General features: G+C 40.0%; 4 protein-coding genes across 5 annotated transcripts; all 4 read left to right on the top strand.

The window, feature by feature from the left end:
• Positions 1-16,392: 16,392 nt before the first annotated feature.
• Positions 16,393-18,496, top strand: serpinh1a (serpin peptidase inhibitor, clade H (heat shock protein 47), member 1a). The gene is made up of 4 exons (XM_076102319.1): positions 16,393-16,990; positions 17,079-17,177; positions 17,805-18,037; positions 18,117-18,496. Exons 1-4 carry the CDS (start codon positions 16,393-16,395, stop codon positions 18,417-18,419), a joined length of 1,233 nt encoding a protein of 410 aa, XP_075958434.1. The 3' UTR covers positions 18,420-18,496.
• Positions 18,497-22,782: 4,286 nt separating this feature from the next.
• acer3 (alkaline ceramidase 3) lies at positions 22,783-32,141 on the top strand. Of its 2 annotated transcripts, XM_076101270.1 has the most exons (12): positions 22,783-22,941; positions 25,139-25,249; positions 25,431-25,483; positions 25,707-25,759; positions 26,050-26,112; positions 27,192-27,273; positions 27,382-27,417; positions 28,880-28,938; positions 29,068-29,169; positions 29,557-29,661; positions 29,735-29,780; positions 29,878-32,141. In XM_076101270.1, the coding sequence occupies exons 1-12, from the start codon at positions 22,839-22,841 to the stop codon at positions 29,929-29,931; spliced, it is 867 nt and encodes a 288-aa protein (XP_075957385.1). In that variant the 5' UTR covers positions 22,783-22,838; the 3' UTR covers positions 29,932-32,141. The 2 variants fall into 2 exon arrangements, with proteins under 2 accessions (XP_075957385.1, XP_075957386.1); XM_076101271.1 differs by lacking the exon at positions 26,050-26,112.
• Positions 32,142-39,813: 7,672 nt separating this feature from the next.
• On the top strand, positions 39,814-68,078 carry LOC142959855 (uncharacterized). The gene is given in 27 exon segments (XM_076101345.1): positions 39,814-39,954; positions 42,916-43,172; positions 43,276-43,285; positions 43,774-43,912; positions 43,985-44,087; positions 44,089-44,105; positions 44,787-44,948; positions 46,302-46,461; positions 50,607-50,673; positions 50,899-51,146; positions 51,279-51,427; positions 51,636-51,764; positions 51,872-52,033; positions 52,147-52,276; positions 52,391-52,524; positions 52,629-52,788; positions 52,890-52,993; positions 53,085-53,189; positions 65,794-66,067; positions 66,196-66,344; positions 66,418-66,543; positions 66,723-66,860; positions 66,950-67,142; positions 67,316-67,446; positions 67,547-67,706; positions 67,797-67,900; positions 67,975-68,078. Coding segments are annotated over 27 exon segments (3,753 nt in total). The 5' UTR covers positions 39,814-39,816.
• Positions 58,718-62,853, top strand: LOC142960565 (collagenase 3-like). The gene is made up of 10 exons (XM_076102444.1): positions 58,718-58,816; positions 58,946-59,193; positions 59,282-59,430; positions 60,407-60,535; positions 61,227-61,388; positions 61,540-61,669; positions 61,770-61,891; positions 61,984-62,143; positions 62,226-62,329; positions 62,747-62,853. Exons 1-10 carry the CDS (start codon positions 58,718-58,720, stop codon positions 62,851-62,853), a joined length of 1,410 nt encoding a protein of 469 aa, XP_075958559.1.
• Positions 68,079-68,774: the final 696 nt, after the last annotated feature.

Genomic DNA, 68,774 nt, shown 5'->3' with positions numbered 1-68,774 from the left:
CTCAAACTCAATTCTGCCTCAGAGAGAAGCTTGTTGCCTTGGTGGCATGTAAAAATGTCTTGGCACAGGTCTTGTTGTTTTCATGGCTCTCTGGAAGACACGGTGCTGTGCCGTGTCTTCTTTTTTTCCGGCAGCCTTATTAGTCTTTTTTTACTTTTCTTTTTTAAGATCATTTCAGAAGCTTATGGAATTGCATAAAATTAGATCATGTAACCTACAGTACGGGTTATTTGTATCAAGTCTAAAAATAAAGCTGGACACTGGGAACAAGCTGCCAGTCTGAGCAAGCATGTGTGCAATCAGGGCCTTTCTGTTTATAAAGCCTCAGTGACCTGGGTGAGTGATACTTTGACTTTCAAAGTATCACTGTTTTTTTTGTTTGTTAGATTTTTTTGCAGCATTTTAAACCCTTCTGACTTTTCCTCTATAGTGCCTACATGACATTGACACATTTGGTTCTAATTTCAATACAGTATCTTGACAACTATAGGATGGAATGCCATGCAATTTCCTACACATACATTAGTACCAGCTTCAAGCTAACATTTCAATCTGTCCAATACTTAGTAAATACTGTAATGGGAAATTATGTTATAGTATAGATCGTAATACAGATATCTTGACCACGTATATAAGTTAGGTTATGTTATAGTATTATGTGTAATGTTTAAAGACTACTCGATGTGAGGAAGTCAGGAGATGATTTTAATTAGTTTAGTATCCAGGTGTCTTGTTATCTGTTATCTTGTACACTGTTTCTTTGTTGGTAAGACGGAGACACAGAGAGACCTTGACTAACAGACATCCTTTGTCTGAAATACTTTTACTCCCCTTATGACGCATTATCTGAAGTTGTAAAGGCGTGAACTTTTGTATGCATAAATGATGTTGAATATTGCACTTCGAGGAAGGTTTCACGCAGTCTACTGAATACGTGGTTGCTGTGCTTTCTTCCCTCTTGCGCAAGAGAATAAACAGAAAAAGACAACTTCGAATCTTCTGATGACTTCATTATTGATTTGAGAACATAAACTCTCTCCTCCCGATTAACCTAGAAATTTTCCACCACAATACCCATCAATGTTTTGTAAATGCTAGCATGCTAACAAGCTTCAGGAGCTTGTTAGCATGACTAAGACTGGTGACTGGAGGTGCAGCTGTTGGTGTACACACCAACAGCTGCAACTCCAGTCACCAGTCTGTCAAGCTCCTGAAGTTTGCGGATGACACCACCCTCATTGGACTCATCTCTGGTGGGGATGAGTCCGCCTACAGGTGGGAGACCTGGTGCGGTCTGAACAACCTAGAGCTCAACGCTCTAAAGACAGTGAAGATGGTTGTGGATTTCCGGAAGAACGCAGCCATACCTGCCCCCATCACCCTGTGTGACTCCCCCGTCGACGCTGTGGAGTCCTTCCGCTTCCTGGGCTCCATTATAACCCAGGACCTCAAGTGGGAGCTTAACATCAGCTCCATCACCAAGAAGTCTCAGCAGAGGATGTACTTCCTGAGGCAGCTGAAGAAATTCAACCTGCCAAAGACAATGATGGTGCACTTCAACAGTGCCATCATTGAGTCCATCCTCTGCTCCTCCATCACCGTCTGGTATGCTGCAGCCACTGCCAAGGACAAGGGCAGGCTGCAGCGCATCATTCGCTCTGCCGAGAGGGTGATTGGGTGCAATCTGCTGTCCCTCCAAGACTTGTTCACTTCAAGGACCCTGAAGTGAGCAAGAAAGATTGTAGCCGACCCCTCTCACCCTGGAAATAAACTGTTCGAGCCCCTTCCATCTGGCAGGAGGCTGCGGTCCATCAGGACCACGACCTCACTCCACATGAACAGTTTCTTCCCATCCGCAGTCGGGCTCATTAACAGAGCCCGGGTCCCCCACTGACTCTGTCACCCCCAGATTTCCTACCGGTCACTCCCCTGCACATCCCTTCTAGGTTTCTTATTTAAATACACTCAACACTTTTACATTACACTTACCTCTCACTTGTTTATAGTCCTGTTATCTGTTCGTTTGTGCACTTTATTTCATATTTTACTTTATTTTATATTTTACTGTAAATTTTAATGTGTTTCTACTTTTTGTACCGTGTTGATTATTTAATGGTATGCACCACCCGTCATGTTAAATTCCTTGTATGTGCAACATACCTTGGCAATAAACGGTTCTGATTCTGAGCTCAATTAAGATAGTTAACCTGGTAAATATAACCTAGATATCAGTGTGTAAGCATTGCCACAACAAGCATGTTAGCATGCTGTTAGTAGTTGCTATGCCCAAGTGGTGCCATACCATTGTTTCGAAGGCCCATTATACCAAAATCCCAATAGTCCAAAAAAAGGTCCCATTGGACTGAAAGTCCACAAACATGGCACATGGCTAATTATTAGCAGAATGACGTCATCGGACCTTACCCGGCTGCAATATTTTGTTCGTGGTCGTGTCATTGCAATGACACGACCCACCCTACTCTGTCTCTGAGTGGTCTTACCGTAAACCTGACTAATCTCACGTCTCATGCCTAAACCTAACAAATATAGGCAACAAGTAGGAAAATGCAGAGTGGTGAGTCATGCCTTCACCAGTAGGACAAAAAAAAACAAAAAAACGGTAAGGTCCGATGATGTCATTCTGCATAATAATTAGCCATGTGCTTCTGTTTGAGATTGTTATTTCTGCAATGGGCCTTTGGCACAATGGGCGTTTTTGGATAACGGGCTGCAGTTTGGTACAGTTTTGAAACATTGAATACATAAAATGACCAAATGACAATATAAATTGAGGCCACAAGGGATTAAATTCCTGACAAATCAAGCTACTTCCTAAAATTAATACAAAAATCCTGTAAATCCCATATTGCCACAACATTGCCCACAACGATATACATAAAGTTGATGAATAATTAGCCATGAGCTTCTCTTGTTGCATTTTCAGAGCAATGGGCCTTTGGAAAAAGGGGCGCTTGTTTTGGAGATAACGGGTTGTTGAACAATGGGACATTTTTAGAACTATTGGGGTATCGGAACGGCCGTCGGAACAATGGGTCTTCCTTTCCCAAGTGCAGCCTCACAGAGCTGCTGGCATGGCTGTAGACTTTTAGTCTTGTTAAGTCTTAATTTAGTGAATTATATTTATTGTTGGGTTACATGGCTGACTGACAATACTGCAGAGGAGGCTAAGCAAAGATACTTGATGGTCGTTAAGCCAAATTGCCACCACACCGTGCACATCAGAAAGCCTGCCTAGCCTCGTTACCGAGCGGTGCCATGACCGTCAGCGCCTGGACTCAGTCTGGACACTTTCCAAGCTTCCAAGGCCTCCTCATTCGTTTCAATGAGATCGCTGCTTTGATATATCACAGGTGACTGCAGAGGGCCCAGTGGGGAAATTGATCATCACACTACTTATGAAAACAGAGCCATTTGGTGCCGAGGGTCCCAATGCATGTCACACCATGAGCATGGATAACACGAGGACAAGGTTTTCTTGACAGAAAACAAATTTGAGGTGAAGACTCGATGTCTAACATTTTATTGTGTATCGTTTTTGATAAAAGGCGGCAATGACTAGCAATGTCCCAGTCAGATAGAGGCAGATAAGGGCGCGTTTCCTGGTCAACAGTCCTGAACAAAACAAACTGCTCCTTTGTCCTTATCGCTGAGCACAGAAATCACTACATGACAGGGGGACCGGGCTGAATCTGGGTCTGGCTGTGTCTGTGTACAGCTAACACTCTGTTGTCACTTTCCATTTTCAGAGATTCAAAAAGGCAAATAGTGAAACAAACCTGATGCACAAGCAGATTTTTCGGAAAATAACATCATTCGTAAATTGAAGATGTAGAAGTGCATGAAATATTAGATACAGGTTCCAATTAGCAAGCTGGGCTTTGTCCTTCATACAGTGTATTCTATTAACGTTCTCAAATGAAATATTTAGTAGCGTTACTGTTAGTATTAATGGATTGTTTAAGAACTGAAAATGACTATTCTGACCAATATTTGACCATTATTCTCTCTCCTGTTGGTCGGTGTTGAGGCTTGAGGGCTAGAGTTGGACACTGTGCCAGCAAATCTTACAGAAAAACATCCAATCGTCTTTAGAGAAAATACAATGTCTTTTTAGAATGTGTACTTGTACTACTCTCTAAACTGCCTCTTTTTACTGTCGGACAGAAACTGCTAAAATACAAATAGTGCTTTAAAACATTTCAAAGAATAAGATCTATTCCACCTGGCTCAGTACCTATGCACTCCATTAAAACTACAGTACAATTTGGTATTGTGTGTCTCATGCTGTATAGTATTTGAGCTGTAGTTCTTTTTCAGGTGTTCTCAGAGGATAAGTGTGACCTTTTATGTAGGATTCAGTGCCAACCTTCATCTATGCAACAATCTTCAAGGAGGGGAAACTGTCATCCTTCACTGTTGACTGGTTATTATATGAGAGCTCACGGCCTGAGGGAGCCTTCTCCCAGATTCAGAGGAGTTGGCAGATTCCCAGCATTCACTTCCGGACCCCATCCTCAAAACAAGGGCTAACTGGAGCTGAAATCACCGGGGCCGTATTCCAGCCAGGTCGGCCTATTGTGTCATTGTGTCTTTTTTAGCATGGTGCTATCGTGATCATCAGGTAAACTAGGCCCAGTCGGGGTTGAGACACTTCACTCCTCTATTGCTGGGTGATTTCAAGCTTCTGTACAGAGATAGATAGCTGAACATAACTCCACATAAATGATGTCTGGTACAGGATGCAATTATGAAAAGCTTGGCTTCCCATATTCACCTTTCTTTCCCAGTGGGTAAACACTGGACTAACGGGAATAAAGCTGATTTGGTCCCTAATGTGGATTACAGGGAAAGGAAGTACAGCTTGCTGTCTGGCATCAGGGTTAATGCCATGATAGGTTGATGGTTTTGATTAGGGCAGGGGAGTATATTGATATTGTGATATGAAACAGCACCAATGGTAAACCCTACAACGTTGTCACAGGTATTTGGTCAAAAATATTGTGATATCTTATTCTCTCCATATCGCCCCCGCCCTGGTTTCGATGGAGCGAAGCTGTGCAAAGAACAAAGGCAAAGCTCACTGCAGCGCAAAATATCATAAAGAGATCCAGGACTTCCATGAAAGATATGTGTGCAGCATGAACTAGCTTGCCTTTGAAGGGATGTCTTCAACACAAGTTCTACTTACAGTGTAAAGAGATATTCATTTTTACTTGTGTTTTCTGTTGTTTCTTTGAGCCTATGTTCTGTGTACAGTATGGCTCTCATTCAGCTGGCTCCAGACCAGTTCCCTCTCATGAACCTGCCTGAGAGGACTTTAGTACTCTCCTCACCTCCCTGTCAAGTGACCTGGTTACTGTCAGCACGCCTCCAAGGCCCCTCGCTGCGTCAAAGTTGTTGGTGGCAGTTCGATTCATGTGCTCATTGAATGATAATGCAATATAATCCGCTAAGTCTCAGCCGACCAATTGCCGCAGAGCCTCTGCCATATGCGTCTATTATTAACCTTTTTATCTCGGTCACTGTCGCCTCATCCCAGGCTTCCATCGTTCACTCACTTCATGAATTGTATATATGCATGCATTAATAGTATCCTTAATATTTCAGTGGATTTTGCCAAAAATAGACTTTCCATTAGTGCCACGCGTTCATTACTCGGGGGGGGGGGGGGGAGACAAGGCTGCTGTTGAGTGTATACCAGTACATGCTGGTGAACCTGCATCCATCAAGTCATCAGACGACACGGGCCTCAGCTTGTTAAAGCTTGGTTCGTCGGCCGGGCAACACCTGAAGTTCTGAAGCGACCTGATTTATCGAAGGTGATATCGGTCTGACACATGCAGCGAGTGGCGCCGCAGGAAGGCCGGGGGACAGATAGGGAGGGGAATTCAGATACGTCTTCTCCTAATCAGATTCAGGGAGGACAAAAAGGACAGACCAATGGGATTAAAGCTTGATTAATTTGCTTTGCGAAAGATGCTGACATCACCACTTGGTTGTCGACGACTTTAAGAAACCCACGACAGGTCGATAACTTAACATAAACACTCAGTCAACTACCTATATGGGGACAACGGATGAGTTTCAGTAAAGCACCTCTATCTACCTCATTAGTCCAGTGTTTACCATGCCAGAAAAATTATTCTCATGATCCAAAAGTTGTATGCATGATGGGGAATGGATGAAGATCAAAATAATCCAGTTCAGTATGTGTTCATGTAACCATTTCTTGTTACAAGGCAAGACAGTAACGCCATGTCATCCTGAAGACACCTTTAGTGACAGGAGGTTTGCCAGCTGTCTGTCTGTCTGTGGACAGTTTTTGACACCAAGACAGCGTCACAACCGTTTAAGATGTCCCAAAACTTTACAGGTGTGTAGTTGAGATCAAAATGAAGGCAGAGTGTGGATGGGTGTGGTCCGAGCAACAACGCCGGACACACACACACTTTAGCCCCTGGCCCAGGTTGGAGTCTGGCCTGGTCTCTAGTTTACTGTGTGCTTCCAAACATTGACTTTGCTCGTGCGTCTACCAAACGCTCAGCTCTGCAGCAGGTGTCACCGAAGCTGCTCAGCAACCAGCAACAGCTTCACAACTATGGACCAACCATTTACACATCTTTCATATCCATCACACTCACGTGCCATGTCATAAAAAATAGAAATAACGTATGAATGCATTTAGTCACGTATGTATTTGAGGACAGATCCCTCAGCTGATCACTACACACACGACAGAGACAAGTGGCAGTAACTCAGATCATAGAAGGAGAAAGTGCACAAACACCAACTTTACCTTTCTATCCCGGACAGTGTCGGAAACGTGACAAGCGCTTGGTTAATCGGTTATCTCCGGGGACGTTGACATAATGTCCTCTCTTCACAGAAGTCTGTGGAGTGACTTTGAGCGGCGGCACTCATCAGCCTCCGGTCCAGCCCGACGGAGAACGGTGGCTTTAACGGGTTAACTAGTTAATGTTTGAATGACTCATAGAAGATAGTTTCTTCTGGAGTTAAGATGTACCTTCGGTGGTCACAGAGGACTTCAGATGGCTGTAATCCCGGCAGACACGGTGTGGGTGGAGCTGTGGCGCACACTGTAAAAAATACTTCAGCCAAGCAAGTTTATCGAGCGGCCACGGGACCACATCCTGGCTTCTACCGGGGACTTCTTACAGCGTGCAGGACGACTCTGTCGCAGGTAAAAGGGCCGGGGCAGCTAATGACAGTCCCATTATATATATAAACACGTTTCAGTCTGTATTTTCTAATAATTAACAGTAAATTAAAAGTAAAATGAATAAAAGTTGTAACTAATAGCTCATTATTTTTATTAGATGCATCGGTGAAAACTAAAAGCCTGCGTGTGTGGTTTGCTAAACACCACCTCACTCAATTATATGTGACTTTTACCCAGAATGCACGGTGTCAATATTATTTATTTTATATTTAATAATTGTTATTTTATTGTTCTTATATGTTTTTTTTCTCTCTCTATTGTTTTTTGCTATTCTTCTGTTCTTAATCTTTATTGAAACTCTGGCACAATAATTTCCTTCGGGATTAATAAAGTTCTATCTTATGTTATCTTTACTGTTTGATACAGTTGAGAAGAATACAGTATGTTTATGATTAACACTGTTTATTTGGTGGTTGTGTGTGACGTTGTGTGGGGAAATTAGCATTAGTAGAAGAGTTGATGTAGTTTTGAATAAAGTGTTTGCTTTTGCAAGAGATTTGATCTGTTTTTGTGTGTAGAGTTTCAACAAAGGGGCCCTATAGTTCCAGAAACTGTGCTTCAGCAGTTGCTAAAAAAACCAGAAAGGACAGACACCAACCACGTTTTCACAATCAACCCAAACTTTATTTATTCCTCTAGGTGATTTATAAAGTATTATTATTTATTAATAATTTACATCTTAAGTTCCAATGCATACATCTTTTATAAAGGGTACAATATTTTTTTATAATTTCTGTTTTGCTGTTGAAGCTTTTCAATTTAATATTATTTCGTTTCAAATTTCAAAGTTGCAAATGTCCTTTTTAACACTTCCTCATTTGCTTCAGGAACTCTGTGGAAACAAGAAAGACTTCCTGCCTAACGAGGGGAGTCCTTATATGAAACACTATATGTGAACGGATCTATTTATTATTATATTTAGTTTAGTATTTTCAAAAGATTTTAAGACTCACTTCCTGATGAAATGCACAGTTAATGTTTGCAGTCTGAGGAATCATTATTTTAAACATTCGAAGCATCGGACGTCAGTTTGTGTCCTTTCTGCAGACGCTGATAATAATCATTATCATTATTACAGATAATAAAATTGCAGACGTAGAGGACAGCTGAAATGGAGGAGAAAGATGGAGAGAGGAGGAGGAGGGGAGAAGAGACATGGGAAGTTAAATGGGGGGAGTTGAGGTTTGTACCTCTTCCTGCCTTTTCTGTCCCATTTTGGACATCACGCGTCATGTGCTGGAGTTGAGAGGTGTTTTAAGGGTGAAATCAAATGTGTTGCCAGTTTGAAGTGTGGAGATGTCAGGAGGGAGAGGTCAAAGAGGGATACGAGAGAAATGATGTAATTAAACTTCTCTGCAGGGGGGGTGAAGACGCCATGGAGGGTTGGCATTGTCCCCATCTCTAGGAAATGTTGGTGTTTCCTGGAATGTAGGCAGAGCTACGAGGGCGGAGGTTTGGATGAGTTTTTACTGTGACGGAGAGTTTCCATGGGGGCCGACATGAGGTTAGAAATGTTTTCACAAGACTATATTCAGACAACGCTCTCAGCATACAGGGTTATATACATCTTTAAACCCTAATGGGGCTAGAGCATGACAGTGCTGTACTCCTCTCTTCAGTTTAGTGCCACTAGACCATTTAACTGAGCGGTTGTGGCTGACTGTACAAGAGCCAGTACAACACCTGGCAAAGAGGCAGAGTAGTGTCTTGTAGCCTCAGAGATCTATTCCAGGCCCAGCAGTCAGAGATTAACCCTTGACCCTGGGATAATTACGTCAGATCCCTTTAATCCTAAACAATTAAGCGGTGGCAGTGACGGCCCTTTAACTTGAAGTTCTCTCACAGAAGAGATGCATGCTGGTCCTGTGATTGTGATGGCGTCTCAGTGGAAAAGACACACGTCAGGAGAGGCATGTGGACGTGATAATAAGTCATTCCAAATAAATGTGTACTTGTTATTTAAGTCATCACCGTGGAACCACCATAATGTCATTTGTGTAAATCAAGTATGATGATGATAATCTATTTAAATTTTCATTTGATCTATTATTCAGCCAGGAAGGTCCCATTTAGATACAAGACCTCTTCTTCCAGAGAATACGGGTCAAGACTCGGCAGCTCAAGCTTTTTCGCGTTTCTAAAATGAAATTTCACATGTTAGAACACATACAGTACATAAAGGCAACACAAGGGAGCATATTAAAAGAAGATCATGTAAAAAGACAACATGTTTCCTTTAGGGCACTTTGCAGAAGATCTTTAAAATGGTATTGAAAGAAGGGAGTAAGGTATTGATATTTCACAGCTCATTCCCAGCTCTGAGCTCACCCTGGGGACATGTAAAAGAATCCAATTTGTAGATCCAGTGTTGCTGTATGAAAGGAGAAAAGGCTGGAGATTAAAGTAGGTATAATGCTTAACAATAACAAGAACAATGTCTTGCATTTCTCCTCTGGTCCAGACAGGACCGTCCTAAGGATTCATATAAAATGCAATGGTGAAGAAGTGAGCCTGCATTTATTACAAAACTTAATGCAGTATCATTTTATTTCTGGCCTCTTATTCAAATGCATACATTTAAAACATTTTAAACAGAAAAAAGACACATTTTGACCTAAGTGTGAAGGTCATATATTTAGTCTTTTTTAAATTAAGTGTCACTTTTAACAACAGTGATTGAAACAGCTCCATGGATAATAAAGGTGGTGGTGATAGTAACAGTAGCTAACAGAAGCACTAGTACCAATATTGAGAATGCTGTTTTGTATTCTGCCTTTATTGTTAGCTCTACGCTGACCTCTAGTGGCCTTACGAAGTACTTCTACTGCTCAGCTGACAGTCAGTATTTGTCTATTTCAGCCAGCAGAGGACGTCTGTACCCACTGGACTGTTGGTCACTTGCCTCTGTGGCTTCTAAAGTTGAATCATGGACATGATGAGAAATGACTCTGTTGATCTCGGTATTGTGCTTCTTCCATGGGAAGCAATGCTCAGATACACAGGACTCAGAGAAAATTAAGCCAGACTCTGCTTTTCCTAAAAATAAAGATTTGATTGAATTCAAATGACCTTTTTATTAAAGAGAAAAGGTCTGATGGACCACAACGGGATGCAGTGAATACATGTGAGAGAATCAATAACATGAATAAACACTGCGGGGAAACACTGGACCCTTTGGTCAGTTCATGGAGACATACACCAGAGAGAGGAGGTCATGAGGAAGTATGTGGGCAAAGTGATGAATACAAAGTCATAAGGACAAAAACAGCATCTACGTTAAATCATAAAGTGTTTAATACCAATCAGAAATGAATACACGCCAAACTAGGATGTCTCAAACACACATTAAAGCATGCATTCGTCACAGAACACGTTCCTATAGTCGGTAGGTCCGTTCAGTGTTTGAACAATAAAGTACTGTAAACAGATGTATCACAACATTGTCAGAGACAGTAGGTGGACTAGAATGGGCATTAAGGACGTAGATTAGTGATTTGCAGTGGGTGTAAAAAAGCTTTTCTCAGTCGCTTTGTTGCATATCTGGAACCATCCAGTAAGCATCTGAAAACACTTGGTGCAAACAGCACCACACACATCGATTACATGCAAAAAACAAAATTGATAATTCACCACTCACAAGTAAATATTTCAGTAACCATATTAGTGCCATCAGAATGATATGTTCTTGTGTCATTGTTTCACAAACAGGATATAGGTATAATGCTTGGCTAAGGTTCTGATCACAGTGATAGAAAATCCTGCACTTCTTCTGTATGGCATATGTGTATATATATAAATATATATATATATATATATATATATATATATGTATATATATATATATATATATGTGTATATATATAAATATATATATATATATATATATATATATATATGTATATATATATATATATATATATATATATGTATATATATAAATATATATATATATATATATGTATATATATATATATATATATATATATGTGTATATATATAAATATATATATATATATATATATATATATATATATATATGTATATATATATATATATATATATGTGTATATATATAAATATATATATATATATATATATATATATATATGTATATATATATATATATATATATATGTATATATATAAATATATATATATATATATATGTATATATATATATATATATATATGTGTATATATATAAATATATATATATATATATATATATATATATATATATATATATATATATATATATGTATATATATATATATATATATATATATGTGTATATATATAAATATATATATATATATATATATATATATATATATATATATATATATATATATATATATATATGTATATATATAAATATATATATATATATATATATGTATATATATATATATATATATATGTGTATATATATAAATATATATATATATATATATATATATATATATATATATATATATATATATATATATAAGTATTAAACATGACATCAAACATGGCAAGTCAGAAATCAGTAATGTAAACATGTGCTGGAGAGTGAAAACGTCTGAGACAAACAAAACCAAAAGAGCAGCCGTGTCTGCAGAGGAAGAGCTGGTCCACGTTCAGCGTGTGAGCTTTCATATGGAACCCCAACAGGCTCAGGCTCATCAGCTGACGACCAGAGTCCCTGAAGAGAAGGAACACAGACTACTAGTGGATTGGGGGGGTCGTCACAAAGGTTGAGCAGGTAGTTTTGAGAATTCTAACATTTAAATTTGGAGACGATGGTTTGATGGTTGGTTTAACTGCCCATTTAAAAAAGATATATTCTGGTGTTTGTTAACAGTGAAAAGAAACAGGAAACATGGGAGTAAATATCATCAAATCAGGCATGTAAACAACAACAGTGACATACAGTAAGGCCAGACTGTTACGGTGAGGCATTAAAGGGCCACTCCAAAGACTTTACACATTATGTGAACACTGTTTTTTTTTTACTTGTGTGCCTTTAAAACATGCTGCATGTACTGTAGTTAAAACACAATACAGGATAGGGACATAATATCACTTTAATGGAATAGAAATAGACGAAAAGTTAACAAGAGTAAGAAACAAAATGAAATCTGCAATTAATATCTTTCCCTCTGAACTCTTACATCATATCATATCTGGATTAGACGTGCTAGTAGTTGCAACAAGCTCTAGAGAACAGGGCAGTGTTACAGCGGACATGCATCCGCTCCTACTGTAACTTCCTGCTGCCTCATCCACATCAACACACCCCTCCCTAGCGGGGGGGGGGGGGGGGGGGGGGGGGGGGCACATGACACCAGGAAGAACTCCCTCCACACATCACATCTATACATGGCCTATACTGAACTGACTGGGCTGATTCTTAATGGTTGAATTAAAACATGTTTCTGTCATACTGAATACATCTGAAAAAGTTACTGAACTAGCAGGTTTGCCTTTGGTGCTCTCTGTTGTTGAGGAGCTTGAGTCAAACTATAGGCATAAGAAGACAATAGGTTTCCTGATAGAACCAGGCCCAAACCCACACCACATCCTGTCTGCCTCTCTCCTCTCTCTGCAGGGATTCTCCACTTCCATCCCGGGGGCCACTTATGCTAGTTGAGAGAAGGCCAGGGGCCAGTTAATAAACATTATTACTATCAGATAAAATAAGACTTTAGAAGGCCTTATTTTAAAAATGATTTTCTTTGAAATGAACTGATTTTATTATTTGGGGCTTAGCCCGGACCTCTCCTCACCTGGCAATTTTATTTCTTCTATTTTGATGATTTTTTATGCACCGGGCACCAGTAAGCTGTGTATCACAGCCTGCTGTTTTCATACTATCAGATACGATGTTGCCACTAAGTTCAATACGTCTGTGTCTGTCGGGTGCTTCATCTGGCAAGACCACTTCTCTGACACCATCAGCACTATTCGTTATGTAACACTGGGGTATCAGACATGTGGCTTGAGGTTTCGTCTCATTCATTTGTGTTATTGTCAGATGGACTGATGGACTGTATATGTTTATATTGCGCTTGTGATAGAGCTGTGCAGCTATGCGACCTGATTCCCTACTTTTGTTTCAATGTCTTCTGTGGCACCTCACATTTCATCAACAGCAAGTCAAAGAAATGTCACAATCAATGGGAAGGGAAGCCACAGCAATGTCAAGAGGCCAAAATAAAAATTGAAATGGTTTAAGTTCTCGAGGATTCTGGCTACCTCATGGGCGGATTATGAGAAAATGGGCCCGTGGGCACAGACATGCAAAAGGCCACACCACCTCTATACACAGGAGCATAGCCTCTTTCTGTTTTGTGTCTCTCTGTAGTCGTTTTGCATCTCTCTGTGGTGTTTTTCGTTTCTCTTTGTGGTTGTTTTGTGCCCCTTTTCATAGCTGCTTGAGTCTCTTTATGTCTCTTGTGTATCTTTGTAGTCGTTTGATGTGTCTTTGTGGTCATTTTGAGTTTCTCCCTGGTTGGTATGTGTCTCTTTGAGATACATTTAGGCCAAAAGGGGCCCTGGTTTGGGCCCCTGTGCCTGTGCCTAGTAGGCCCGTTCAGTAATCCATCTATGGGCTTAACCCCTGCATTGTCTCAAATCAAGTGGCAGAGTGAGAGAGGGGCAGTTACAGGGTGGGGGACGGAAAACAAACGGCAGTCAAAGTACTGGCACAATAAGAATAAAGATCATTCATACTGACAAAGTTTAGAAGGAGTAACACTGAGTTTTCTACATTTTTCATAACCTGAAAAGTTTGTTGGATGAGTTCAGAAGTGAAGCCAGCATAATGTAAAAGCATGTAAACGTTTGTAATGGTATAGCTCCATTTTATAAAAGTACAAATAACCCAAAAAAACAACAGTAATACCATAATTACGTTGTGTATGACAAAAATAACTCTCTTGTTCATTTCATTGAAGCAGCTGAGTGAGAGTGAGATTATCAGTAAGTAATGAGGGGACACTTTGTTATGGGTCACTGACTGGTCTAAGGGCTCCAACTGGGCTCCAATTTCAGGCTTTAGGACCTGGAGGGGGAGGATTCTTCTGCCCTGAATACTATGGGCGGGACCAGCCTGAGAGGAAGAGCCCAGTGCAGAGATTTTAATGCTCTGCAAACTGGGCATGGAAACTCCTGCAACTGTCTCACACAACTCTGATTCCAACCATTACATACATTAACTTGACATAGAGCAGATCAGCGCTGGGGGATCTATTTGTAAGCAAGCTTGAGGAGAACGTGCTGAATTATTGAAAACCTAATAAGGTAAGATAAAAAGTACTGGGAGTGAGAGGGGGGGGGAAGGGAGACTATGCAGAGCAGTGTACAACTGGTGGGAAATGCCCAGGCATGTGAAAAGAGGCCACAGAGTCAGATCTGCAATAAGCGGTTTAAGATTCTGTTGCAGATTCAAGCAGTGTGGTTCATCCAAGCTGTTAGTTTCTTATTCAAATATAAGAAAACAGTAGAATACAATGTCAAAGTATGTTTCTCAAAGTTAGAAAAGAATGAGTTCAGGATTTAGGGAGTTGTCCGTCTCTTTTAAACTGATTTAATCGGTGTCATTTCTTCTACCTTAGTCTACATATTACACTGAAGTTTTCCAAAATACATCACTTTGTTATTGATGACCTTTACATACACAATGTCTCTTGTGCATTGAAACGTCACAAGATAGTTTCTCATCATCCATTTATTAAAGTCTCAACCTGGCATGGATCTACGAAAAGGTTCTGAAGGACGTGAACTAAACCAAATGTACCAATGTCAGTCACAGGGTTATTTATAGAGAGTAGGATTTCAACAGGTCACATGCAGTGTTACTTTACTAATGCTATTTAGATCATATCATCAGAATTTGATGAATCTATTCATCTGTATTTATTCTGTTCTAACTTGCAACGCAGAAAAGATTCATCTTCAAGTACTATTTTAAACATACAACTAAAGACAGCATTTTAAGAATAATGTTGACAAAGAGTCTCAGCCTTTTAGAAGTCATCTCTTTCATGCACACATCTCAGTCAGAGATCTCGCCCATCTTTCTCTGTGAGCCTGTAGAAACATGTCTTGGAAGCTGCTGAGAGGAGACTCCTCATGTCATTCCTCTCGTTTAAGAGTGCTATCTTTATTGCATTTTATTAAGAGGCTGATACCTGGCCAATCATCTGTCAGTACACAGACTGATTTGTATTGTTCGATAAAACTATAACAATAACTGGCCATTTGCACGAAACCTCCTCTTCTTAAAGCACACATGCTCTCTATATACGTGGACTGGAATAAAAACATTGGTTGAGTGTGCGTCAGCACATAGTCACTTCTTCCACACCAAGAGGAACCAATCAGCAGTAAGCACACATATTCCTCTCTAGATACTTTATATAATCTTAAATCTTTTGTGTTGCCAGGACATGAAGGACTCAGCCCAGGCTGGCCAATAAGTTTGGCTTAGTTGCATCCTGCAGCTGCCTGCGTGGCTGTTATGTAAGTCTTGCCTTGAGGTCTGGGAGAGATCTTGCTGGAGTGGTACCAGCTAACCCAGCTCCCCTGCTATTATCCTAAAAAACGGCAGAGTTAACCCTAAATATGTAACAAAATGGGCTCCCGAGTTTGGAAAAGTGAGGTGAACAAGACATTTAAAATTGAACCAGAACAAACATCACCCAAGAGTTTTCCATCTTCTCAGTAGGCTAGGGTAGTATGGCCAAAGTCGTCTATCACTATATAGAATAGATCATTTAATATCGTGATAACGATATTTATCGCATGTTTTCTGGTAATTCAGTCAATAGTCTTTATGAAATAACCACGTGGTTTGGTAAACTCTTGTGTGAATTAAATGCTTGACAAATGACAATACTTTTATCATTTACTTACTACAACAAATTTGAGCTGGTATGTGCTGATTAAGTAATATCTATTGAGACAATTTTGTATCAATTGTGTATCGCGATATCTCGATGTGTGATTTCATCACGATACATTGAAAGAAGATAAATAATCATTTTGAATTATCGCCCAGCCGTACTTCTTAGGTCAGCGCATGACATGAATGACGGATGTTTGTCTTCATGTCCTCTCACAGGTTTTCTCCATAGCGGTACACCATGTGGGTGACTAACCTGGCAGCCCTGGTCCTCCTGGCCTCTTCAGCTACAGCTGCCACCTCGGCCTCACCAGACAAAGTCCTGAGTAACCACGCCACCATCCTGGCTGACAACAGCGCGAAGCTGGCTTTCAGTCTCTACCAAAACATGGCCAAGGAAAAAAGTGTGGAAAACATCATCATATCCCCCGTCGTCGTGGCCTCCTGTCTGGGTCTGGTGGCTCTTGGGAGCAAAGCCTCCACTGCCTCTCAAGTAAAAACCCTTCTGAATGCGGCTAAAGTCAAAGACGAGCAGCTGCACTCCGGTCTGGCAGAGCTCTTGACCGAGGTGAGCGACCCAAAGACCCGCAATGTCACCTGGAAGATTAGCAACCGCCTGTACGGACCCAGCTCCGTCGCCTTCGTGGAGGATTTTGTCAAGAGCAGCAAAAAGCATTACAACTGTGACCACTCCAAGATCAACTTCAGGGATAAGAAGAGCGCCGTGAGCTCCATCAACGAGTGGGCGGCCAAGTCTACCGATGGCAAACTGCCCCAGGTCACCAAGGATGTAGAGCAGACTGACGGGGCGATGATCGTCAACGCAATGTTTTTCAAACGTGAGTCTACTCCTCATACGACTTGTGTATGTGCATGTTATTTCTATAAAAATGCTCTCATAATGAATACTTTTTTTGTTTCTCACAGCTCACTGGGATGAGCAGTTCCATCATCAGATGGTGGACAACCGTGGATTCATGTTGCCCCATAGCTACACTGTTTCAGTGCAGATGATGCACCGCACAGGTAGGTGGAGAAAGTTCAGAAACAACACGTGTGACACTTTATGGAGTAGATCCACATTTTGGGAAAAATGCTGGAGTCTAAAAACAACAATCTGCCTTTTTATGGTGGGTTATAGATACAGTTATGGAGCGCTGGAATGAGTCCTAAAACCAGATTACCTTGTCTCGAAGTCAATGGGTTTTTTGAATGTGTTTTTGGTCAGATGCCTGAAAAAAGGTGAAGAGAATTTAATATTTTGTTCTATGATCTAAAATAGGTCGGTAAATAACCCTCTAGTGAATTTAGAAGCTTTGAAGCTCTTGTGAATTTGATTTCACTGAATGGTATTTTAATCTAATACTGTTTTCAGTGGCCTTTAGCAAACATCCTTTCCCTAGACCATTGCAGCTCCAACATCAGAGCTAGACACTAAAAACACTGCTTTCTGCTAAAAATGCAATCCTGTGCATTTTATATGCTAAAATTACAGTTGGGTGACCTCACACCTGTCAGTGATGATGCAGAATGACAATGATTCATAAGTGTATTAAATCCCATCTTAACCTTCACAATAGTAAATGAGTGAATGTGGGATGATCTACTATAGTCCAACACTTAGCAGATTAAAGATATATTTTGTTTCCTCAGGCCTCTATGGCTTCTACAATGACAAAACCAACAAGTTAACTCTCCTGAGCATGCCTCTGGCTCATAAGAAGTCCACTATGGTGTTCATCATGCCCCACCAAGTGGAACCTCTGCAGAGAGTGGAGAAGATGCTGACCAAGAAGAAACTGGATACGTGGATGGGCAAGCTGCAGCAGACAGCGGTGGCCGTGTCTCTGCCCAAAGTCAGCATGGAAGTCAGTCACAACCTGCAGGTAGGAGATGCAAAAGAACAGCACCTCGGACTTAATGTCTAGCTTCTTTTACACGATCTGAATATCTGCTCCTGTTCAGAAACACCTTGGGGAGCTGGGCCTGACGGAGGCCGTGGACAAATCCAAAGCCGACTTGTCCAGAATCACCGGGAAGAAGGATCTCTACCTGGCCAGTGTGTTCCACGCCTCTGCCATGGAATGGGACACCGACGGCAACGAAATGGACATGAGCATCCTTGGCACGGACAAGCTGAAAAACCCCAAACTGTTCTACGCCGACCACCCTTTCATCTTCCTCGTGAAGGACCAGAAGACAAACTCCATCCTATTCATAGGCAGGATGGTCCGGCCGAAGGGCGATAAGATGAGAGATGAGCTGTAACCACATTCACTTAAAAGCCTGGCTGTGTGTGTGTGTGTGTGTGTGTGTGTATTTTCTACTGCGGAATGCAGAGAGAAGTGGGAAATGAAAGTGCATTCCTTCACGTCACAAGCCAACAGCATTCCACAATACATGACTGAAGAGATGTGTTTCAACATTTGATCCTGTGTTTTAGTGCACAGCCTTCCTTTTTTATCGTGAAGAATATTTGATATCTTTTCTGTTTGCATTGGCATATCACAATATGGACTGAAGACTTACATTAAGTATGATTTCCCTGATTATTGCTTGAAAATATGTTGACAAGTCTTAACAATGTAAAAGGTCTACAACAATCTTACTTCTGCACCGATGGTGCTTGTTGTTTAATTTAATAGTATGTTTCAATTTGTCAAGCGTGGTTGCTTTTAATTTGTTAACTCCGAGGACATTTACCATTGTTTTGCCCATCCTTTGCACTGCTCTCCAACACAAGCATATAGTTTGAACCAATATGCTACGTTGCTGTTTTTCTTATTGATCCTCCCTGAATGCACTGACCTACACTGGCAAACAAACCAAAGCATGGCAGATTTAATAAAAACGATCTATAATATGCACGTACAATTTGACAATTTCAAAATATGAATAGTTTTAGACTATTACAAATTTCCAGTTTTTGCAATAAAAGCGCGGGAATAACAATAATAATAATAATAATACATCAATTTTCTATAGCGCTTTTCAAGATACCCAAAGACGCTTTACAGGGCAAAGACAAACAGAACAAACAAACAATAAATAATAATAATAAACCACCCCCAACCAAGTGTCATCTTAATTTGAGATATTTTGTGCTGACATTGTCCGTCGTGAAACAGAAGACTCCGACTCATTCAACCGGTTTGATTTGTCTGCTCATGTCTGTTTGTAACAGCAGTTTGGCCTTGGGCAGGTCTGGTGAGCTCAGGTCTCCAGTGGGACCCAGCTGAATAGCATGAGAAAAATTCCAGCGAGGGTGACTGTGTCCTGCTGGGCAGCCCTACGCCAGCGAGGAATGTGGTGGAGTTGCAACACACTGCATGGTAAACATGGGCTCTTAATCAGTAAACTGTTCATGTTTAGACTAAACTAAATATTTGGGTACGTCAAGATGGGTCCGGCAGCTGCTCCAATGAGCAAGGCACTGGTTAAAAGCCACACCATCAACCTCCCACCTGATTGTTAGCATTAGGCTGACTATAAAAACTTATAGAAAAACAGTTGATAAAGACCAAATGATTCGTTATTTAATGGAAAAGTGGTTCAATAACACGAAAGAATAATTGAATTTTCTTGACTAAACAGAAGATTACAAAGAAGATTTGTTGAGTGAACATGACAGTATCTTATATTGTTGCATTAGTGGACCTTTTTTAGCGTATCACACCACCTAGAGCAGGGGTTCTTAACCTTTTTGACCTCGGGGCCCAACTTTTCAAGTACAAAGTGTCCCGGGGCCCATTCAAATATTAACACTGTATTAGTTTAACTAATTGATCTCACTCTTGGTTTGATTTGTATTCAATAACTATATTAAATCCACTTACAGTTTAACAAGCAAAACCCTTGTCAAATAAATGAGATGATACAATGTGATGATCACAAAGACATTTATTTATCATGTGTATGTAAACCTGCATACACAACAAGAAGCCCAACAGGCTTTCCCACGAGCTTTGGATGTTTCGTCGCTAAGTGTCACTTTATTTTTGAAGGCTTCAAATAAAACCAAATAAAATGTGTCTGGAGCCGCAAAAGCTATTTGATATCACAGCTTATAAAGTGTTATATATAGTTATATTATATATACAAAAACTATAGTTTGTAGTATTTATGAAAATATAGAACAAGAATAAAGACAATTCTTGACATTTTATTGCAATTTTACCTGATATAACAATATCAAACTCTTATGAAGAGGAGAGTTTGCTGCAGCAGCTGAGAAATCATCTCCAGCGTGACACTTTTCAGCACATGCTGTGTGCTTGTTCTGGAAGCATACAGTAAGTCAGCATCGTTGGCAGTGAAAGCAAATGAAGACGTCCACGCAGAGTTAAACTCTCTATTTTCCTTTACTTTTCTTTTTTTGGATTTATCCATTGATAGTTTACAGAGGGCGGGGGTCTGAAAATCATGATTAGCCACCTGCAGGGAAAAGCGCTTGACAGGGGTAGAGGATTTGACTGCCTGTGGGAATAATTAACATATAATATTCTGTTCATTCTTGCTTATAAATTATACTCTCTCTGAACACGTTTCTCTTTTTGGAGAACGTCATGCGAGATATCTTCTTCGATCGGCGCAATTCTCCTGCTTCTTTCTATTTCCTCGTCTCTCCCCCGTGTGTCACGTGTGTGTAAACCTCGCTGGAGTCAGGAAACTTGTCAGAATACTCATATTGAGCTGCATCACCTGATGTGATTTACAACGCATTGGTCGGTGTGTTTCCTGCACCGCCGAACAAGTGCCGTAACGGCAGTATAAGACGCGCCGGTTAAAGTATAAACTCAGTGCCTAATATGTATAATTCCGAATTATCTATCGGATTTAGGGCCTGGGTCCGGATCCGGTCCGCCTGTTGGGGACCCCTGATGTAGACTCAGGGAGCCGCAACAGAGGGGCTGAAGAGCCGCAGGTTGCCGACCCCTGGGCTAGCGGCTAGCTGAGTGTCTTCTTCTGCTTATTGGAGCTTGTTAAACAACTGACTGACGCATTACCGCCACCAGGTGGTGGGAAGCTATATTGTAACTGAGCGTCTCATGGATAACAGTAATATCTCTGGTGTCTTCAATTGATAACCTATGCGGTCCCGCGGCCCTCGCGGCCCACAGGTGCAAAACTGAAAGTTTTTTGCCGCCCTCTACGTGGCGTTCGCGGCCCAATCGTGGGTCGCGGCCCCATGGTTAAGAATCACTGACCTAGAGGACATGTGGGTTCACGACAGAACAAAGATGTTTTTCATGTGGTGGACAAATTACATAATTTATAACCTATCACACGACATTCATTGGAGTATTGCATAAATAATGTGCAAAACTATATTTAACTATAAAACTGAAAAGGGGGAACTGCGACAGACATGAAGTGAACAGATTTAGACCTTTATCTTACTTCAAAAATACTATTCAGATGAACCCTAATCAGGCAAAATGCTCAGCAATATTTTTTTAAATCATGCCTGATGTTTTATTAGAAATGTCTTTACTATTATGACTTTGAGATAATTGTAAAGTAGGAAATGTCTATCATTCCAGTGAGTGCCTTAAACTCATGTAAATGATCTTCAGTTGTACCGTGGGAAGAGGTCAGGTCCTGTATGTAATAAAGTGTTTCTCTCCCCGAGAAATGATGTCATTACGATTACGGCATCAACATCTTAAACTTGGTCATTACTGTGCTTTTACTTGAGCTGCATTACTTGAAGAAAGAATCATTGGAGCTGTTGATGTAAATGCTCTTTAACGAGTCAGCCTGGAGGAATAGAGGACTATGGTGTGTGATGTACTGTATAGGGGCTACAGTCTTAAACCTAACCTCCTTATAATGAAGTGCTGTATGCTGTTTGTCAGTCACTTGCCATATGGTGGGAGATATAAGTGCATGAAGTGCAGGACTGCTTACCTGCTTACCTGACTCCATCTGCTGGTCTTTTTTGTGTATTTTATCCTGTTGTTTAATTACTGATGTACATCCTGTTTTGCTTGTGACATTGCATTGTGTCTCTTGACTGTATTGCGATGTCATGCATGCTTGTTGGCCCGTGTTCCTCTTTTGTCTGAGCTGCTTGACAAATTCTGTCAAATTATTGCTGATTTGGCAATAAAGAACTGGAGTGAAACTTATTCATCTATTGGTTGCTATGGCTTTCCATAAACGGTAATATACACAGGAAACAAAACGAATGTAATTAAAAAGACTACTTTAGGGGTGTTTTGTGTAATGCACTTATAATAATCATTATCATATGTCACCAGCAAACACATGCCATAAAGATCACAAACACAAAAGGGTATTTCATTCTGGATTCTTCAAATATCCATTTTGCACAATTAGCAGGCTACATACACAAGGTTGATTTTATTTTAGGTTACAACTGAGCATAGGCCTCAGTATCAAATAAAACACTATTTGTTCCAAAGTTGTTTGCTACCCATAGTCTGCATTTAGAATGATATTGCGTGGAGCTAAATAACACACTTATTTAGTGCTAACGGTAGTAGGTTACAACTTACAGGCTGCTATCTGTATTTGTGTAACAACAGCCGTACTGGACTTTGTTCTGCCTTCCCATCGCGCGCGAGGAGGAGGAGGGCTCGCGGAGTGCTCGTGCTGTGGTGCTCGTGCTGTGGTGATGGGACTACAAACCCGTTAGTGCCCACAGCCTCCTCCTCTTCCATCATGGCTCCCTCGGCAGACAGGCAAGGATACTGGGGGCGGCCGACCTCAACGCTGGACTGGTGCGAAGAGAATTATGTCGCCTCTTTTTACATCGCGGAATTTTGTAAGTGAAATATCATTTTCATTTTTCCCACTGAAAATGGTGACTTTGTGGTTCGTATAAACGGACTATCGGGTAGAGCCCCAGGTTACTGTGTACGTACTGTCGCCCCTCAATAACGTACACATGAAATGAGAGCAGCGGCTGTAATCATCATTTACTGTGTTTATGTTCTCGTGTTATCTCGGCTAATACGAACGTTCGGTTACGTAGTGTAGCCTAAGCTAAGTGTTAGCTAGCTCATACGGCATTTTACCAAGAGCTAACGAGGAAAAAGAAAAGCTGTCCTGTCACCTGTTTTGCATAGAGCTTTACTGGAGGGTGCAGTGAGTGTGAGCTAACGTTATCACAGACCCGATACACTTTAACATTGCATTATTCCACATTGGCACTAATTTGTATTTCAAGTCGACAAACATTACGTGGTCTTATATTTATTTCTCACAAGGTGCATGTTAGTTATTCACACTTGAAAACTTGACGAAACATTTCCTCCATACCATCGGGTTAACTCATTGCTTTGTCTAACGATAAAGAAACGGGTTCCTCAGGAACCATTATTGTAGATACAGTGTCAACTCTTCCAAAAACTGCTATGTCAGCGGGATTTTAAGCAGAAATGGCATGGAGGCTTCACGCAGTCAGTGACACGCTTTCCTTCTGAAGCATTGAGCCAAACTACTGGACACTGGACAACAACTCTGAAATAATACTTTAGAGTTACTCATTAATGTGCAGGGAGATCAAGAGAACTAGGCAACGCATTTAAAAGTCCTCTTTACAGTGTGTGCATTAATTAACTAATAAGTAACGTTCATACAAAACGAAGCCTTTTTCAATTAATGCCTGCCACAATAAATTGGCATTAAGCTAGAAATACTATTCTATTGTTCAGAATGTATATAGATTCACAGAGTCATTGTAGAATTGAAGGTAAACTCTTTTTAGTACAATTTTCACTGTGTTGAGGAACTTGCAGTTGCTGTTAGAGATGCAACAGTTAGTCCAAGGTAAACTGAAGCCAAGTGGGTCAGAGTTTAGTTTATTGTTGCTCTTTTATCTTCTGTGCATTTTGTCCACGCCTTTAGTGATACACTTCATTGTATTGTCCGAATACGCTTTACTCAAGGCCACTACTTGTGGTGCACATGTTGTAGGCCTAATCGATCCAGCACACCGTGTTCATTCATTTCCTTGTTTCTAAAACACAAGCTTTGGTGTGAAAGCTGCATATCAAGGATACTGAGAGTTGAAGCTTTGCCCAGCTAAAGGGTCATTTTCTGCTGCAGAAGAATTGTTTGGATTCAATGGCTGGGATGTGGTATTGTTCACGTGGAAAAGACTAGAGACACCGGTGTGATTTTAATCCTCATTTGATGTGTGCTTTTGTGCATTATCTCTACATCAGCACATGGCTACGGGAGAAAGCAAGCACACAGAGGGAGGTCATAAAGAGTCTCTCAGACGCATTCACATGTTTGCAGTTGTCATTTAAATGTGAAAAGCAAACACTCATATGTTGTAGTATTCTTAGGGTGTGTGCATTTATTATCTGTAACCAAAGTCCACACATTTTAAAATGGACTCTGGCAACGACTCGTTGGCTTTTATCAGACACCTGCAGATAAAGGGTGTGTGTCAATACGAGCAAGCACTGGCACAGTAGCAGTATTCATTTTCAAACTACTCACAGTTTTTTGCAATTGCCAAGTCTCAACAACTGGTACTTGTTGCAAAGTATAGAAAGCACTAACTCATGTAGTCTATCTGTTGACCAGCTGTGCTGGACCGTAAACACATTTTTATGCTTTACACTAAGTTTGAAATTCTGAAACACAGTTATCTCCATTAGACTCTCCATTCATGTGTGTGTGCTAAAGAAACACCACACTCAATTATCAATCACCTGTACCCATAATGCACCTGTGAAAACACCAATTAGATCACTTAGCACTCAGAGCTTGTGCTCTATAAACAGGATTCAGGTTTGCTCTTTGGTGTGAAGAACAATGTAGAGAGAGTTAGGGGACTGTAAAGACAATATACTGTATTTAGTTTACAGTACAATATAGTAATGTATGCAGATGATATAATGATCACACCATGTTACCCAGCCTGTCTCACAGAGGTGATCATTCAGAGGTGTTCAAACCGGTCATGTCGTCTGGCTCTAATTTGTCTCTGTTGTCTTTTTGAACAGGGAACACTGTCAGCAATTTGATTATGATTCTTCCTCCCATTTATGGGGCCATCCAGACGTTCCGAGACGGCCTCGAGTTTCGCTACATCTGCTCTTTCCTCGGACTGGCAGGTTAGTCCGTTGAAACCACAAATTTCATTAGCTCTTTCTTCTTTACATGTCGTAGTTATTGACGATAAAATATGCAGTTGTGCAGTATTTGCTGCTGGTGCCATCAATCGTATTTCGTACACTTGAGACTGTCCTGACTTTCAAATGTAATGTTCTGTGTGGTTGTCTGTGCATCGCCCAGCTGTTGGTGTTGGTTCCTGGTGCTTCCACATGACGCTGAAATATGAGATGCAGGTGAGATGCAGTGTTGAATAAAAATCGTATTATTTCAGCAAAAAGTGGGAACAGAATCTTTTTTGATCAATTCCTTGATGAATCACACTCGTTGCCTTGGGAAATATTTGTAATGGATTTATGAGGTCAAACATTTTCTACCTAACGCCATGTCAAGTTATGTAGCAACAATGTAATCCTGTAGTGATATTAACATGTGTTCTCTTTGTATTCCCATTTGCAGTTACTGGACGAGTTGCCGATGATTTACAGTACATGCGTCTTTGTCTACTGTCTGTAAGTGGCTCAACCTTTTGGGTTTATTGCTGTTGAAGCAGTGACTGACTGTCACTGAGAACAGCATTAGTGTGATTGTGGCTGTAAAATGAACCACTGAATCTCTTACTGACTTTATCCATTCCAAGAAAGTAGCGTATCATCTTCTTGTGGCTATTGATTCTAAACTGGACATAAGTACTTCTTCCATTTTACTACTGGTCAGGTCTGTGTTATACCCGTTAGCATATACATGTGTGCATGGTTGGGAGTGAATAGACTGAACCACTGCCTGTGTCTTGGGAAAACAGAGATGCCCGAGCGGGAACACTAAAGCGATGGATGACGGTGGGTTCGACAGGCTGTTCTTCAGGGTATGTGGTTTGCCACGATCGACCTCGAGAATGCTTGTTTTTTTCATTCCCAGTATGGGAGGGACTCAGGCGCCACCTTAGGTTCGCAAGACTTTAGAGTTCCATGTCCTCCCATTCTGCACATCATTAGTGTTCCGCTCGGGCTGGGCAATATATCTTAGACTGGATATCGTAATATCACATAAATGTCTTTTCCTGGTTTTAAAGGCTGTATTGCAGTAAAGTGATGTCATTTTCTGAACTTACCAGACTGTTATAGCTGATCTATTATCTGCCTTTACCCACTTATTCATTATATCCACATTACTGATGATTTTTTATCAGAAATCTCATTCTGTAAATATTTTGTGAAAGCACCAATAGTCAACCCTACACTATTGTTTTTGTAAAGAAATCTGGTAAAAAATATTGTGACATTTGATTATATTGATATCGCCCAGCCCGACATCCCGCCCGCACATTAACAAGGTGCATGGATGCAGTCCTGGGACCCTTGGGAGGTCTTCAAATCCTAAACTATAACAACGACTGGGTGGTGGGGGCTCACTCTGGGAAGCAAGGCTGGAACAATGTGGCCCGGCTCCTGCAGCCCCCAAAAACACCTAGACCTGCACCTCAACAGGAGGAAGAGCAGGCTCCAGTCCTCCCAGTGCTCCCAGTTCAGGCATGTGGTTGGATGCCAGGACAGGAACTTAACTCCCCTTCAGTGTTTGCCAGTGTTTCTGCCGAGCTTAAGCTTGGGCAAACATTTTTTTTAAAGATGTTTTTCAAACTTAAACCAGTGCGTCGGTTGTGTGCGTCCGAGAGATAGGGAAGTTAGCAGTACCGTCGTAGCTGTTTGAGTAGAGTTTATTTATCGGTGAATAAATGCAACAACACCAAAGCCAAGTCCCTGCGTCATGCTCGCCACCTGCTAATTAAAGTGAGTTGACTTTTATGGTGGACCAGCCTCTGCGCTTTGCTCAGCACCACCCCTTAGTTACACATTTAACCTTCCGTTATTACTTGCTCTCTATTATTAATGTATTGTTTAAGCCGAACATGTAAAATAAACACATTTATTTATTTTTTATCTCCAGATATGAGTGTTTCAAACAAGAGAACAACATCAGTGTGTTTCCTATTGCGTTACTATTGATCTTCAGTGTCTCAGTCACTGTGGTGAGTACCCACTTCCACTATAACGGTGATCATTTCGTTTGAACCATAATGGTGAAAGCATGACATCCATCATATGCTCCTGAGTAGTTCCTGTGTTTATGTCTGCAGGTGTACTTGCAGTGGAAGGAGCCAGTCTTCCACCAGGTAAGGGAGTGCTCTGCGTCACGCTCAACTGCCTCAGGTGGCTCATTGTTTGCTATCAGGGCTCAGCGTGCCTGAAGTCATTTGTTACCTTGTGTAAACATATTGGGCTCGCCAACACAGCATACATCGCTCAGTTTGGTGCGTGCAGCACGCTGGCTGTATAACATAAAGTAGCAAATATGCAAAATGATGCAATATTTAATGTTTTTACTGTTTATTAATATGTAGCATTTAAAAGAAACATACTATGTCCCAAACTCGATGCTGAATCCAGTGGGATCAAAACAGTGAACACGACCTCATGAAGGACCATTTCTATATTCTTATCTTAGCTTTCTCTTACTTGTTTTCATACGGCGTGCTCCTACCAGTGTGCTAACTCTGCTTCAGATAACTGTGTAGATGACCAGCGTAAACATGATGTGTGTGAATGAGTGCTTTCAGAGCTACGCGTCCTGCCCCATATGTCCTATATTGAAGTCCTGCTTTCAGAGATCCATAAAGGAAAGTGTATCATTATAACAGCAGCAGAATGAAGGGACCTGCTACAGACAAGGAATGGGGGAAAATAACTCGTGCTGTTAATGTGATGTCACCAAAGGATCATACTCTTTGAAATAAAGAGCAAATGGTTCATATGAAAAACGTAGACTCGGATAAAAACAGACGTCAGAGGGGAATGTCACATGAGTCCTACGACAGGTCTGGACCACTTGAACATTTTGTTATCTGAGAAAAAGATGTAAATATGAGAAATGGTGAATCACTCATACGAGCCACTTAAGACCCAATGTGTTGGTATGGTTCTCTTAATCCTGACCATACAACCCTTTAAAGATAGACACGTGTGTTGTATCCTTCAGCCTCACATTGTGTTTGTGTTGCTTTGCAGCACAAAGCTGCCTTTGTTTGCTCTTTGTTTGCTGATCACACTGCTCTATGGTGGTTCATAAGGAGACGCACAATGTCCCTGTTCAATCACTGTGAATCCACAGTGGTTCAAATCAGTATTTCCTGCTTTTAAATAGAGATTACACTGAAAGCATGTAGCATTTATGTTGGCTTTACTAATGTATGTGTATTTGTGGAATGTAGCAAGCAACAGATAGACTGTTTACTGTAACCAAGCAGCTCTATTTGTGAGCCTCAGTTCAGCTTCTGACCTTAGTGTGAACATGAGTTGTCTGCAGCTCAACCTTCACTCATTCATTTTCAGGATTATTGCACCTGAAGATGTAAAAACTCAATAATAAAAGATGAATAGTTAAAATCATGTATAGCTCAAATAGAGAGTAGTGACTTAATGGTCATTACACTCAAAGAAACGACATTGTTGGATGTAGAACATTTATTGGAAAGGCTATGCTAGCAGACTGTGTCAGCATTAATGTGTTCATCTTCTGGAAGTGACCAGAGGTCAAAGTGCAGGTGAACATTGACTAATACTTGTGTCTTCTTCTAGGTCATGTATGGTGCTCTAGTAGCTTGCCTAGTGCTGCGATCTATCTTCATTGTTACATGGTAAGCTTGCCTAGAGGACCTTTAAAATGAAAAACATTAGCATATCAAAGGAATCCTTGTTCATTAATATTCAATGAAGCAACACGTTGCTAAAGGCTTTAGTCTTTGTTTCTTTTGTTTCAATGTTAGGGTGTACCCATGGCTCCGGCCGCTGTGCTACACCTCCTTAGGAGTCTTTCTGTTGGGGTTCCTACTGTGGAACATTGACAACATCTTCTGTGACACGTTGAGGTGAGTATTTGCAGTAGAAAGAAACTCTATGCGTCTTGTTATTATGTCTTAACGTGCTTGATTTTAAGATTCTCATTTAACAGCAGCGGTGTGGAAAATGTTCAGTCAGTGACATTAATGTGACATCATAACAATAATGTAGATCATTTATTCATCTCAAGGACAAGTCAGGACACTCCAAGTAATGTCAGCTCATTTACTGCTGAATAAGAAACTTAACTCATTTTAATCTAAAATGCACGTTTAGATTTTGATTCAAAACTTTTGAAGTACAAATGTCTAAAATAAGACCTTTATAAAGACAGTTAGTAAGCATCCTCTTCTGGTCAATCCCATGCTGTTGGAGTGTTCTTTCTTTTTTATTAATTGAAGTTCTTGGGTCTCCAGAACCAGTAGACAAATGCTGCCCCCTGGTGTTGGAGTAGTGACACAGTTCCATGCCTGGTGGCACATCTTCACAGGCCTTGGGTCCTACCTGCACATACTTCTCAGGTGAGGTCAGCCGCAGTGAGTATTACGCCTCCACGCTCATTGGTTTTAAAATCTAATGCTCATCTTCTTTTAGCCTGCAGATCAGGTCAACCTACCTCAAGCACAGACCCAATGTAAAGGTACGTCTAGCCCTGAGACATTCTATATAGTGCAGCTTTAATGTAAACGCATTCATTCACTTCATTATCTGCCCTGTCTTATCCTGACTTTGTCCAGTTTCTTTGTGGAGTCTGGCCCACGTTGCACATTGATCCACCGAAGACGAGTTGAAAGGAAGGGGTGGGGACCGACTGAAGGACGGTGACTGCCATACCCAGACACCATCGGCACAGGGACCTGCCAATGACCACTGCTGGAAACTCAGCCACAGCTAGGGGGCAGGTGGACCCCGAGGCATCACCCCAGGGGCCTCGTGGTTCTGCACTGTGGTGATCTTACAGTAAACAGTAAAGCACTGAGTCCAGTTCAAAGAAATGGAAGATTTCTTTTCCATCAGTCATATTTTCTTAGATTAGCTTTTCTGTAATCTTACTGAAGTGTAATAATTGTATTTGCTAATTTAATTTAATTGCAAATATGACGTGTAGGCCACTGCAGTGGTGCATATTGAAGGGTACCGTGTTATCTTAATTAGTAATGCTTGGGAGCAGGGAACACGGTGTCATGGCCATTAGCATATTTATTGTTGTATGTTTGATGCTGTGGCTATTTGAACCTCCTAAGCCTAAAGCTATTCAAATAGATCCCTAAGCTAAAGTATAACTAAGACTTTTGCATACGTGTAGTTTTAACACAGTGTTGTCATAACCCGTTTCAAGGAGTGTTGTATTGCTTTTAGATGTGATCGCTACAGTTGGGATAGAAAGTGAAAGTGAGACTGTTATTGTAGCTCAGCTGTCTGGACTAGAAGACCCTCCTGCATTTTTACATTACTCAAGTTTTACTCCCAAAACATGCCAAGACTGGAACAATCAATTCTCCTTTTCTTTCTTTGCCAAAAACAGTCATGTAACGTGCGAGGCCTTCTAATGGTTTACCTCGTTGTATTTGAGAAAGAGATGCAACGCTCACAGTTTTATTCCACGACATTGTCACATATTGTATTGTTGTTTAGGACAGGGTTAAGGTTGTCACAGGTACACAAAGCAAGTTGAACCACTTTCTGTGGACAGAGAAACGCTTTCAGTCTTTAAAGTGATACTGCACACAAATGTGTGCTCTGTGAGGGACGGCGGTGTTACAGCCTCCCTCAGGGTGTGTTATGCTAAGAACCCTCTTTGTTGGGGGGTGCGACCAGCATATGGAGGGTTTGGTCAGGCACACATAATGCAAACCTGCAGAAACATCAGTGGAGATGCATCAGCTGATGTGTGCAGCTAGCTTGGAGGTTGGACGTAGTTCAATGTTTCAGAGAAAGACTTCCTGTTTTTGATTGTTAATATTGCGTCACAGGACCAGGTGAATGAAGGCAACATGTTTGAATCATTGCATCCTCATTAGCTGCAGAGGATGAGACTCCTTTACACCTGGGAGGTATTAGTAAACCACTATTTAAGTCAAGACTAGACAACACCACGACATTTTATTTATGACACTTATTTATTAGTCCTCTTTTGTTTCATTTATTTACACCGGGCGCTGAAGAGTCCAATGGCACATATGCGTCTTGTCGGGGAAACAGTTTGTGATACAACCGCTAGGTGGCATCAACTTACTTCAGACATTGCCAAACATGCCACTGTGCATTGATGAACTATCTACCTACTGTAGAACTCTGAGGATCTCTGACTTGGTTTTCCTGTGACGGATCTGTGGTGTGGAACAAAGGTTTTTGTTTGCTTGTTTTGCTGCTGTGAATACGTGGATATGTAATGGTAACAATAGAACCTGGAGCCTGAAGTAACTGTCTGAAGATGCATATCACATATGTTGTGTGGAGTTGTTTGTATTTGTGGGCCTCTTGAACTGCTGTGTGCTGGATTATCTCCCGAGACAGCACACGATACATCCATATTTCATGATGCATATACACGCTTTGTCACTAACTGCTTGGGTGTAACAATCGCGTGAACCCAGAGTTACAAGCATTCAAAAGCACAGTGCGTGAAAGAAAAAGTATTAACATTGCTCAAATGTCTGTGTGGAACCTTCAATGTGTGTTACTGTCATTGACATCGCTGCTCCTCAGAGCTGAGCGGCTGTCAGGGAGGGTGCCTTATTGTTATCCTTGCAGTCCGAGTAATCCAAGTTGCCTTCACGTTCGTGGTAAAACAAAACCATTCAACTGTCCCATTCATTTGATGTGTCCAACATCTTCGTTACAGCTCGTTCTAATGAGGTTAACTGTAGCTGTTAGTAAAACATATGTGTTGAGGCCAGAAGAGCAAGCTGTTGAACTCTGGTCATGTGCCAGTCTTTAATGATGTCCTGTATTGTCAAATAAAAGAAAATGTGTTGGACAATTTGTCTACAGAAAAACGTCACTTTGTCCTCGTCCTCTCTTTGAAGCCGTATGCTGTCTTTCACTGCATGAAGAGCAGCCACTTACAACAAATGTATGTCAATAATAACCATTAGAACACTAACATCCGACTTAGGAATTCTTTATCTACAATTCTTATCACATCTTAGGGGTTTGGATTGAGTCATGCAACTCTGAGGTGTGGTGGTCATTTAGTGGCTGTGACACTGCACACTAAAGGGACTGTTTCAGTTCACTCTCATGGATCAGGTTTGGTTTGCTCTTCTATGTTTGAGCTAGCTGGCAGACTGGATGCAGATATTTTCTCTCAGAGGATTGGTTTACTCTTTAAACAAACTTCAAGGACTGCCTATCCCCCCCTCAGTAACATCGCACAAATCAGGCACATCCTGACTTAAAGCGATGCAGAAAAATGAGTTCATGCATTTGTTACTTCTAGACTAGATCACTGCAATTCCTTATTATCAGGCTGCTCTAATACGTCTCAAATCTCTCCAGTTGATTCAGAATGCTGCAGCTCATGTACGAACGAAAACTAAGAAAAGAGATTCAATTCAATGTATTTTTGTATAGCCCTAAAACACAAATTTGCCTCAGAGGGCTTTACAATCTGTACACATACGACATCCTCTGACCTTTGACCCTGACATCAGAACAGGAAAAACTCCCCCAAAAACCTTTAACGGTGAGAAAGGAGGGAGAGACCTGAGGGAGAGCAACAGAGGAGGGATCCTCTATCAGGACGTTAGGTGCAGACACCCACTACTACTATCTTTATTATTATTAGTCTCATTGCTTGCTATTGCCGATACCATTACTGCTTTTGTTATCATTGCTATTCTACTATATCAACTTCTGCTGTTATTACTAGTAGTCATAATGTTTCCATCATTATTCTGCTTACTACTCTCATTATATGAATCATATCTGTGATATGCATTGACTGTGTTATAACTCTGTAATGCTGTTCATTCTGTACACATGACATCTATCACACTTCTGTCCATCCTGCTAGAGGATCCTCCTCTGTTGATCTCTACGGTTTTTTCCTTTACCGATGTGAGGGTCAAAGGTCAGAGGATGTCGCATGTGTACAGATTGTCACTCCGAGACAAATTTGTGATTTGTGATTTTGGGCTAAACAAAATAAATTGAATTGAATTGAATTACTCTTTAGAGAAAAAGTGCAGGAAATGTACTTGTAAACAAAGCCTTCCAAAATCACAGAACCTCATGTGTCACATTGTGACCAAACGTCACACTTATGACAACACCACCGTGCAAGCCACTCACCAAACAGAGCAACCCACTCCATGCAGAAGTTGAGTAACAGTCTGCACCTCGAGGACGCATTTTTTTGAATCACTACAGACCATAAAACCCACAGCACGCACAGGGCTTGTCTGTCCTGGACACAGCTCAAAATGTGTGTCACCTGGACTTTTCCTTCAAGGCTTCAGTTACTGATTTGCTCCTTTAGTCACTGGGTCCTTAGTCAGTCGCATGGGTTCGTCACAAGGAAGTGCCCACAGGTTTCAGAGATGAAGACGGTGTGTGTGTGTGTGTATTCAGCGTTTGTGTTGCCGTAGGCTATGTGCAGTAAAACATGTTGGTGCAAAGACGGCTCACAAATATGTCACAAGGGCTGAGCATAATGACAGTTATGTGAATACTGAACACTTTAAAGCTTTAGGGAGACGAGCATTTCTGTTGATGACATTTGATGATTCATTTAAAATCCATTTGATACTTATATCAGTTTTTTTTAGCATATTTGATATGTGGTGTTGTTCATCTTTTAATATTTATACATGCCATACACCTGTTTAAGATGATATGTTACATCTTTGATAACAATGAAAGAGACTATTTAAGTCGGCTCATGTTGTCATTAAACAGGGTTCAGTATTTAGTAGCGAGGACTTTGTATAAATGGCAAAACAGCCAGGCACCAGACTATTTACAGATGTTGAGAGACCAACATCAGTACTATATAGTGGTCAGCTAAGTCCAAATTCAGTCCAAATGTGTAGATATGGCTCTGTTGGATCTGAATCATTCTCAATGTGAAATAAAATGTGACAGATTACCAGGTTCAAAAACAGGTTCAAACACCAAAAGAGGGGTGAATAGACTTTTAATAAACATATGATATAATGAGTAATTCTACATCTACTGTAATTTAATCTGCATGTCACAACTTTCACCTAAATCTGTAGTGTATAAAGGGTACAGCAGTCTGTGTTGTTTTCATGATTTGGCCTGGACCACTATGGTAATACATTATTTCAGTTTATATCCTGAGTCATAATTCTGATTTACTCTCTTTCATTTGTTCCTGCATGTCCGTGTGTTGCAGTGGTGGAAAGTAACTAAGTACATTTACTCAAGTACTTTTCTTAACCTCTTGAACCCTATAGGCCCCTGATCGAAAATAAATTAAGTGTTACTCTGCAACTACAGGGTCTATTGTACTAATCTTTGTGTCATCATTTGTGAGATTTCTGCATCAGTATATATGTTACCTGGTCAGAGTAAATGAAGATAGAACACAGCTCTTAACATAACTGCACACTTTTAGAGTACGACTTTGGAATGATGCAGTAGCAAACCATTTCCTAACATCCGAACATCACCTGTGCACAGACTGATGCTAATAAAGTGAAGCAGAGCAAAGTTAGAGAGGTTGTAGTGAAAACCAGGTCAAAATAGTTATTAGCTTAGCTTTTAGCAGAGCATTCTCCTGTTGCGTGGGTATGCAGGAGGAAGACGTTGCCACGTGTCCTTTTCTGGTGTTTGTTACGAGGTAACGTTACCCTACTTGTACTAGTATTATTTCTATTTCATGCTACTTTATAGCCTACTTTCACTACGGGACATAGTGGAGGCAAATATTGTAGTTTTTACAAAATGTATCAACCAACAAATGATAATGTATTATTGTACATTAATCTACCCAGCATGTAAAATAATTAAGATAAGCTCCACCTTAAGCAGCTGTGACATTGAAGTGATACGTCCTCTCATTTAATAATGATTATAATCCAATCATTTAAGATAATATACATTATTCTGAAAGGGGTCAATCTGCATAATGAGTGAATTCACTTTTGGTACTTTCATTTTATTTGATATACTTTTTTTGAATACAAATTACTCTCACTTCAGTAAAACTTTGAATTGCAAGACTTTTACTCGTAACCATATTTTTTTACATTTTTTCCAGCTCACAGAGGACATTCACAATAGTTTGAACCAAATCCTAATCCTGCTTTCAAAACACCTCACTCAAACTAAACATTTACCTGCAAGGTCCAATGAATGAAAATGAGTGTTGGGCAAAGGGTAATTATAATGTCATCATGATGTGTTCAACTGTAATCTTGTAAAATGTGTTTTTTGGCGAGAAATCTGATTAAATACAGTATATATATATATATATATATACAGTATATTAGTGCTGGGCAAGTTAACGCGTTAATTTCGCGTTAACGCATTCATTAATTAACGCCGACAATTATTTTATCGCGCGTTAACGCATTTTTTTAATTTATTATAATTTTTTTTAATTTTTTTTATTGAAAGACAAGAGACAATACATATAAATAACAAGAGGATGACAAGAACAGTGTGATAAAAGCCAGCAAACATCCTATAGTCAGTTGTGTATGTATGTATGTATGTGTGTGTGTGTGTGTGTGTGTGTGTGTGTGTGTGTGTGTGTGTGTGAACGTGTGTGTATGTCCTTGAGCCTTTTGAGATGGGAAAAAAAAAAAAAAAAAAAAAAAATTAAAAAACAACAACAAAAAAAACAGTTAGCGGAAAGATTAACGTGAGACAACATCCGGTTTCTTCAGACGAATATCCGGTTTTCAGAATAAGATGCCAACAAAGTATGAATTATATTCACATTAAGTATAAAACATGCTACCTGTATCTCGTGAACCAAATGTTATTGCCCTTTTGTTCATATAGCAGTACTTTTAAAATAAAAGTGCGCAATACACTACTTTTGAATTCATTATTGAACTTTGCCATAACAATGCGATTAATCACGATTAATCGCAAAAAATCCATGCGATTAATTGCGATTAAATATTTTAATCGTTGCCCAGCACTAATATATGTGTAAAGTATACACACAGTATATCGCAGGGGGAATTATGAATCGGATCAGTACTCAGTAATCAGTACAAGCTTTTCACTGTGAATGAGTCAGTTAAATATGGACACTATGCACCGTATATTCCATGACATCTTTGTACCGTTAGAAGAGCAAGTTTAGACAAAGTATAATTTCAACATCCATACATCCAACATTCCTCTGCGGGCATCATACATAAACTTGGCTCATGGCAGTTGGTGCTGAACGTTCCATAAGTGTGACTGTATGTTCTTGCCATTTACTGTATGAACACAAATGCATCATGTCAACGTGGCTGTGGCTTTTGTTATGAAACAGCTTTTTATTGACGTATTTGGCACAACTGTGTTGGTCTGTTGAGAAAAGTTGGAAAACACCTCTTCAATGTGGTGACCAATCTGTAAAAAACCCTTCTTCCCGCAAACACCTCTTTACTGTTCTTTCTGAACATTTAAAACGTTGATGGAAGAGTTTGATGCCATCAAAGTTCAGTTTGAAATAACTTGGCATCCCTCCTTATGTTGACAAAAGGAGGAAATGACAAACTTATTAAATCTTTTTCAAAGGCTTGTTATTTGAATGTCAGTTGGAGCAGTGTGCAGTGTACTTTGCACCATGCGCATGCTGATAAAATATATCTGGGAGAGAGATCTCATCAACCAGACACTTCAGATTTGATCAAACCCAGTCTGAGCCTGCAGGAACAAAGGGAAGATGACTCAGTCTGTGTGTAATATAGTTCTAGTGAGCGTCATTAGCAGGTTTTGTTTCCCACCACTTCCTTTGACTCAGTGTCACAGTACTGAAACTTGGGATCAGATTGTATTCATGCAGTGAGCTTTGGTCTCGGTTCAGTTGGGTGCCTGAGCTATAAAACAGGTTTAATCTGGGTGACGACTCAACACTGAGCTGACTCATGTTGGGAATGCCTGAGTTGCTGAAGAGGCAGATCAGTTTGACAGCACCTACGGAAAAACGTCACTGCTGAGACACATACTTTTTGTCAGTTGCTGACTTCTTTGTTTTTTGAGGAATACTGTACATTTTAAGGAAGCTGTAGTTGCTCAATGTATTTTATGTGTCGTCTTTGTTTTCTATTTTCTTTTAGTAATGCAGATTCTTAAGCGAATTGGGATTTCAGTGTTGATCATCCTGTGGTGATGGTCACCTACCAGTCTATTAGGAGAGCTTGTATAAAGAACTTCACATCTGAATGTACATTTCTTGGTGAACTTTTGAAAACTCCAAAACAAGACTAAGTCTACAGCCATAGCAGCTCAGTGCGGCTGTACTTGAGCTGCATTCCAGATAACTCACAGGTCACAATTTTCAGACTTCCAAGTGCTGCAGGCAGAGTTGATCCCATACCCACTATCAGAAATCCGATCAGTACTGCACATGTGCAAGCTAGTACTCCAACACGTGTGGTTAACACTCGTATGTACCCTATTTCCTCCCTGTTAATGCTACAATGTGACAACGAATCTGTTGAAATCAGTAGGAGAGTTAACTAGCTGTTAGCTGTTAGCAGTTAGCTGTTTGCTTGGCCAAATAACGGAGCTAACAGCTCACGTTAAAGGAGGTTCCATGTGATGCCATTTCAGCTTGATAATCATGCGTTAAAGGTTCAATGAATGAAAATGAGTGTTGGGCAAAGGGTGATTATAATTTCATCATGATGTGTTCAACTGTAATCTTGTAAAATGTGTTTTTGGCGAGAAATTTGATTGAATACAGTATATATATATATGTACTGTATACACACAGTATATCGCAGGGGGAATTATGAACTTCTTTTGTTTTCAACTGGTATCGGCTCGGTACACTGTATTGGCTGAACCGGTATCGGAAAGAAGAAATGGTGTGCAACATCTTTAGTTCTCGATGCCGAACAAAAACGGTGAAAAACTGATGTTACTTTGGCAAGTGTTCATAAAACTGATCTCTCAGCAGTGCAGCCTCCACATTTTGATAACTTTTGTGCAGAGAAGATAACTTCCAGAGATGGTTTTCTGTAACCAGCTCCCTAACAACATGGTGACATTTTTGTGTAGCGTCAGACAACTGCTTCTTTGTGAAGTCTGGGTTCATAGATTTTCCCAGAAGTCCCAAGCAGGAACGCTGAGTTAGAGGTTTTCCATTCGACTGTTTCGAGTAGGAGGTCGGACATTTTTCTAGTTACGCGATTTCTGGAATGCAGCATTGAACACAGTATTATGCTAACATCAGTAAACTAAGGCTCTCATGAAAATGCTAACATGATGGCGATGTTTAGCAGCTATAATATAATTTATATTCACTAGTTTCATTTGCATTATTCCGTCAGAACATTCCACAAGGAAGTGCAGTCTCATCTTTGGCACAGCACCTTCACCTTAGAGTGTTTTCATCATCATGATCATCATCATCATCTTCATCATCACCATGATTAGCTTTGTCTCCATTCAGAGCAATGTAATACCCTTCTTTGGATCCAAGTGGTCAATCCTATAAATGCCTCTTCACTCCAAACCACATCAGTGTTTCTGTATTCATCCCTAATATTGTTATTTTTTATTTGAGACATTCCTCGTATGTCAGGATGATCACCTGAGAAAGAAAGAAAGAAAGAAAGAAAGACAAAGGAAGGGATGCAGCCCCAAAAAGCCATATTTTGTTCAGTTTGCAGACGTTTCAGTGAAGGTAAAGACTATAAGTAATGTATGTCTGTGGGCTATAACCCAGGGTGCCTTTTAACACCTCAAGTATCCACCATCATAAAACAACAGTGTGACGTTCCGTAATATTTCAAACATAATCAAATCCATTGCACCATTGGTATATTTACTTAAACAAAAGAAAGGACACACAAATGACATTTAATGGTATGAAATGGCTGACAGACCAGACACTTTCTGTGGCCCTGTTATTAGTCTGCTCCCTGTGGTCCAGGTACATCTTTTGGGCTTTTTTGTCACAACATCCTGCTGATTACTCCTATGACGTCATATAGCGCAGGGAGAATTGTTGAACATGTTATTGTGGAGCTTTGAGATGCGATAAAATGACTCATAGTAATTCCATCTCCTATTAGTATGTTTGATGAAAGTGATTCAATGCATGTTTTCATATTTACAGATGAAAAGAGTTGTTTGCTGCAGAGTAGACAGCTATGTATGACCTAAGAATTTTGAAATTCATTTTTTTGTTTTATCTTGTGGTTATTTTAAACCAAACTTCCTTTGTTAATATTGTGTTTTTTGTCATTGTCCAACTCCAGACCTGCAGGTTATAGCGGCAGTGACCTAAGTTAAGAATGTTTTGTTCAGCCCAGTTAGGACTGTTTTCCTGCTCTGAGAGGCTTTATAAAAAGAGGGGGTCTGGTGTGTCTGAGACATTAAAGAAGACCCTGTTTTGCATGGAGCCACCTTGCTGCTCTTGTTGGGACAGGAGCACTCACACATAATTAACAGGTGGTCCCCACTGCAGCTGTATCAGTAGCTGCACATCTCAGAGACGGGCTGACTCGCTGCACTCCTTCCTGTCAAACATGAAGATGCTCTGGCTGAGTCTTCTGACTCTCATGACGCCCCGCCAGACTCTTGTCACGGCCTTGCCTCTACGTAGCTCAGGATGGCCCGCAGGACACCACGCTGGACCATCTGAGGCTGACCAGGAGTTTGCAGAGGTATTCATCAGTTTAGACATGGTTTACAGGTCTCTGTGCTGGGATAGTGTTGTTTTATTTATGGGAGTATTATAGCCTCACTACCTTGACCTGAGTGGAGCTTTGCTCAGGTGTGGGTGTGATTTGTTGGTTCAGCTAAATGCTGGATTTGCCTAAAAGCTTCGTTGGTCCACTGATAGGACCTGTGTTAATAATAAAACAGAATATCCTTTTCCACTGGTCCACAAATTTATGGCAACATATGTTTATGTGGCAATATACGTTAACATTTAACAGAAAAGTTGAAAGAACGTAAACTATTTCATTTGTAGGGAGGTATTTTTGTCTTTTTTCTTTTAATTTAATAATTTTCTTCCATTTTTACCAAAACTTATATTCAATCAATCCTTGTGAAAGTCCCCATCTAAAGTAGGAAAAACTCATACTACCATACAATATGTTATTAATGAGTTTATATATGCTGTTTAGTGAGAGCTGCTCATACCCACAATCAAGCACTAAAATGAGAACAGCATATTACTTCTGAATCTAAATGTCTTGATAAATATGTGTCTTTGTGTTGGAGGTGTCTACAGCTGCACTGTGTTTAACCCTCTAACATCTCCAGTAATCACTTCTTTGGGCTCTTTATGATGAAGAGATAACAGGAAAGGTTTTGATATTGTAACTTAATTAGATCATTTAACTGAAGTTCAGTTTGATGCATTGATAACGTGTCTGCCACTTGGCTCCACTGTCAGTCTGGCTAGACTCACTTCTCAAGAAGGCAGTACAACAAAGCCAGCTGTTATCTTGTGGCGACAGGTTATGGAGTCAGGAGATAATATGTGAGCAACCACAGCCACCACAGAGTCACCTGCCAAGTCAGATATATTGCCAACCCAGTGTTGCATTGATGTTGGAAAGATCTTGATCTCAATTTTTAAAATAATATTATGATAAATCCCAATAATGGCTTTATTGCCTGAGATCACGCATTTGGATTTTTGTAGTATTTTATGTATTCAATTAAATACTAAATCATGTTTCAGTTAATTTTATTTCTAGATGCTGTTTCAAAGCATTCTGCACAATGCCAGGAATAATGTACTAAAGTGTTACTGACACCTTAATGGATCTGGGTATTACAATTCAACACGTTCTGAAATGTTCCCCGTAGCATCAAACATTTGTTTCATATTTGATAAATTGTGTTAAATGAAAAAAAAGGTCAAATATATTTGTATATTCCCAAACTAAGGTATCATGTGACGATACCAAATGCTAGTTCAGGGTTGATTATAAATGCAGTCAATTGATGCAATAAATTCCACAGTGCTGTTATATTGAGCTGAGTTCTCCTGCTTCTAGAGCAGTGCCTACATGTACCAGGATGCACTGCGTTCAAGCATCTGACACCCGGAGGGTCCCTGCCGGCCGAACCTTCTTGCACGGATAATACACTTGCAGCCTCTGCCTCTCTTAATCTGGCTCCAATAGATACGGCTGAATATCTGAGTCAGTCAAAGCTCTGTAGCGTGTATCTTCCAGAACATTCTCTGACCTCATATTTATGAATACTATAGTTTAAAATACAATCAAAGAGAACAATGAAGTTATATTTCAGAGCGGGATCTAGGGCGCATCGCCCCCTTGCTAGCCAGAGGCAGAGACGAGACATCTAAGACTGAAACAGCCTGAAGTTCTTCCTCGCCTCCAGCTGCGTCACTGTCACGCCAAATGACGGATCTGGATGCAGGAAGAACCGCAGATTTAGTTTCAATTGACTTCATTTACCATCAACACTGAAACACATAACACATAAACACATAGACGGTGGCAACTCTTCCCTTTTATACTGATTCATTGCTTAAGCAAAATGATTCTAATTATATACAGTGTTTTGTCTGAAAAAATGGTATCAGCTTTAAACAGAAGGATTCATCAGTATGTGAACAGATGCTGGCGTCATTCACATCACATTATAGGTGATTTAGTAAATATCTGACGACGGAGATAAGTGTACACATTTCTATAGAGCTGCAGTGATGAGTCAGACACTATGCCAACAACAGAAAGCTACAATTACATGACATACTGACAATTGTATGTATGTTTAAAATTACAGTACAGCAACATTTGTACTGTCATTAAAGGTTTCAGAAAATGTTTGGAATGTTTACTGTAAAAACTGTAAGACAAGGTAAGGCAAGTCTTTGTAGAGCACCTTTCAACAACAAGGCAATTCAAAGTGCTTTACAGAACACGTAAAGGCACATATATAAATATAAGGAAAATATATAAAAGACACAAGGCAATCTAAAACGGGAAAATAGGACATAAAAAAGAGTAAAACACAATAAAAGATACAAATAAACTGTAATAAAATAAGACTGATCAAACCATAGAATAACTTTTACAGATATAAACAAAAAGCCAGTGTAAAGAAGAGAAGTGATCCACTTTCCAGGTCTCAGTGAGGACTCTAGCAGCAGTGCTCTGAATCAGCTGCTGTCTGATCTGAGACCTGTGGAGACAGCATTACAGTAGTCTAGTCGGGTCTACTTTTCTAAATGCAGCAGGAACAAAAGTCCTTTAATACTTAATACATTCTTGAATAGATAGTTGGCTGTTTCTAAAATATTGATCTTTAAATGTAGGTCCGTGACAATACCAGGATATCTGGCCTGGTTTGTGGACTTAGACGTCATATTTATATTTATATATTTGTCTTACTCATTAGCTAGCATGACATTTAGAGGCGGACAACAATCAATTGTCAATTGTTTTCAGCATGTAGTTGTTTTTACTCTGCGTCATAGATAGATTGTCAAACCCTGTTGGCCCAAAAAGAAGAAAACATTTAATTAGACACAATGTCTAGAATGTGATTGGTGTACATCTTCTCAGCGTATATTCATTACCTTTTAGTTGACTGCAGCAATGCAGCCTTTCGCATACCGACTGAATGATCTTTTTCAGGAATATCTTCAGCACTTCTATGGCTACAAGCCCAGGTCAGACAGACAGAGGAGGACTGCAGACACAGATGTAAATGCTGATTGGAGGACAGGACTCTGTGATGAGATCCAGAGGATGCAGCGCTTCTTTGGTTTGCCTCCGACTGGAGAGCTGACCAATGAGACTCTGGCAGTTATGAAGAGGCCGCGCTGTGGTCTGTCAGACGTGGAGCCATTCGGAGTGAGAATCCGCTGGAAAAAGAGCTCCCTCAGCTACAGGTTAGGAAGTCTACTGAATAGCAAGCACATCTCATAAATGACTGCAACAATAAAGGGCATCCCATCATGTGAGGCTGTACAATAACAATGATAACATGCTAAGAATTAGCATAGTCTTTCAGGTATGTGGTCATAAAAAAAAAGTATTGGACAAATTTAAATTTTGACTTGATTATGCGCTTATTACAACTCATCATGAATGCATGTACCAAATTCAATACCAATTCATGACAATCCATCCAATGGCTGTCGACATTTCACTCAAAACCACAAATGTGTATCTGATGAACTTGATGTTGGAGGAAAAGTCATCATCTTCTGGGGACAGCCTAGTCTTCAGCAAAGAAAGGTCACTTAGGGCTGGTGGGAGGGTTGGTTGATCAACACAGGATTTTCACCCTAAATGAGACACGGACAGGAGGTTCGTGTCTCATTTAAAAACCAAAACTAAACGCTGACTTTAAACTTGTTACGTTTCATTATGTAAGATAGTCTGCTAAGGGTAGTTCTTATGTATTCATGCTAGTTATGTTGTTACGGTCGTTATGTCGTTATGTCGTTATTTTAACCCAAATATTTTTCTGTATATCGATTAATTCAGACGTCATTACCCATCCCAACCTCAAAGATTCACAAAATCTTCAGGGCGGCGTGGAAGCTCTGGTCCAACGTTACACCGATGAAATTTCGCAAGCGGAGCAGGAAAGAGGCTGACATCGTCATCTCCTTCCACACTGGCAGTGAGCTTTAAAGTGACACATTGGCATAGAGGATTTAGTGGATATAATGGTTAACTGCACTCTCTGTTGCAGACCATGAAGACGGCTCATCTTTTGATGGCACAGGAGGAATCCTGGCTCACGCCTTCCTGCCTGGGTTTGGTATCGGTGGAGACGTGCACTTTGATGCTGATGAGGAGCTTCAATTCTACTGGTACAGTACTAGAGTTAGAAAGTTCACACACTTCAAAAAAACAGCTGCCAAAAACAAAAGCGTTATCCTCTTCCTGTTTTGGTAACACAATGGTTGAAGCACTTCCTTTGTTCCTTAAAAGGAGCCCTCATTTTCCCAGGAGATCGTACCAGGTGGCAGATAGAATTGCATAGTGACAGCGAGGCTTATGGGAACCAATCTAAATGCAGACAGTGTCATTATTCTACAGCCATTACATTGTGCAATCAACATTTACAAGTTAAAGCACATAATGCAAAAATTCTAAATTCAGAGCATATCTATGATTGAGGAATTGCCACCTCATGGTTCTCAGCATGGCGAGGGCTGCGTCGGCAGCTAGGAGCTAACAGTGCTAACAGTGCAAACAACGGCATTGATTTTGCACTGCTGTGAATCAATGCATCACATTTTGTTTCCGAAACTGAATGTGAATTGGAAAATAACCACACCCTTTGCCCAAATTAAAGTATTGTACAAGTTATCTTTAACAATATATCGTCACAGATGTTACGTCAGAATCTAAAAGAAGACTTTAGGTTGATTAGCAGCAGCACAGGCGTGACAGATTTCCTGATTCTCTCTCACTGACATTTATGTGATCTGTTTTTTGCAGCTTTTCTAAGCCATAAAACTCTCACAAGGCTTGTGTTCCTGCTCCAGGTTTCAACCTATTGGCTGTAGCGGTCCATGGATTTGGCCATGCACTTGGCCTGTCCCACTCTTCTGATCCCGGCGCTATCATGTATCCAGCATACAACTTTGCCCCCAATTATGAACTTCAGCTCTCCTTCAGGGATGTCAAAGACATCCAACACCTTTATGGTGAGTTCAGCTGACTGCATTTCACTGCTTGGATTCGGAAAGTTTTCTTTTTCTTTTCCAAAGCAGACAAATAGAAAATGTAATACAATGTAATGTAATGAACATGTAATGTCAAACACTCTGACTGCCTTGTGAGATACTGTATAACATGCTCCATTTAAAACAACCTCCTCTTTGCGTCCTTCCAAATGGATAGTGTATTCAATTTAATATACACTTGTATATTGGATAGATTGCGTGTAAAATATTTACATGTGGGTTTAGTTAAATGGTTACACTTTTGTAAACAAACAATACTTAGTTGTAGATAGTTTATTCACAGCAATGTGTTTGGGAACCAGCCCCCAAAGCTAAAAACAAGAACATCATCTTTCTAATGTTTCATTATTATTCTGTTGAAATGTGTTCAATTACAGAGACGTCTTAAGATAATAACCACATTCACAGCTTCATTTTCAAATCCAAGATCTTACAGGCTTGGATTGTATCTTTTCTAAATCTTCTGGCATATTTTCATTTCATTTTGTTGCATTTCAGTCGATGCCTTTAAGCGTTTTAAACTATTTTCAGTCTAAAAAGAATACACAGGAGAGTTTGCAGCATACAAAAATAATTGCATAATCGTTACATCACATTAACATATGCAGTTTATTACATTAGTCATTAAATTGTGTATGTAAGATCACATACAATCTGCTAATGTAAATTAGCGTATTAGCTGACTGAAGCGGTTCATTAGGAAGACCAAGATCTGGTCGGAGAAAGCATCAAAATGGTGTGAAAGGTTTTTTGATCAAGTTTTGCTATAATTCATATTTGATGGGAAAACTAACATACTACACACAAATATCTACTAATCTAGTAAAGTATAGTAAGGCTTCAGTCCTATCATCTTGTGAATGTTCCTCCATAAGAGGACCTTGTCGCTCTTTAAACTACGTTACCAGACTTCCTCTTTTACTCCTAACGTAGAGCGTCTACATTTGACGCATAGGGCTACTGACCCAGCTGCCGTATAACGAGTTTGGAGTGAGAAAGGGCTGGTTCATAACACATGAACTGTGACTTTGGTCTGGAAGTGATTTGATTATTTGCAGATGATATATTCTTGCGTATAACGGTATCCTTGCACTTGACAGGCAGCTTTTATTTGATCCTAAATTAGTGAGCTGGGGACATTTCACAATGCAGGGCTTTTCAAAGGTAAAATAAAGTAATATCCCCAAAGAGCACCTTGAGTTGTGCACTATGCACTTTAATTGACTTTTCAAATGTAAAAAGCAGGTATACCCAAATGGTTGATATGAAATATACTGTATCTGTAAATGTGAGACGGGGGTGCTTTTGTTTCAGGTCATCAATACTGGGTGCTGAGGCAGTTAAGACTTGAGGAGGGTTTTCCAAGAAACGTATCGGACTTTGGCTTCCCCTCCGGAATAAAATCTGTAGATGCTGCTCTTTACTTCAGAAATGACCACTACACTGTGTTCTTCACTGGAAACCAATGTTGGAGGTCTTTAAGATCCTATACACTTTCCCAAAACTACTTCCTAAGCTAACCGCCTGCTGGCTGTACCCTTGAATGCGTTCCATGAGTCTTGAATGGTGCACGGCTCTCAGTAATTTGGGTAAAAAAGATCTGGGTGATTAAATGAGAAAGAGCTAATTCGCTAATTCAGGGTCTAAAAGAAAAGCTAGTGTAAGGCTGTAAGCGAACTACACGGTTCTACACGGTTAAAAGCGGATTGTTGTTCGGCGGGATGACATTCAGTCGTCTCATTAGGTAATTGAGAAACCATCTATTTTAAGACATGTAAAAGCTCCAAAATTTATAAGAGGTTATTTGCTGACCTATTTTATGTCATAGAACCAAATGTTAATCTTATTTTAGGTATGTAACCAAAAACCCATTCAAAAAACCCATTGACTTCAGGACGAGGGAACCAGAAGTGTGAAAATGCTGACTCATTTGCAGGTTTTAGGACTCATTTCAGCAGCACTCTATTACTATCAGACATTGTTGTGGCAAAATGACGAGAAGAGACGACGAATTGAAGTTGCAACCAGCGGGGAGTCTTTTAATACAAACAAGCCAACATATTACAAGTTCAACAAATCCTAATAAAATTCCCCCGTATTACTTTTCACAGATTACTTTTATAGTCAAACTTTACCCCCCTTACATCACTTTCCACCAATCAAACAAATGGGTTGAACCACAAACAGAGCACATCTGATTTTTTCACTATGTCATGCTCTCCTGACTGCGTTTGAGTCAAGATAACCTTTTGGCAGAACACACGATTCGTTTACAGGGAATGTTTGGATACAAATAGGGGTGATCGATTACAATTTGTCTGGTGCTTTAATCTCTATAAGAATGTTTTTATGAAACCCAGTGTGTTCAACATAAGTTATATAAACTGTTTACTTATGAATCCAAATGTGTTCTGTTCAATCCTAAGTTATATGATGATTTTCTTCAACAACATAAACCATTTTTTAAGCATCATCAGGTGAACTATTAAATTAAATTCCATGTAATTAATGAGGCATTAACTATACAAAATAATACCAGTTTTGTGCAAACAGTAAACTAGACTGGAGATCACAAAACCTTCTGCTCCTAAATTCAGATCAAACTGATATGCTGGTCAGTGGCCCAGCTCAACATAGATACAAGTTAGATACTGACTCCTGACATCTGTGTTTTGATGAGCACATTATAGCACTTGCTTAGGTTTTGATGTAATGAAAATGTACACATTTCCTGTGTGAGTAATGGCTTGCTGTCACTGGCTTTGCTATGTCTCATCCAATATGGGTTTTTGACTTTCATTAGACACCATGTGAGATTGCAACCTACTAGCAGGAAAACATAGAGACAAAGCTCTACCATGTTTTCTTTGTGTATGATATACAGGTACAATGAGCAGCAGATGACGATGGAAGGATCAGCGACACTTATAGAGCAGCAATGGCCAGGGATTCCAACTCCTATAGATGCCGCTGTCTTCTATGAGGGTATACATCACCTTCCTTTTCCCCCTTCAGTTTCACGAAGGGTGCTACACATTTAACACGCTTTCATCAAATTCAATGCAAAAAAAACGACAGTTAATTTCATATAGACAATGGGTGGTTTATTCACCGGCTTCATTATGTTGTGGCACAAAAGAATATCAAGTCAGATGAATGGTGACTGAGTGAATGAAGGTAGACAGGCAGGTAGCTCTAATCCTTTCATTCTGGCTGAATAAAACCATTGGACGGGTTTATAACAGTCCTGCAACAGCCACAGATACCAGATCTTTTTTTTGTCAGAGCATTTTATTTATTGATTGCTTTCCGGATGTAAAGAGAATTTCAGTAAATGTAACAAAATTGTTTTAGAAAATACATAACCCAGCTGAGCTTTAGTTTAAAGGAGACATTTATACATCAACTCTTTAGACTTTTAATAAGATTGTTCTCGACGGTTTACGAAATGTTATTGTTACAATTTCATAACATCATGGCTGGAAACAGCATTTCATATGGACGGGCCGGTCTAATACGGCCGGTCTGGCTCATGATCAAATGAAAGAGGTAATTATCTGTGCTGGTAATAGTCCAAATCAGATTGATGGCCATGTGTATTTTGAGCACTGAGCTCAAACTTGTTAATTTTAGCTATCACAATAATGAATCTTCATTCCCGTCAGGACTTGTTCTCTTCTTCAAGGGAAACATCCACTAAATTTGACCCCAGCTCCAAACACGTTGTGTCCACCACCCCCACTAATGAGCTGCTGGAATGCAAGAAGAGTGACGATGAAATACTGACAGAGAGGAGATAATTGAAGGAAAGGTGCTCCATGAAGCGTGATGACAGTGGTGCTGTGTATCTGCTATGTGTGTAAACACAAAGTGTTACGAAGCTCCTATGTCAGCCATAACCACAACGTATGTAATACCAAATTGGGAAGTGATGAATGATGCAGAGAAGTGGTTAAAGAGTTACAGTATCAGTTACAATGTTGTAATAATGACATTAGTACCTTGTATCAAAGTACATTTTGAGTTGTGTTTGATTTTATGGTTGATGTTACAATTGTATATGTTTCAATCTGATGTTGTCGCTGGATGTGTGTGTTTTTAAGATTGATACCTGCATATCTTCTAAAGATACTCAGCTATATATGAAATGTATTTCTGTAGTTCTACCTTCGCATCCCTGGGAAAATGATCCATTATACATATCTCTATAAAACATGAATTTGTGCTTGTTTATTAATCCTCTGAGTGTCTGCATTCAATGGTGTTGATCAATTTACCTGAAACATAAATTGCAAGTAACTACTGCTTTTTCTGTGTCCACTATTGGGTAACAGTGACCAACATGTAGCTTGTACCAACACTGATGTACAAAGTCATAGATTTTCACAGACACATCTGGATGGAAAATAACCACCTTTAGTTGACTCACACAGCGCCTCCATGTAGTACCACGCCCATTAATATGTAAAATAATAAACTAACTTTAATGTTCTCAGTAGGACAGGATTAAACCCAGAGTATTGAATTACTTATTGTATTTCCGGACCTCTCAGAACTTTTCATTTGGAATGTAGGGTGACAGGGCTTGAGTTCATAATGACATGACACAACATGTCAGAAGCAACAACAGCTTGAGGGCCGGAGAAGAGTTTGTAAGTCAAAGCTCCGAGCACTCAGAAACACCAGCACAAAATGCTAAAACACATAGACATGATGGGAAGCACTGCTGTAAACCTTCTCAGAGGAGATACTTGAAATGCATTCATGACTTTGACTTTGAGAAGTAAAACACATATAGGGAAAAAGTTGTTGGCACCCTAAACATCATTCATTTGACATTTAATGACCTGATATTTAATGTAATTGATAACATGTTCATTCAGAGTCATCCTTCTGGTCCCGTATGTTCTTTGTCTATTCTTTCTTTTTTATTTGAAAAACTACATTACTGATTTTAATTAAATTTGCTGGAAAATCTTTAGATAACACCATCTTCCCCATCGTGCGCATCTTAATCAATTTGCAAATTCAGACATTTCTTTTTGTCAAGGTCAGCAAAACATCATCAACTCCATTTGTTCTGGAGCGTTCACACATATCAAACAAGCTTCTTCAGCAAATGCTATTCTGGCAGTTTTAAAGGATTTGTTAACATTGCAAGATAAGACATATTTCTGCCCAAATGTAATATGAACTATTACTATTTGAGGCCGATCTGGATTCAGATATAAATTCTAAATGTTTATATCTCCATTTATTTATTTATTTTGCAAAACATATTTACAGTCAATCTTTACAGCTGTTGGAAAACTGATGCAAACTAAAACAAATAATTAAAAAAAAAATGACAAGATTGTGTGATTATTTAATAAAAATGTCCCCAGGTATAGTCTTCATGTTTTGTTTCGTCATGATTACAGTGTGGGAAACTTTTTTGTTGGGTGTGCAATCCAAGCACAACTTCCTCTCTTGTCCATAAAAGGAGCATTGAGTCACTGACTGGAGGACGTATTGCTCAACACGCCCTGTTCTCTGCCTATAAATCAGCTACCTGCAGCACAGAAACACAAGTTGGAATCGAGGAAACATGAAGACTTTCAATCCGTGCATTCTACTAAGCCTGGCAGTCACAGTTTACTGTGTGCCAATATCGCAGATTACTGTGCAAGATGAGAATTTCGCAGAGGTATGTATTCTTGCTTTGTCTTTTTCTGCATGCATTCTCACTATTTTGCTTTGTAGTGTATTTGGACACTTTAACGTTCTTGGGATTCTGAATGTTAGGCTGTACAGGAAACACTAGTAGCTCCTGTAAATAGGTTTCTGCATATTAACAGATACCATATAGATTATATTATGTACATTCTGCAGCTGATGCATTTTTAAGTATGACTCCTGTTCTCTCTCTCAGAGCTACCTGAAGAAATTCTTCAACCTAACAGAGGAGACTGGTCCAACTATCAGACGGGGGGTCAGTCCAGTGACCAGGAAGCTGAGTGAGATGCAGAGATTCTTCGGTCTCAACATCACCGGGACCCTGGATACTGACACCATGGCGATGATGAAGAAGCCCCGCTGTGGCGTTCCAGATGGCAACATTGCCCGTTTCTCCACGTTCGGAGGTGACTCCAAGTGGCAGAGAAACAGCCTGACCTACAGGTGAGTGATCTGAAGAGAGAGAGTGTGGGACAGATGAACTGTAGATAGTCATAATAATAGTCATAATAATATTATAATAATATTATAATATAATATAGTAATAATATTCTTGACTGTTGTTCCGCCCATCAGGATAGAGAACTACACACCTGACATGTCTGTGTCAGAGGTAGATGACTCCATAGACAAAGCCCTGCAGGTTTGGGCCAAAGTCACTCCTCTGAGATTCACAAGGATCTACAGTGGCATCGCTGACATCATGATCTCCTTTGGAAGCCGATGTGAGTACAGAAGAAGTGTTCCACTCTCTACAGTTCATTGATAGTGAGGTTCCATTAAGTGTCTTTGCTTTAACTCCATGTGTTTCTGTGTCCTGAATCACATTGAACAGCTGATCAATACTATTTCAAATCCAGCTCTGATTTTTACACTAATTCAGTGAATGGATTGTGTTTGCAAAACCTGACATGAGCATGTTCTTGTTAACAGCACATGGTGATTTTTACCCCTTTGATGGCCCTGATGGCACTCTTGCCCATGCCTTCGGCCCAGCACCTGGCCTTGGAGGAGATGCTCATTTTGACGAGGACGAGACCTTCACTTTTCGCTCAAACACCGGTCAGTTTTGTCCTCATCTACCTAACTACTGTCGGTGTATGTATTGACAGGGTTAAATCATAGAGTGGAGCTGTTACTAACCTGTAGCTCTGTGTTTTCTGCTGCAGGCTACGTCCTCTTCATGGTGGCTGCCCATGAGTTCGGCCACTCTCTTGGCTTGTCTCACTCTGATGATGCTGGTGCTCTCATGTACCCCGTGTACTCATACAACAAGGCTGACACCTTTGTTCTGCCCCGGGATGATGTCAAAGGCATCCAGTCTCTCTATGGTTCGTACCAACTGGTTCAATCATCGATATGCCTGTTTGCACACATAGCACGTGACCATAAAATGTGTTAACGCCATCGTTGTAATGTGATTATGATTTTATTTAACCTTCAGGTCCAAACCCTGACACGGATCCCTCTGTAGTTGAACCTCAGCCCCCCACCACCCCTGATGCCTGTGATTCCACCCTGGTCTTGGATGCTGTTGCCACCCTGCGAGGAGAGATGCTCTTCTTCAAAGACAGGTATTGTAGACATACAGTAGAATGCTCAAAAGTTGGAATGCTGAAGTCCATTAAGGGTGTTTTCTCTTCATAAAGAAGATGACTTATGAATGAAATGTCCTTGTGTGTTCTCAGAATCTTCTGGCGGAGCTACCCTCAGAGCAATACACCTCAGCAAAGTCTCATCACAAACTTCTGGCCCAATGCCCCCACCAACATCGACGCTGCCTTTGAAAGCAGACACTCAGACAGAGTGTTTCTCTTTAAAGGTATGTGATCTCAATATCTGCCTGAGGCTCTAATATGACACCGTTTTCAAGATGTACCTTTACATGCAGACACTAATACGTGTTTTCTGTCAATCTCTGTACAGAACGGAGAGTGTGGGCTTTCAGTGGCTATAATCTAGTGCGTGGCTATCCGAAATCAATTTCAAGATTTGGTCTGCCCAAAAGTGTGAAGAAAATCGATGCGGCCCTTGTTGACGTGGAATCCCAAAAGACTTTGTTCTTTGTGGGCAGCGATTACTACAGGTGTGTTCAAATGACTTAATGTGAAATGAATTCAGGCGACCGATGACGGTTCACAAGATGGTTCACAAATGGTGGTCTAATTCCTGTCCGTGTTTCCTCAGTTATGATGAGGCCAGAAAGACCATGGACCAGGGATTCCCCAAGCAAGTGGATGAGACCTTCTCTGGCCTGACCAGCAAGGTGACTGCAGCTTTCCAGTACAGAGGTGAGAAGCATTCAAAGTTTTCCAAGTCAAGGTTACCGAAATGAGAAAAGTTTGTCCAGAAACTAACATTGGGTGAATCTGTGTTCTGCAGGTTTTACTTACATCTACAGTGGACCCTACATGTTTGAGTACAGCCTGAGGACGGGGACGTTGTTCCGTGTGCTGAGGAACAGCTACTTCCTGCGCTGCACCAACTTCTAGAGCAGTTTACGAGCTATATTGTTTTTGTAGCCACTCTGAATGAGAATGAAGGCAACATAGTTAAACTGTCCATAATATGTGATAATATATCTTACAGTACATAATTATATTGTTACACACTTACGGGTATATACTTCCAGCACCTTATATGTTTTTTACATTTTGTTATAGCATTTTTGTGATGTCAGCCATTGTTTTTTAAAGTTAATTTAACTCTATTTTGTCTCAGATTATTTATGTCATATTCATAATTAAATTTTTGCTGTTGTTATTTTTGTTTCTGTGTACATTTTTTGTTTAATATAGTTTAATTGTGGAACTTTGGAGCATGTTGCCTAAATGTATGTAACATTGTTACAATTGCACATCTGCACAGATTTGTACACCACTGTGACAAAACACATGAATGTTTGTTTGCAAATATATAAAACAGAACAAATGTGACACATTTAACAGAAATTGGCACCATGATTAGCAAATAAAAGTTGTTTAAATACATTTCTGAGTAAGTTTTCTTGTTATTTTGCAAAATCAAAGAAAATGTCCTGTTTTCAAAAGTCTAGGCATTTGTTAGTGTATGAAGAAAAAAGTTGCTTCTGGTTGGTGAAATGTATTGGCCATTTAAAATGTTGTGTAGTGCAGTAGTTTAGAGTATTTTTTCATCACTAGAAATCTGAAAAAATGCAGTAATATATATATATATATACATTATATATGCATTATTAAAACAACACATGCTATACAGAATCATGTACATCCTCTAGTTAAATACTGAGACTTCAGCACCTTTAATGTTCCCCATCTTAGTTTAGCATGTTAGCATGCTAGCATGCTAGCAGTTGCTAATCAGCACTAAACACAAAGTACAGCTGAGGCTGATGGGAATGTCGGTAGTTTTGCAGGTATTTGGTGATAAAACAAATCACTGGATGGATTGTAATGTCGACCTGATGATGGCGTTAAATGAAAAGTCAGAAAATCATAAAACTTTTTCGAATCCATGCTGAGGAAGACATGAATGTTTGCAGCAAATGTCATGGTAATCTATCCAACAGTTGTTTTACAATAATCCACTCTGAACTACAAATGTCAGCCTCATGGTGGCACTAGAGGAAAGGTCAGTACATTAAAAACATAACTTCACTCTGAGTTTGAGGGGACCATGAATATAATGGCAAATGGAAAGCCACCACTCAAAGCGCTTAAACACTACATGTCATCATTCACCCATTCATACACTGATGACAGGAGCTATACCATGCAAGGTGCTACCTGCCCATCAGGACTATCTAACATTCATACTAAATTCACACACCGTAGGCACAGCTACAGGAGCAATTAAGTGTCTTGCCCAAGGACACCCTTTTCTCATCACTCAGTGTAGCTGCTCTTAACCGTTTGCAGGTCATCCAAAACGCTGCCGCCAGATTACTCACCAGAAACAAATCGACGGTCTCACATCACCCCCGTACTCCGATCTCTCCACTGGCTCCCTGTAGCTTTTAGGATACACTTTAAAATTCTCACTCTCACTTACAGAGCACTACACGGTCAGGCTCCTACATATGTAGCTGATCTACTTCGCCCCTATTCACCCGCCCGCGCTCTCAGGTCAGACGTTTTAGGTCTTCTGTCTGTCCCACGCACTCGCCTTAAGACCCGTGTTGACCGAGCTTTTGAGGCAGTAGCACCGAGGCTGTGGAATGCTCTGCCTGCACCTCTACGCCTCGCAGATTCTGTGAACGCATTCAGAAATCAGCTCAAAACGCACCTCTTTAGGCTGGCGTTTGGGTAAAACCTATGTCCTAGACCTGCTTTTAAACCATGTTTTAATTTTGTATTTTCTGTGTGTATGTAAATTATTGGCCCTATGGTCACATTGTGTTTTTTATGTTCGTAATTCTGCCCTGTTAAGCACTTTGTGACTTATGTCTGTGAAAAGCCGTTATAAATATATTTTATTTACTTACATCGACAGGGACTAGCAGAGCCGGGATCGAACCTACGATCCTCTGATTGAAGGACGACCCTGCTCTACCACTGAGCCACAATCGCCCCATGGTGCCATTGAAGTGCAATCCATTCAAGTAGTTGTTGATAATGTTGATAGTAGAGTCTCTGAGGGGTTCTGAGAGTTCCAACAAGAAAGAAGGTTCTCTTACTGTTCCACCAACAGTAGTGATTCATGCACATAATCAAACTGTCCTACCAAGACAGCATCAGTGATGGATATGTTTTCTGTGAATACTGCAAAATAATTCAGACCTGATAGCATGAAAACAATAGTGTATTTTTCAATCCTGACTAAACCTTACTAACTTATATGATTTGTGATGTAAAATCAGTAGCATTGGGTCAATATACAGTATACAGAAATAATAACAATAAAATATGATTTTACTAAACTTTGAAATAGAGTGTTGTACGGAACCAAATATGGTAATTTCTCTTGGATAAGGTTAGTGGCATGAGAATCCGGTTTGAGTGTGTCACATACATACCACATCGACCACATTATGTCTAATAATATGCTGCCCACTGATGAATAATGCAGGAGGGGATTAACAGTGGCAACATCAGCATTTACTGTTGTAATACAGCGTTGTTCTAGGAACCTTATGACACATAAAGTACAAACTCATATTACACATTTTCATGGAAACGGAAATTATGTTTTAATTAAAGCTTTGTGTGTTTTCTTTCAATTTGATGAATCACACACATGCAGATATATAGATATATAGATATATAGATATATAGATATATAGATAGATAGATAGATAGATAGAACGGATAGATAGATAGATAGATAGATAGATAGATAGATAGATAGATAGAACGGATAGATAGATAGATAGATAGATAGATAGATAGAACGGATAGATAGATAGATAGATAGATAGATAGATAGATAGAACGGATAGATAGATAGATAGATAGATAGAACGGATAGATAGATAGATAGATAGATAGATAGATAGAACGGAAAGATAGATAGATAGATAGATAGATAGATAGATAGATAGATAGATAGATAGATAGATAGATAGATAGATAGATAGATAGAACGGATAGATAGATAGATAGATAGATAGATAGATAGATAGATAGATAGAACGGATGGATAGATAGATAGATAGATAGATAGATAGATAGATAGATAGAACGGATAGATAGATAGATAGATAGATAGATAGATAGATAGAACGGATAGATAGATAGATAGATAGATAGATAGATAGATAGATAGATAGATAGAACGGATAGATAGATATATAGATAGATAGATAGATAGATAGATAGATAGATAGATAGATAGATAGATAGATAGATAGATAGATAGATAGATAGATAGATAGATAGATAGATAGATAGATAGAACGGATAGATAGATAGATAGATAGATAGATAGATAGAACGGATAGATAGATAGATAGATAGATAGATAGATAGATAGATAGATAGATAGAACGGATAGATAGATAGATAGATAGATAGAACGGATAGATAGATAGATAGATAGATAGAACGGATAGATAGAATAGATAGATAGATAGATAGATAGATAGATAGATAGATAGATAGATAGATAGATAGATAGATAGAACGGATAGATAGAACGGATAGATAGATAGATAGATAGATAGATAGAACGGATAGATAGATAGATAGATAGATAGATAGATAGGCAGATAGATAGATATATAGATATATAGATAGATAGATAGAACGGATAGATAGAATAGATAGATAGATAGATAGATAGATAGATAGATAGATAGATAGAACGGATAGATAGAACGGATAGATAGATAGATAGATAGAACGGATAGATAGATAGATAGATAGATAGAACGGATAGATAGATAGATAGATAGATAGAACGGATAGATAGAATAGATAGATAGATAGATAGATAGATAGATAGATAGATAGAACGGATAGATAGAATAGATAGATAGATAGATAGATAGATAGATAGATAGATAGATAGATAGAACGGATAGATAGATAGATAGATAGATAGATAGATAGATAGAACGGATAGAACGGATAGATAGATAGATAGATAGATAGACGGATAGATAGATAGATAGATAGATAGATAGATAGAACGGATAGATAGATAGATAGATAGATAGAACGGATAGATAGATAGATAGATAGATAGATAGAACGGATAGATAGATAGATAGATAGATAGATAGATAGATAGAACGGATAGATAGAATAGATAGATAGATAGATAGATAGATAGATAGATAGATAGATAGATAGATAGATAGATAGATAGAACGGATAGATAGAACGGATAGATAGATAGATAGATAGAACGGATAGATAGATAGATAGATAGATAGAACGGATAGATAGAATAGATAGATAGATAGATAGATAGATAGATAGATAGATAGATAGATAGATAGATAGAACGGATAGATAGATAGATAGATAGATAGATAGATAGAACGGATAGATAGATAGATAGATAGATAGATAGATAGATAGATAGATAGATAGATAGATAGATAGATAGATAGATAGATAGACAGACAGATAGATATATAGATGGACAGATAGATAGATGGATAGATGGATGGATGGATAGATAGATCACATGCTGCTCTCCTATTGCTACACCTTCATCCCCACATCTATGTTTACTGTGGATTTACCTAAAGCAAAGGTTGCACAACAAACACATGTACTGCTCCTCCCAATGTCCAGTGTTAGGAAACAGCAACCACAATGTAGTTTTCCACCAACAATAAAGTGCAAATGTTTTATTTAATAGATACATAAATTCATAATAATTTGATTGTGTGATAAAGAAAATAATCTAGTTGACGGAGGGAAACTTCTCTGTCAGTTGAAAAACAATCAGGGCCTTCGGATGCGTTACAGCACCCATAAATATGTGACAGTATGAACGGACCTCAATATCGTTATAATAAAGACAGAAACATTTATCTATAAACCTGGTTGTTACAATGGTTTAGCTGTTGTGAAGCGGTTGGTGAGTGGATTTGCACAGCATGTGGCATCTACAAATACTCCATTACCTGTCACAAGGACACTTGACGTGAAGCAGCATGTCTGTGTAAGAGGTCTCCTCCGATTAAAGACCCGTGAATCCATGACAGACTGCCTTCACAATCTGAGGATATCGCTCAGAATACCACAGATTAAGATATCAGCAAACACAATTCCTTGTTCAGCTCCACCTGCTGAACTGGTCAAAAGACAATAATAAGTCTCACTTCCATATAACTTACTTTATTCATCCAGTTTGTTCCTAGAATATGTGATTTTATAATCTGTGGTTTATATATGGAAATGTCATGTGTCATGGGGATTTGTTTTGGGGCTGAGCAATCAAAGCCAATCTTCGCCCTCTTATCTATAAATGGAACAGTTATTGAGTAACTGACTCAGGAAGGTAGTTGCTCAACACACCCACCCCTCAGCCTTTATAACAGCTGACTCCAGAGCAGACAAACAAGACGCATTCAACGAGGAAGCATGAGGTCCTGCAGTCTGTACATCATACTGAGCCTGGCAGTCACAGTCCACTGTGTGCCTGCATCACAGGTCACTGTGCAAGATGAAGGTTATGCAGAGGTATGTATGTATTCATTACTTTGCATTTAAGACGTGTTCCAGATGTGCATTTTGTGGACTTTTGTTGTTCCACAAATTCTGAAGCTCATTACTGACTTACCAGTATTACATCCTCGCATTCTTCTACAGAGCTACCTGAAGAGATTCTTCAACCTAACAGAGGAGACTGGTCCAACTATCAGACGGGGGGTCAGTCCGGTGACCAGGAAGCTGAGTGAGATGCAGAGATTCTTCGGTCTCAACATCACCGGGACCCTGGATACTGACACCATGGCGATGATGAAGAAGCCCCGCTGTGGCGTTCCAGATAGCAACATTGCCCGTTTCTCCACGTTCGGAGGTGACCCCAAGTGGCAGAGAAACAGCCTGACCTACAGGTGAGTGATCTGAAGAGAGAGAGTGTGGGACAGATGAACTGTAGATAGTCTAAGTAATAATATTCTTGACTGTTGTTCCGCCCATCAGGATAGAGAACTACACACCTGACATGTCTGTGTCAGAGGTAGATGCGTCCATAGACAAAGCCCTGCAGGTTTGGGCCAAAGTCACTCCTCTGAGATTCAGAAGGATCAACAGTGGCACCGCTGACATCATGATCTCCTTTGGACGCCGATGTGAGTACAGAAGAAGTGTCAGTGGTGGAAGCAGAACTCAGGTCCTTTACTTAAGTAAAATTAGAGATAAAATAGTCTAAAATACTCCATCACAAGTACAAGTCCTGCATTCTTTGTGTTACTTAACTGAAAGTACAGAAGTATAATCTAGAATATGTTTTTACTATATTATATTATATTATACTGTAAAATTGTTCTGCATCATATTTTACACGCTCATCATATAGAGTCTTGATCTTTAAAATAAAAAAATAAACAATTTGGACTAGAAGTATAAAGTAGCATGAAATCAAAAAATGCAAGTAAAATGCAAGAAGGTCAGCGCATAAAGTTTATCAGCCATTGTTCAGGTTGTGTATTGAACAAATTAATTATACTTCATGCACAGACCGCAAGAACCTAAAAAATGTTTTTAAGTACATTATGTGGGTAATGTACTTCCACATCTTTTTGGTATTGTGTGATTTTCTTTCAAGTGTATCTCTTTGTAAACTCGTTAATGTTATTACAACTATAATGTACTACATTTGTTATTCTGATTTAGCTGTGTATAGGTGATAGGTATCTATCTTTCAGCATGTCCTATTCAGCTTGTTGACACCTCTGCAATAGTTGCGTATTTGAGTGGCATATCCCTTAATTCCTGACAATGGTTGCAATGCAGTACATAATATATATTACTTAACATCACAAAGACACAACAGTCATTCCTCTGTTGGCATGCCAGAGCTTGCAGTCATCTTGGAGGCATCTTTACTATTTTTTAAGGGTTAAGAGACAGTGTTTATTTTAGCTCAGGTTTGTGATCTTGATATCCAACAGAGACGTTTGTGTTGCGGTACAATAGCAATGAAATGCTTTTGTCTATCCAGTTGTGATTTGATGCTTTTTACAAAGATACAGTAAGTGCAGGAGAAAACAACATAGCACAAGTTCTAGTTTGCAAAACCTGACATGAGCATGTTCTTGTTAACAGCACATGGTGATTTTTACCCCTTTGATGGCCCTGATGGCACTCTTGCCCATGCCTTCGGCCCAGCACCTGGCATTGGAGGAGATGCTCATTTTGATGATGACGAGACCTTCACTCTCCGCTCAAACAGAGGTGAGTCTTTATATTGATGCACAGCATAGTGTCTCTTTTAACCACTAACGACTGTCAGCGTGTGTTTTGACATGGTATAATCATAGAGAGGGGAGTAATAAGGCAGCAAGCTCTGAAGTGTCTTACAGCTGCATTCTCTCTAATGTCCACCAGGGGGCGACTCCTCTGGTTGTATAGAAGTCTATGAGAAAATGACTCTACTTCTCTCTTGATGTATTACCTCAGTAAACATTGTAAACATGAGTTTATGGTCTCAGTCTCTAGTTTCAAGTCTTCTTCAATACAGCATGAAGTTCATTTAGTAGATGATGGTCCATTTAGAGTCAAATAGACGATAAAGCAGGGTATGCTTTAGGGCGGGGCTACCTTGTGATTGACAGGTCATTACCACGGTGTTGTCTGGTCTGGGAGTTGTCATGTCGTGTCTTGTTTTCCAACTTTAACCCTTTCACAATGTGTTTTCAGTTCATGAAAGTTGATTATTAACATTTTGGTCGCCTAAAAACCTCTTATTCTATGTTGTACCTGGCTCCGCCCTCTTATGTAATTTATGAAAGAACAAGATGGCGACCGCCAAAATGCCGAACTCAAGGCTTCAAATCATAGTCCACAAACCAATGGGTGACGTCACGGTGACTTATATCCAGTCTATCACTGTTACTAACCTGTAGCTCTGTGTTTTCTGCTGCAGGCTACGTCCTCTTCATGGTGGCTGCCCATGAGTTCGGCCACTCTCTTGGCTTGTCTCACTCTGATGATGCTGGTGCTCTCATGTACCCCGTGTACTCATACAGGAACCCTGACACCTTTGTTCTGCCTCGGGATGATGTCAAAGGCATCCAGTCTCTCTATGGTTCGTACCAACTGGCTGGATCACACACATAGCATGTGATCAAATTCTCTGACAATCTCTTGTACAACCTTTGATGATGCTATTCAACTGTTTGGGCTTTGCGATCCAGGGCTTTCTAAATACTTGGGAACTAATTTTGTCTCTGTTCCAGGTCCAAACCCTAACACGGATCCCTCTGTAGATAAACCTCAGCCCCCCACCAGCCCTGATGCCTGTGATTCTACCCTGGTCTTGGATGCTGTTGCCACCCTGCGAGGAGAGATGCTCTTCTTCAAAGACAGGTATTGTAGACACACCGGAACTTCTGAATCCAAAGCCCTAGGATTGTTTTTCATTGTAAGAGGTGTGGCTTATGTGCAAAATGTCCTTGTGTGTTCTCAGCAAGTTCTGGCGGAGCAAGAAACCTCAGCAAAGTCTCATCACAGACTTCTGGCCCAATGCCCCCACCAACATCGATGCTGCCTATGAAAGCAGAGACTCAGACAGAATCTTTCTCTTTAAAGGTATGTGATCTCCTTATCTGATCATTTCAAGTTTATCTCAATTTTCTGCTTTTTTTCTGTTAACTTTCTTTTGAAATATTTTCTGCCTGCAGGTCGTAAAGTGTGGGCCTTCACTGGCAACAACCGTGTTAGTGGCTATCCTAAAAGACTTACCTCCTTTGGTCTGCCAAGAGGTGTGAGGAAAATCGATGCTGCCGTCTATGATGTGGAATCTGGCAAAACTCTGTTCTTTGTGGGCAGCTATTACTTCAGGTGTGTTCAGAGTATGTTGTTTTCAGTATTCTAATTCTTTACTGTTATTGAATGTATCTAATTCCTGTCTGTGTTTCCTCAGCTATGATGAGGCCAGAAAGCGCATGGACCGGGGATCCCCCAAGCGAGTGGTTCGGACCTTCTCCGGCCTGACCAGCAGGGTGACTGCAGCTTTCCAGCACAGCGGTGAGAAGCATTCAAAGCTTGAACCTGAACTGAAAACAGACATTAGCAGTTTTTCTAACAAATGAAGGAAGAATCCTCCTTCATTCTTTTCAGCCTTTAAAAGAAAAGTGACATTTGGAGTATTTATAAGCTTAATTGCTGAGAGTGACATGAGAAGATCCATACCACTTTGTCACCATATCTGTCTGTTAAACATGCAGCAGATTTAGTTACCTTAGATAGCTGTTTTCTTTCTGACCTGCCTTTATGCTAAGCTAAGATAACCGTCTCCTAGATCCAGCCTCATATTGTGACAGTGGTATCAATATTTTCATCTAATTTTATGAAGGGAAGAAGGGATTAAGCATTTTCCCCAAAATGTTAAACGTTCCTATAACTAGCACAGAAACTAACATTGGGTGAATCTGTGTTCTGCAGGTTTTACTTACATCTACAGTGGACCCTACATGTTTGAGTACAGCCTGAGGACGGGGACGTTGTACCGCGTGCTGAGGAACAGCTACTTCCTGCGCTGCACTAACTAGAGCAGTTTACTAACTACATTGTTAAAGTAGCTGCTCTGAATGTACACTAACTGTGTTAATAAAGTACATTTTAAATATTTTTATTGCGCAAAATATTATATTTTCAACATTTAATTGTATAAAATTTATTTAGAGCAGCAGTTTATAAATAAAATGTAAAACATATTTTTTTATGACACTTTCAGCCATCCTGTAAATCTGATAGTTAGTTAAAAGTCTAATCTGAGGGGCTTCTACTGTCAGGGAAGTTCCTGGTGATGCCTCTGGGATGAAACATCTCAAAGAGGGTTCTTCAAGATAGCAAGTCCACTTGCATTTGACCTGTTACTGGCGCTGCTGTTCTTTTTACATGTTATCTAATGACATTATAGATGATCTGGAAAGCTCTGGTAATGTGTGTAACCAATGCATTACAATATTGTTACTGACACAACAAAAACAGGATCAACAAAGGTCTCCTAATGTTCTTGCAAATGAATAAAATCAATATAAAAATGAACCTTTGTGAAGGCTCTGACGCTTTAATTTTGTGACTGTACTTTATGCTATTATTCTGGAATGGCTGTGGCTCAGGGGTCAGAGCGGGTCGTCCTTTAATCTCAATGTTGGCGATTCGATCCCCGGCTTCCGCTGTCCACGTGTCAAAGTGTTATTGAGCGAGACTCTAAACTCCCCGGTTGCTTCAGCAGCTCCTTGCTTTTAAAGTTTAGGATGGATTAAATACAAAGGACAGATGTTATGCATGTACCTGCATATGACGATTTTAATACAGATTTATATTCAGCATCAGATGTTTGTAAATATTTATTGTCAGAAAAGAGGATCAATAAGCTTCCCAGCTAGATGTTGTAAGATTCACTTTTTATGAGCATCCACCACAAATACAGTGGAGATAAAAAACAGCCCAAACAGGCACAGGGTCACACAATATAAAAACAACAGGAAGCTCAATGCTCATAAAGAAAAGTGTTAACAGTAAATCAAAAATATTTAAAAAGTAGAAATACTGTTCTCTGACAATGAGGTGCTCAGCCTGTTAGATGGTGTCTGAATGCCTGATGCCATTTGAGTCACAAATGTAGCTATTTAGAAGAATGCGAGCTTATAGAGGTCCTACGTAAACCTTCAGTCCTTCCATTTCTAATCCAGAGAATTCTTAATGCTGCCAAAAATGTCAGATATTTACCCCACATGTACATACATATTATCTTCTTTTTGAAATGGTGTCAGGACATCGAGTTTGGTCCAGTAACCTTTACTAAATGTGCTAAATTCCATAGTCAGAGCGTTTATCAGAGCTTCTCCTGGCTCTGTTCAGATAACCGGGCCAGCCGTGCGTGCCTTTTAGTGTATGTGAGCTCTGCACTGTGCTCTTGCAGCTGATAACACCATCCCGACCGACAGCGTCATTGCCAGTGTGCGAAATATGCGGGTATGGACGGGACCCCCTCATTGCCAGAGAGAATTTCTCACACCGGTCGTAACGTAGCGCCAACCCTCCGGTTCCCCACACTTAGATCTTAGATCCTGATGTTTCCTCTTGTCTGAATCTAAACAATGTGTTCCTTTGGTTCATGTCTGATCTACATCATGTTGATGCAGGCCCAGGCTGCTATGAAACTCCAAATGTTGTCCTTATCTTCCCCCCCCCGACTCCCTCTCCCATCACTACACCTATTACCTCTCCCCCTGTTGTTCTAAATGGGCATGTTCAGACATTTGCAGGAATGTTTTATTGCCCCGTCATGCATCTTTTTCTGCTCTTCACCTCGCAAACAAAACACTGAAATTGACTGTTTCCGAAAATAACCAACTAGTGCACTAGTCCAACTCTACATTTGAGCAGAGCCTGAGAGGAAGAATAAGTAAAGTACCCGGAGTTGTTCCTTCTTCTCTGCGGTAGACAAAAACAGGAACCATGGAACCTGCACTGTGCACTGTGATGATAGTTGTGATTGTTGCACTCTGTGGAGCTGTGCCCACCACTTCACCCAGCCACGAAGAGCTCGCTAAAGCCCAGGTAATCATGAGGTGTTTGTTGCTGGTATCTCACCTGCCGATACAAGTGAGGGAATCAGTTTTCTCTGTGATTCTGTCAAATCTATTTGATTTGTTTCAAAGCTGTCAAACAATGAAGTTACACCCTATTTGAAATTTTGGAACATGAAAAGAAAAAATGTGCTTCCCATTTTCGGAAATCTATTTAAAGTCAGTTTTCCAGTATTACAGATTGGTTTGAACAATTTCCTGAGCTGCACTTTGTACCAGACACTGGCTCAGTTTTGAGATGCAGAGAATCTTTAAAGGAACAGAGTGTAGCATTTACGGGGATCTATTGGCAGAAATGGAATATAATATGAATTAGTAGGTTTACTTATGTGTATAATCACATGAAGATAACCTACCCTACCTTTGTCCAGTCTCTGCTGGTACTTGTGCAGCTGCACTAAAACACACACAGAGCAACATTTTGACAAAAACCATGTCAGGGCCATAGGTCTAGTTCATGTGACTTTACTATGAAATACATATTTATCCAATAGCCAACAATTAGCTTTTATCTGTTAATTCAATCCACTCGGATTGATTTGCTATTTTGTTGTGCAACCCGGTGTTGCAGAATGACAACAAATGATGATTGAATTTGAGATCGTATCATCCAATTTTAGATTTCAGTAGACAATGAGCGAGCATTAGACAAGGTAGACAAGAAAATAAGATAGAAAAAGTGAGCGTACACTTTTTGACTAATGCAGAAAAATATACAGACCACAAAAAGTATCAAAAATTGGTTTTGATTTCATGAAAATCTGTAGGATTATAATTTATAAAGTAATATTAAAAAATGTTAATGTATCTTTTCTGCATAATCTGCATTTATAGTTAAATTACTTTTCTGTCAGATTAATCATATTCGGAGATCTTTTTGAACATGAGAAGTGTTTCTTCCCGTTGTCTTTGTCCAGGACTATCTGTCTGAGTTTTTCTCTGATGTGGGTGTCAGTGCCCCCAGCAGTGTTCGCCGCAGCTCTCTGGATTCCTTTCAAGACACTCTCAAAAAAATGCAGGAGTATTTTGGCCTCGAGGTTTCTGGGCAGTTGGACTCCAACACCCTGGAGGTGATGGCTCGCCCCCGCTGTGGCTACACGGACGTGACCAGATATGGCCACTTTGAAGGTCGACCGAGGTGGGACAAGACTGTGGTCACATACAGGTACGACACAAGATCTCCGTGTCAGGACAGAGAGCAGCAAGTCTGTGCGAGATCTTCATCCAAACATAAAGCACAATAAAGCTGCTGTTGAGAGATTTGTAAACCATTTTCCCTGTCACACCCCGCAGGATAACGGACTACACCCCAGACTTGAGTCAAAGTGATGTGGATGTCACCATAGCCAAGGTTCTGAAACTCTACAGTGACATCATTCCTCTGGATTTCCAGCACATCCACAGCGGCACCGCTGACATTATGATCATGTTCAAGGCTCGAGGTAATGCACGGCCTTCAGTGTTTTTGAGAACATGTCTGATTTAGTGTTAACTATTTTCTCCTCTCGAAACCAGACCATGGAGATTTTGCTCCATTCGACGGGGAGGGTGGGGTCTTGGCCCACGCGTTCTCCCCTGGACAGGGCAATGGAGGGGACACCCATTTTGATGAAGATGAGAGCTGGACTCTAACCTCAGCAGGTGCTTACATTAAGAAAGCGTTGTCATTTAGGTGATGTAATGCTACAGCTGATTGTAGCAACGTCCTACAGGGGCAATAATCACATCATTTTGAGAAATAAGCCCATGTCGCTGGGTGATTATGTATCCACAATTACTTTGGTGTGTATCTGCAGGATCCAACCTGTTCTTGGTGGCAGCCCATGAGTTCGGCCATGCACTGGGATTAACCCACTCTCAGGTCAAGACGGCCTTGATGTATCCCACCTACCAGTATGTGAACACAGAGGGCTACATTCTACCAGATGACGACAGACAGGGAGTACAAGCTATCTACGGTGAGAGCTACTAATTCATATAGACAGATTTTTGGGGGCATCATCTTTTAGAAACATCTTTACCTGTGCCATTTCTTTATATTTTATAGGAGTCAGAGCAACATCATCTCAACCGACAACGACAAATCCGCAGCCCACCAACAAACCTGTGCCAACACCACAACCTAGACCTGAACCAGATCCTGAAACCACATCAGAACCTCCTCCAGACAGATGCAACAGGAACCTGATCTTTGATGCTGCAACCTCCATTCAGCGAAGTCTTTACTTCTTCAAAGACGGGTGAGCCATTTATGCACTATTTGTTTTTTATTTCGTCATTTGAGTTTTACAACAACATCTACTTCATGTATTATTCATGTGTTATCTTAAAATGTAGATGCATAGAGTTAGGTTTCTTTTCTCAGTATGGGACCACCGTCAGTTTATCATTGGATTTCGTGTTACTTTGTCAGACATTTCTGGAAGAGGAGCAGCTCCTGGGACGGCATCAGTACGCACAAGATACAGTCTGTCTGGCCTGGAATCAGCAGAGTTGATGCTGCTTATGAGTATAAGAAACGCAATACTGTCATTTTCTTTGAAGGTACAACCTTTGGTTTAATAAACTTGGTAAATAAATCCACAAGTATCAAATAAACAATGGGACCAGAAAGGAACATAACTCTACCTTATTTGTGTGACAGGGGATCATTACTGGAGGATCAGAGGAAACGCTGTCCTCCCTGGTTATCCCAAACCTCTCAGCGACTTTGGCCTCCCTCCATCTGTCACCAAGGTAGATGCTGCTGTCTATGTGTCAGTCACAGGCAGAACCCTGCTCTTTGTGCAAAACAGATACTGGAGGTGAGTAACATGGATAGCCATAAACATCTGGGCTGAATCCTGATACAGATGCCACATGTTTAAGAACACCTCCCTGTGTTACTCATGCAGCTACAATGAAAGGAGGGGCAGAATGGATGGTGGGTACCCGAAATCCATCCGCAGAGAGCTCCCTGGGATCGGCTCCAGAGTGGATGCCGCTTTTGAGAACAGAGGTAGGTGACAGTAGCACAGCAGCATTATCACTTCCTGTCCAGGGAGGTACTAATCATGCATCATCCCTTTTCAGGTTACCTGTACTTTTCATATGGATCAAGTCAGACAGAGTACCACTACCAACGAAGAAGAGCGATTCGCACTCTGTTAAACTACGGGTGGATGGATTGCAACTAAAGAAACAAAGACCCAAACACACACACTCACACACCTGTGAGCACACAATAATAGCTAGCTCTACTCCACTAACTAATCCTGAGTAGTTTCAGGGGGCTTTTCTGTAGAACTATGCATGGGAATACATCATTAGAATAATCAAATACAATATGAAATAGTATAATAATCCTGTGGGCAATAACTTGCTATGTAGTCAATGTGTTTTCTTGGACATACATCAATTAAATATGATTCAATCAATCTTTAAAAGTGTAAAACATCAAGGACTTTAAATGTATTAGGAATTAGGATAAATTAGAATAAAGGTTTGCTTTGAACCCAGGTGAGGAGGAAACCATTTCTCTTTCAGCAAGACCTCAAAAGAGTTGTTGCAAGAGGAAAACCCATGCACATAGTCATGAAAGGGTAACTTCTGTACCCTGAGCCCTATTTCCCCATGTGTTTGTGTCTAAGTGACTAATGGGGACAACATTTAGTGTAAACTGATCCAGTATTGAGGTAGAACTGTGTAACGACCTGCAAGGGCACGTGAGCATCATCAATGTAAGATTACGTCTACTAAAAGGGCTTGTTGTCGCCACTACAGGCTCAGATTGTTGTTACAAGTTTATAAGTTTATAAGTTTGGCAACATTATGGAAGGAACCCTGCAGAGAAATACACTGTTCTTTCTTTTTATCTGCAAATTACAAATTTA

The sequence above is a fragment of the Anarhichas minor genome, unplaced genomic scaffold (assembly GCF_050575085.1).
Source record: "Anarhichas minor isolate MPS153535 unplaced genomic scaffold, ASM5057508v1 ptg000027l, whole genome shotgun sequence".
Taxonomy (NCBI): Eukaryota; Metazoa; Chordata; class Actinopteri; order Perciformes; family Anarhichadidae; genus Anarhichas; species Anarhichas minor.
Note: the sequence above shows the minus strand (reverse complement) of the source record. Positions and strands in the feature narration are given on the sequence as shown.

Coding starts and splice junctions, on each gene's coding strand:
- serpinh1a (XM_076102319.1), top strand. CDS start 16,393: ATGTGGGTGACTAACCTGGCAGCCCTGGTCCTCCTGGCCTCTTCAGCT. Junction 16,991..17,078: donor CAACGCAATGTTTTTCAAAC/GTGAGTCTACTC, acceptor TGTTTCTCACAG/CTCACTGGGATGAGCAGTTC. Junction 18,038..18,116: donor AAGTCAGTCACAACCTGCAG/GTAGGAGATGCA, acceptor GCTCCTGTTCAG/AAACACCTTGGGGAGCTGGG.
- acer3 (XM_076101270.1), top strand. CDS start 22,839: ATGGCTCCCTCGGCAGACAGGCAAGGATACTGGGGGCGGCCGACCTCA. Junction 27,418..28,879: donor AGGAGCCAGTCTTCCACCAG/GTAAGGGAGTGC, acceptor GTCTTCTTCTAG/GTCATGTATGGTGCTCTAGT. Junction 29,781..29,877: donor AGCACAGACCCAATGTAAAG/GTACGTCTAGCC, acceptor GACTTTGTCCAG/TTTCTTTGTGGAGTCTGGCC.
- LOC142960565 (XM_076102444.1), top strand. CDS start 58,718: ATGAGGTCCTGCAGTCTGTACATCATACTGAGCCTGGCAGTCACAGTC. Junction 59,194..59,281: donor AGAAACAGCCTGACCTACAG/GTGAGTGATCTG, acceptor TCCGCCCATCAG/GATAGAGAACTACACACCTG. Junction 61,389..61,539: donor AGGCATCCAGTCTCTCTATG/GTTCGTACCAAC, acceptor TCTCTGTTCCAG/GTCCAAACCCTAACACGGAT.